A 72,089-nucleotide genomic window follows, 5' to 3' on the forward strand; every position below is an offset into this window, starting at 1 on the left:
GTACATGCACTTGTCTGATCTAGTGCATTAACTAACTATGGCAGCTTTGAGTAAATCATTCATCATAACAAGAATAGGCTGTTTAAAAATTGATGGACAACTCAAAATTTAAAACGCATATTTTTCTACACATTAAAATCTTTGAAATAATGAACGACGTGAGCTATTGGTATTAGATTGAAAATTAAACTAATGGAGAAGCAATGTTTTGATTCGTGTATAAATCAACTCCCTAGTTGATTTGAAGGTATATGCTTTATTGTAAATCTCAATGACTCTAAGTGTGAAATATTGAACGTATTTCATTGGGACATCAATTTTGGAAGAGCTCAGAGCAGATAATTATACTAATTATTTAAGGAATTAATTTATCAGAAACTTATTCAATACCTACTATGTGTCCTCAGGGATTGAGAGATTAATTAGGCATCTTCAGGAAGTTTCAAGCTGCTGGATCAAGAAAATGTGAATCTCCTTGTCCTTTAAAGGACGCTTGGTTTACATCTTAGTGAGGAAGACAGAAACTATTAGAGCACTTTCTTGGTCCATAGTTAGTGCTCAGAAAATGATAGTGCTTTCTGTTAACATATTGATCATTTATAATGGAAGGAAAAAGTTCTTCCGGTGTTTGGACTCTAGCAAGAGTCTCAAAATCCTCCCCTTCCAAATTAAGTCCTATTATGACTGGGAGGAACTAGTATTGGGAGGAACCCGAAAATGGAAGCAGTTCCCTGGATTTTTGTTTTTTCTATGACAAAACATGTGAAAGCATCATTTAAATTATAAGGTGTTGTAAAAACCAAACCATTATGATTGTTGTTTTAAGCAAAAGATGTTTTTGCATTGTGGACTTGAGGAAGGAAGGACTTCATTAATCACGTTATTGTGTGGTGGGTTGACTTGAAGAAGGGCTAATTGAAGGAGACTTGAAAGAAGTCAGAGTTTGACTTTGAACCAGTGCCCGAGTGACTCTTGGATGTCTGTTAATAGTCTTTATTTTGTTATACAAGTCCGAGTCTTAACATGACTGTCTTCAGACCCACACCTATGGACACAATTGGTGTACATACTTTTAAAAAAATGTTTGCCATGTGGATACCTAGAGAGACACTGCCTGAGTTTGTCAATTCCATGAATGATTTTGGGAACTGGACAGGGCTGGGGATTTGCAAGACATGTGAGCACAGAGGTGCCAGATAGCTCGCAGATTTGAAGTCTGGGAGAGTCGGACTTCTCCAAGTGTGGTAGAGTGAGCACTGAGTGTTCCCATGGGAACCCCAAACAGGCCCAGGGTGAGTGCTGTTATCCCAAGAATGGAAAAGTGTACCTGCAGTGAGTCTCCCTTTGTCAAACACTGCCCATAATTCCCATTTCAGGCCACGGGTAGAAATTTTCAGGTCAGTGCTTAAGAAATTCTAGCATCCTCTGGTCTTCTCTCTCCTAGTGTGATTCTCTGCCCTGTGAAACGTTTCTCAGAAACCTGGGTCAAACGTTAATGGCCTTGATGTAGTGGAAAATTAGGTGAGTATAGCCTTGCTTGCTCTGTTTCAACTCTAGTAGAATAAAATCTTCTTTTTTTTTAATCATAGTCCCTCTAGGAACTTTTGAGGGAGTGCTCTCCTGCTTTGTCACATCATGACATGTAGAATAATGATAACATTGTACATTATTTGGGCGTGAAGTATATTGAGGCTGCTCATAGCAGGAGGTGACTGAAGGCTTTGCTAGGCCTCTCCGAGGACTGAGAGAATCTATATCCTTCATATATTCATTTATAGTTCAGAGTTGGCAAATTTTGTTTTAAGGAAACCATGTTTATTACATAGTGAACAAATGGTGGACCTTAGCTTATAATTATGGTGGCGAATTCTTACTATGTGCCTAACTATGTTTGATGTACTCTATACTTATTAATTTATTTAACATTTCCAATGAAGGAGGGATGATTGTTACTCCCATAATATATAAGAGGAAACTGAGGTATGTGAAGACTAAGCAATTGTCTAAAGGTCACATAGACCTGGTGTAGTAATCGACAGAACCAACATTTGGACCTAGGCAATCTGGGTCCAGAATTGTGTTAACTACTGCGTTACATTGCCCGAAAGAAGGAGTCACAAGAAGGGTGAACTAAGCCAAAATCTATATAATAGCAGCACCAAACCTTTAGGGTCTCTCATGTTTTGAGAAGATACTTGGTAGCAGAACAATCCAACCAATAGCAGGCACAGGACCAAGGCCAGGGTTGGGATCTGAAGATAAATTCTTATAACAGCAAGTCGTGACTGACTTTGGGCAGTAGGGATATGAAAATGAAATCCTTTTATTTTTGAGCATAAAACCAGGAGCCTTCAAGAAGAGGCAGGGATTTGGGGCAGAACTCTTTAATACAGTGTTTTTATCTCTAGATAGGAAGGGGGTCTTCAGGTAATCAGGAGATCCAGACACAGAGAAAGACAACATAAGGGGATCCTTATTCATGAGGAGGTAGTTCCATTCCTGGCCTGGCAGAACAGAGGCTGCTTAGATTCCACTTGATAATCTAACATAGAGCTGAAGAGAGTGTGTGGCAGGAATCTCTAGTGAGGGGCAGGGCTGGGATTTGGGAGGTGGAGTAATTATGTCTGAGTCCCGGGGCACTTCCCAGCACTGAGGCTCAGCCTCAGAGGGCCAGGCCAGACTTGGTTTAGTGACTCCTTATTTGTACAACTCCCTATGACAGAAACAATCAACCTGAAAATATAAGGCTTTTCCTTCCTCCTCCCCAACCCCCAAATCATCCAGCTTGAAGACCTTATCGCTTCATGTTGATAAAAATAAAGAAATGAGAGGGAGGACAGCTTATGGTTGATAGGAGATAATGTCAAAGAGTTGATAACTCAAAGTGAGTTAATTAGTGTCTAAATTGCTTCGGCCTTAAATTAGCCCTGAGGTTTGTTCAGAAACAATTTCCCTTGAGGGTTATGAGGTGGTTGTGGGAGAGAATAAACTAATATATGATCACTGAGGCCTTCCTCTTGGGCACACAACTAGACTAACGCTCCTTTCAATTAGGTGTGGCCATGTGACTTGGGTGCCGGCCAATGGGATGTGTGAGGGAGTGGAGTATGACCTCTTCCAAGCCAGGCCCTTAAACACTGCCCTCATAATCCTCCTTGCTCCCTGCTTTTTCTCATCCCTGATCTGCTGGTCAAAGAAGATCCAATAGCTGACTAGCGGATGGCAGAGTCACAAGATGAAAGATGCCTGTATTACTGAATCACCACAAGGAAGAAATCCATTTCACCAATCAGAACATCCAATTGGACTTTGTGAAGCCAAGAAATGAATTTCTATCTTGTTAAATCACTGAGATTTCAGTGTTTGCCTGTTATAGTTGCTATCATACTCTAATCCAGAACAGAGCGGGTAATTCTGTTATTACCTGTTGGTAATAACAGAAACAATATATATAAATGCATATAGTGCTTCTATGTGCCAAATACACTTTATATATGTAACTCAATTAATCCAAATGAAAAACATACAGGGTAGGTACTCTTATTATTGCTACTTAAAATTAAAGCACAATGAATGTCACCTTCCCAAGGTCACACAACTTGAGGTAGTATAGACAGTATTTGAACTTAGACAGTCCGGCTCCAGAGACTATACTCTGCTGTATGTTAGGATCTGAAGAGTCCCCTCTGATCTAGGGTTCTTTTGGAAGACAAAATATATTACCTTTAATCAAGAGAATGTGGTATGATTTTGACCCATGCATGAGTTTCCTGATTGCCATCGGTCTCCGAACCATGAACCCAGACAAGAGAATGGAGGAACTGCCCCACGGGAGGGGACAGGAGGGTCATGAGGTGGTTAAACGACAAAATGAATTATAGTCTGAGCTTCAGGAGCCTTGAAAGAACTGGGGTTAAGGAACAGATGCGCTGAGTGAGCAGTGCCCAGTGTCCCAAATGAAACCCACTGGAAACAGAGGAGAAGAAACCCTTGCACTTAAAAGGTTACTGCAGGCCCAGACTGATCCCTCAGAGAGCCTCCCCTGAGAAGACTAAACTGTAGAGGGGAAGAGAGCGGGACTGGGGCATCCATTTAATCCATCTCCTCTGCATCCTACTGATTCCTAACCTTAAAAATCCGCAAGTGTGTCGGCACTGGTATGAGGTGATCCGAGACCGCAGCTTAAAAGGACCATTTCGGAAAAACCCAAGGGGAGAAGAAAGTTTGTCTGTCTCCTTTCCTTTGTAGCAACTGTTGAGCAGATGTTAACATCAAGAATCCTGGCAGGACTGTCCCCTCATTTTAAGAGGACAACGTACAGCTGTTCTGCTAAGGAATGCTTTGGGAGAACTTCCCAGCACAACTACCCATGATTGGAAGTTCTGCTTTTCATGCTGTTCCATCAGAACTAGCTTGTTGTGGACCCAAATAGCTTCCCAGAAATTTTGACGAGGGATATGTGGAAGTTACTGATTAAATGGGTTGTTGGAAAGGCTCATTTCTTTCCACTAACATTTAAAAAAAAAGAAAATTTATTCATGTAGTGATCAAGATACAGCCTATGCAAAACTAAAGATATAAAATTTAACTTTCTTCTTTTTGAAGTCTATGTCCTGGAATAACTTCACCATATTTATTTAGTGAGTTTTTATTGAGAACCTGTTACCAAGTTGCAACTAGCTCAGTAGAACCTGGGTAGCTGCTGTCAGTTGAGGGTAGCAGTGAGGTATGGGACCTACAGAAATAACAGCATAGGATTTCTTATGAACTATTAATTTGGTGAGGAAGACAAGAACACAACTGATGTAATGAAATGAATAACAAGAAAATGAGGGCAAGAAAAACACTGAGTGTGGGGTAAGTATTAAAGTCCTCACTCTTTGTTGTTCAAGTCTGATATTTAGGGGTGTTTGTGGGTGGGGAGGGGTTGAGGACGATGGAGCTGGGGGTAGGTGTGATGAGTCATATTTAAACCCTACCCAGCAGTGATCGGGTCTGGTAACCTGGCACCAAGTAAAATGATTTAAATTTGGTACACCACGTGTTCCCCATGGAACCGTCCTGTGCAAGTTACTGTATCAATCCTTTAAATAAGGAGTTTTCACTTCCCTTATATTAAGTGTGAGTGGAAGTCTGTGATTGACAGCAAGCATCATATGCACACACTGTTTTGGGAAGGATCACTGGGGAACATTATCTATCTATCTATCTATCTATCTATCTATCTATCTATCTATCTATCTATCTATCTATCTATCTATCTGGCTTTTGACAATTCAGGGAGGACTCTGTGTGAGTTATTGCTGAGCACTCAATGGCTGCTGCATTTGTTTGCACCATTCCTGCACTACCAGTTTCATATTCATTGTTTGTAAAGCTCTTTGGGACAATTTGTATATGAAGGATTCCATATAAAACCAGTGTTTACTCTTTTTCATATTATGCTTTTGGAGCCTGATGCATAAGGGTGCTTTTATATGCAGCATGCAGGAAATTAAGCACTCAACTCCTATGAACACCACTAGGAACTGGGCTCCTGGCGGTCTACCTCCGGGCACTGCAAAGGGGCTCACAGCTATGCAAGTAAATGGAAACAAAGACAGGGCAGAACTCAGATATTTATTCAGCGGTTGAAAGTTTTATGGGCAACCAGGCTACAAATAACGGGAATTATTTTACTGAGAGTTGGCTGGACAAATGGAGCTTAAACTACCACCTTCGTTTTATTTGTGTGTTGTATACATAGTGTATGTGTGTGTGTATGAATAATAAAATGTCTATTATTAGCATCTGGTAGCATCTTGTTACCAGAAAATTTCCATTAATTGATATAATTCCGGTTCATTGAGGAAATGATAGTATTAATTTGTATCATAAGCCTGAGACTCTGCAAAATCCTTAAATTGAGTCTTATTGAGTTTTGATGTTTATTGCTTTGAAATCCTTGAGCAGAACTAATTTCTGTGACATGTTTGGTGACTTCCTATACAACATATAGGATTATTCAAAAGTATTTCACATTTAGATTATGTTGAATAAAAGAGTTTACATTAAAAGGCATACAAACATCTCATGATAAAAGTATATAAATAGCTCATGTCCTTTAAAGATATTCAAAGTAATAAATTGTTTTGGGTGTTAGCTATAATATAGTATATATGATATACTGTATCATATAATATGATCTGTATGTACATATATACACACACACATATATGATGATTTTTGTGGCTCATTTGAGACAATAGCAAATCAAAAAGGTGTTACTTGAAGCTTGCAAAATTATGGTTGGTTTTTCTTGCTTGTAATCTAATTGTTAGAAAACCCATTGGTTATAATAAAAAGTGAAAATACGGCTGCCAGGAGGTGCCAATGGGCCTGAGAGACCAGAGTGATTTAAAGTTCTCACGTGCATGTTATGATCCCCCAGAAATCCTTCTGGGCATATTGCGCCCCCTGTAGTGGGTACTGAAATATACACACAGTGTGAGGTTCCAATTTCTCAGTAACTTTAAGGTAATAGATCCTGACGTTTTTCCATGATGACCTTGGGAAATGCTATTTACCTTATATAACCTTAAAGTTTGTAGACCTCATCAGTATGTGGGTTCAAATGAGGTCACTTACTATTGATGGTATAATCACAATACTTGTGTGACTTTGTGAAGTCGCTTAATCTTTTAAAAACCTGTTAGCTCATCTGTAAAATGAGGATAATAATAAGAGCAGCATCATTTTGTCTGTGGATTAAAGAAGATGATCCACGTAAACACTAGCAGAGTACCCAGCACATAGGAACTTACAATTAATATTACTAATAAAGATATTATTCTATTTATTGATTGATTTACACTCTATTTTTAGAAGAGAATTTGAGGTGATAAAATAAAAATCAAAGATAAAGTAGTTATTCTATATTAATTTTATTTATTTCCAATGAAATTTCATCAGAGCGAAATATCTGAAAAGAAAAGAGCAGCCATTGGAAGAGCAAAGGCTGTTGATATTTCAAAAACTCAATTCAAATACATCCTAAAAAGTTGAATCTTAAAAGGTGAACCATTTACTGCGTCTTAAAAAGTCAGTCAATTTCTGTTTTGAAGATAGATTCAATTTCACAGTTCTTTCTTGCCTGCAACACAGCTAAAATATAGAGTTTTCATTTTTTCTCTCAGACTGAATTGCTATCAGATTTTTGTAAACCATTCACTCTGGAAGAATGCTTTGTTCTGGAAAAGGCAAGTGCTGGGAAAAACTCAGCAAGACTGCATAGCTTATTCTTTGAAAACTAACACTTGATAAGGGTGTTAACTCGACATGTAATTCCACTTAGTAAAGGGATCATTGAACAGAATGGATGCAATGATTAAACCATAATTACACACTGTAGCTATAATTATTTTGCACAGGAAGGTACATATAACAAATAAGGGAAATATTTAAATATAGGCATAGAGAAGAAGAAAAATCCATTATTTAGGATGAGAAAGGATAAATATGTGTGAAAATCAATGGAAATAAAACCAGTTTGGAAGTGTTTGCATTCAAATAATCGGAAGAATAAAAAGCATCAGTTATGACTCAGCAATCACAGAAAAAACTCTCTTGGATAAGATATTTTATAATTCAAAAATTGAGAACATGGAAGGGATAAAAGTTTTTGAATGGAAGAATCAGTGAAAGCTGAGTGAATTGAAGAGGTTAGAGACATTTAAAAAGTATACTGTGCTATCAAGAGAAAATGACCAAAGTAAGACATGAAGTTTTGTATAAAGCTCATTTTACATTTTACTATATTTAAGGTGTTGAGCTAAGTGCTTACGTTTTCTCTTTAACAACAAAAATAAAGAGAATAGTAAGCAATATTGACATTTGGAAAATTACTGGCAATGAAGATTTTATAAAAATAGCCATTAGATTATAGTGAATGAGGGGGAAACTGTAATTATTCACTTTTCTAGAAGTGGTGTCTTGCTCTGTCATTGTCACGTGTGGAAAGCTTAAGTGCAAGAGTCTGGGGTAGCCTTAAGGAAGCTAGAGGCCAGGTTAGGCACAGGGCCCGGGGTGTGAAGGAGAGACGGAAATGCCAACTATGGGGACACCGTCACGAGGCTACATCAGAGGCCAGGGAGGTTCAGAAGGGCATAGTGGGGAGTGGGTCTTTGGGGCTGGTAGAGAAGGGTGGGCTGCCTCACCAACTGACTGGTATAGGGAGCATCTGGTCTGAACAAGGAGGTCACGGTTGCTTGGAATCTCTAATGGTCCATTTTTCATGACTATGACCAAGAAATCCCAAATACCCTTCAAAATATTTTGGGGTGGGTTTTAATATATCTACAAAGTACCTATGACATTTGGGTACAGCCTAGCTTCATTATTAGGGTTTTATTTGTGCTTAGTTTCATTTTAAAGGAATAAGGAATTTTAAACCGGGATAGAATTCTGATCTGCAGATATCAAAGAGTTAGTTCCAATCATTAACTTCCAGGAGCCTCCAGAGTCTTAGCCAATGATGAAGTTCCCATTCGTTAGACTGGCATCACTTTGCCTGATCCCTGGAACTTAACCTTGTTTCAAAGGGAGCTGTCTAGTCAACAGTGGCGGTCACTCCTGCAGACCCTGTTAATGTCCATAACATGCTGGCAGTTATCACACTCAATAAAGCCAACAGGATTTTGTGTCCCTAAAGCAATGACAGAAATGAGTTTACAGATATCGTAACTGCCCTGTGCTCTGTCGTCATTATCCTCAATTCTCTCTGATCAAGACCACACAGCTAACCTCTTGTACCCATGATTTAGAAGGTCTGGCCTCCCAGGAAAGAAGAAAAGCATTCCTGTCGCCTGCATCTCCTCCTTTTGCTGAATCTGGAGAGCCCACAAAATTAGAGCTTTGCTGTGGCTCCTTCTGCTCGTTTTACAATTTGCCAATTTCTTGCAGTGCTTCGGATTGCTACAATCTTATCATTTTCAAAAACTCATCATTACTTGTTCTCTCCGTGTAGATCATTTGTAGTTATGAGGAAAACCTCCCTCTGCTTTTAATCTCACACTGGGATAGGGTTTCACATTTTATTTTTCAAGTGCTCTTCCACAAAAGAGAAATAAATAGGCATTCGGATTCTCTCAAGACCAGAATACTATCATAACTTTTTATTTTTTACTGCTCTACACTCAAGGGTGGGTAGAGAGGCGTTTTCATTCTCACACTGAATTACTATTAAATATAAGTGTTAAATTTAGATTGACCAGGGAAAGAGGCAAAGGAGAAAAAAGAGCTCTTGGATAGTCTTTGTCATCAACTGCTTACACTAAACAGAGAAATATTTCTGAAAATGTAAAGTTACATTTTCAAAAATCATGTATTTTATACATATCATATAATCATATATATACATATATGTTTGTGTATATATATGATGTGTATATGTATAGATATTATTTTGCAAAGGAAAAACATGTATTCTTTTTTTAATTAAAGTTTATTGGGGTGACAATTGTTAGTAAAGTTACATAGATTTCAGGTGTAAAATTCTGTATTATATCATCTATAAATCCCATTGTGTGTTCACCACCCAGAGTCAGTTCTCCTTCCATCACCATATATTTGATCCCCTTTACCCTCATCTACCACCCCTCTCCCCCGTTACCCTCTGGTAGCACTAAACTATTGTCTATGTCTATGAGTTTCTGTTTCTCATTTGTTTGTCTTGTTCTTTCGTTGTTTTTGGTTTATATACCACATATCAGTGAAATCATATGGTTCTCTGCTTTTTCTGTCTGACTTATTTCACTTAGCATTATAATCTCAAGGTCCATCCATGTTGTCACAAATGGTCCTATTTCATCTTTTCTTACCGTCGAATAGTATTCCATTGTGTATATATACCACAACTTCTTTATCCATTCCTCTATCGAAGGACATTTTGGTTGTTTCCATGTCTTGGCCACCGTAAATAAAGGGGCAATGAACATTGGAGCACACGTGTCTTTATGTATAAATGTTTTCAGATTTTTTGGGTAGATACCCAGGAGAGGGATTGCTGGGTCATGCGGTCATTCTATTTGTAATTTTTTGAGGAACCTCCACACTGCCTTCCATAGCGGCTGCACCAGTCTGCATTCCCACCAACAGTGTATGAGGGTTCCTTTTTCTCCACAGCCTCTCCAACACTTGTTACTATTTGTCTTGTTGATGATAGCCATTCTAACTGGGGTGAGGTGATATCTCATTGTGGTTTTTATTTGCATTTCTCTGATGATTAGTGATGAGCAATTTTTCATATGTCTATTTGCCGTTTGTATGTCCTCTTTGGAGAAATGTCCCTTCAGGTCCTCTGCCCATTTTTCAATTGGGTTGTTTGTTTTTTTTGTTGCTGAGTTGCATGAGTTCCTTGTATATTTTGGATATTAGCCCCTTATCAGAGGCACTGTTTGCAAAAATCTTCTCCCATTCAGTTGGTTGCCTCTTTATTTTGTCGGTGGTTTCTTTTGCTGTGCAGAAGTTTTTAAGTTTGATATAGTCCCATTCATTTATTTTAGCTTTTACTTCCCTTGACTTTGGAGTCAAATTCATAAAATGCTCTTTGAACCCAAGGTCCATAAGTTTAGTATCTATGTTTTCTTCTATGCAGTTTATTGTTTCAGGTCTTATGCTTAAGTCTTTGATCCATTTTGAATTAATTTTGGTACATGGTGACAGATAGCAGTCCAGTTTCATTCTTTTGAACGTGGCTTCCCAATTCTGCTAGCACCATTTATTGAAGGGGCTGTCTTTTCTCCATTGTATGTTTTTTGCTTTTTTGTCAAAAATTATCTGTCCATATTTATGTGGTTTTATTTTTGAGTTCTCAATTCTATTCCGTTGGTCTATGTGTCTGTTTTTCTGCCAATACCAATCTGTTTTGATTATTGTAGCCCTGTAGTACAAGCTAAAGTCAGGGAGTATGATACCTCCAGCATTGTTCTTTTTTCGTAAGATTGCTTTGGCTATTCATGATCTTTTGTGGTTCCAAACAAATCTATTAATTTTTTGTTCTATTTCTTTAAAAAATGCCATTTTGATTTTGATGGGGATTGCATTAAATCTGTATATTGCTTTGGGTAATATGGCCATTTTAACTATGTTGATTCTTCCAATCCCTGAGCACAGAATGTCTTTCCATTTCTTTGTGTCTTCAATTTCTTTTAAAAATGTCTTGTAGTTTTCAGCAAATATGTCTTTCACATCCTTGGTTAAGTTTATTCCTAGGTATTTTATTCTTTTTGCTGCAATTGCAAAAGGAATTTTTTAAAATTTATTTTTCTGAGATTTCATTGTTAGTATATAGGAATGCAATATAGACTTTTGTACGTTGATTTTGTAACCGGCAACTTTACTCTATTTGTTGATTGTTTCTGACAGCTTTTTGGTGGAGTCTTTAGGGTTTTCTATACATAGCATCATGTCATCTGCAAAGAGTGATAATTTAACTTCTTCATTCCCAATTTGGATGCCTTTTACTGCTTTCTCTTGCCTGATTGCTCTGGCGAGGACTTCCAACACTATGTTGAAAAGCAGAGGTGATAGAGGACAGCCCTGTCGTGTTCCTGAATGTAGAGCAAAGGGCTTCAGTTTTTCACTATTAATTATGAGATTAGCTGAGGCTTTGTCATATATGGCCTTTATTATGTTGAGGTGTTTTCCTTCTACACCTATTTTATTAAGTGTTTTAATCATAAATGGATGTTGTATCTTGTCAAATGCTTTTTCTGCATCAATTGATATAATCATATGATTTTTGTCCTTTATTTTGTTTATGTGATGTATCACATTGATGGATTTGCATATGTTGAGCCATCTTTTGACCCTGGGATGAACCCACTTGGTTGTGATGAATAATCTTTTAATGCATTGTTGCATTCGATTTGGTAGAATTTCGTTTAGGGTTTTTGCATCTGTATTCATCAGAGATATTGGTCTGTAGTTCTCTTTTTGTGTGTTGTCCGTACCAGGTTTTGGTATCAGGGTAATGTTGGCCTCATAAAATGAGTTACGGATTACTGTCTCATCTTCAACTTTTTGGAGGAGTTTGAGCGGGATTGGTATTAGATCCTCTTTGAAGGTTTGGTAGAATTCACTAGTGAAGCCATCTGGTCCTGGACTTTTGCTTTTGGAAGGTTTTGGATGACTGATTCAATTTCGTTACTGGTGATCAGTCTGTTTAGATTTTCCAGTTCTTCATGGTGCAGCCTAGGAAGGCTATGTTTCTAAGAACTTGTCCATTTCTTCTAGATTATTGAATTTGGTGGCATATAGTCCTTCATAGTATTGTTGGATGATCCTTTGTATTTCTGTGGCATCTGTGATAGCTTCCCCCTTTTCATTTCTGATTTTGTTTATTAGTGTCTTCTCTCTTTTTATCTTAGTGAGCTTAGCCAAGGGTTTGTCAATTTTTTAAATCTTTTCAAAGAACCAGCTCTTTGTCACATTAATTTTTTCTATTGTCTTTTTGTTCTCTATTTCATTTAGTTCTACTCTGATTTTTATTATTTCCTTTCTTCTGCTGACCTTAGGTTTCATTTGTCCTTCTTTTTCTAGTTCTTTAAGGTGTAAAGTGAGGTTATTTATTTGGGATTTTTCTTGTTTTGAGATAGGCCTGTAAAGATATAAATTTCCCTCTTAAAACTGCTTTTGCTGCATCCCCAAAATTTTGGTAGGATGTATTTTCATTCTCATTTGTTTCTATGTATCTTTAGATCTCTCCTCTAATTTCTTCTTTGACCTGGTCGTTCTTTAAAAGTATGTTGTTTAATCTCCACATACTTGTGGTTTTTCCTGCTTTCTTTTTGCAGTTGATATCCAATTTCAAAGCCTTGTGATCAGAGAATATGCTTGGTATGATTTCAATCTTCTTAATTTTGCTGAAGTTAGTTTTATGTCCCAATATAGGGTCTATCCTTGAGAATGTTCCATGTACAAAAGAAAAAAATGTATAGTCTGATGTTTTAGGATGAAGTGCTCTATATATGTCAGTTATGTCCATTTAATTTAATGTGTCATTTAGGGCTGCTATTTCATTATTTATTTTCTGTTTGGATGATCTATCCATAGCTGTCAATGATGTATTTAGTTCCCCTAGTATAATTGTGTTTTGGTCAATTTCTCTCTTTAGTTCTGTCCGTAGTTGCTTGGCATATTTTGGTGCTCCCTGATTGGGGGCATAAATATTGATGACTGTTATGTCTTCTTGTTGTATAGTCCCCTTTACCATTATGAAATGTCCATCTTTTTCTCTTGTTACCTTTTTCACCTTGAAGTCCGTTTCATCTGATATAAATATAGCTACACTTGATTTTCTCTGGATACCATTTGCTTGGAGTGTCAATTTCCACCCTTTCACTTTGGGTCTATCCTTGTTCTTGTAGCTGAGATGTGTCTCTTGGAGACAGCATATGGTTGGGTTTAGTTTTTTGATCCAATCTGCTACTCTGTGCCTTTTTATTGGTGAGTTCAGTCCATTTACATTTAGGGTGATTATTGATATGTGAGGATTTCCTATCAGTCTATCTTTAGTTTTTTGGTAAGACTGTGTCTCCATTGTTTCTTTGCCATTTTGTTGTTGTCTATTATTTCTGTGTGGTGGTATCCTATGATGTTTCCCTTTGTTTCTTCTTTTATTACAGTATACATTTTAGTTCTGGATTTTTTTTTTTGAGTGGTTACCCTTAAGTTTATGTAAAAGAAAGTTTGATATTTAGAGTATTCCATTTTCTTCAACATGCCTACTTTCTCCATTCCCATATTATCATTCTTATGAAACGGAAGGCTGCCTTAGCAGATGGAAGTTGTGAAATGAGCTTTTACAATTCAGGTAACAATGATGGTAGGGTCAAACAGAAATGCAGGACTTCAAATATTTGGCAGTCTGCTGGAAGTTTCACTCTACAAAGCATAGCATCTAATCTGATGCATCCTTTAGTGGGCTTGCAAAAACTGGATTCTGTTTGTGAAGTTACGGCTACTAAGAACATTGAGTGGCCAATTCTTTTCATGACTGACCCTGAATATCTGTCTACATTCAAGAGAATTCATTTTGGGGTAGTCTAAGGCTATCATAGAACACAGTGAAACGTGTGTGTGAGCGCATGTGTGCGTGAGTGCATACGTGTGTGTGTGTGTGTGTGTGTGTGTGTGTGTGTATGGGGGAGATCCAGCAGGGTTGAACTGGGTGGATTTAGGAGCTATTTTGGCCTGTTATTTGGATTAATAAGGAAGAATAGTCAAGAATATAAAAACTAATGGAACTACAGGTAAAATTAATGTTTATCCTAGAGTTTTAATATGATAAAGGGCTGGAAAACTGTACATTGTGAGAATAAAACATAGACTTTGTGAAAGTAAATTTCTTAAAGCTCAGAAAAAAATGTAGGTATGATTCTCTGACCAAAGATGCTAAAAGGATAGCAACTTAGGTAAGATGGGAGGTTTTTTTAGTGCAAGTCTGATGTGATATTAAAAAAATTATTTTGATTGAAGACAGCGTAGAAGCTTAATAGCTAATGGGATGGCAGTAGCTGCCCTGGACCTCTCAAATAATCTCCACACATGTACTAAAGATGGAGAGAGGGACACGTTACCAAAGTGACAGTGACACGGTCTTATAACTTAGAGCAGCTACTTGTGGAAAACACAAAAACAGAAGCACAACATACTTGAAGAATAACTGTTTAACTTTTTACAAACGTTTGAAGGAAGAATAAACAAAGACAAAATTCTTTTTGCACTTTCTGCTTTGCCTCTCCATTCTGGGGAATAATTTCCAAAGTAGAGAAGGTGGGAGGTGAGAATTGGAGCTGGGAAATAGCCATTTGCCCTCGTGCATGACCAGTAGTTTGGTGTTAAGTCAGGGTCTGACTGTTTTTGCCTGTACAACTCCTGTCTTTCTGGTAATAAATTGTATATGTCTTCATATCTGCATTGTTTAGTACAATTCTTTCAAAGGGAAGGTTTTCTATCTTTTTATCAGCAGCCATTTAAGCACATTCTATGATAGATATCATTTTGAAGACTCCAATTTTCCTTCTGTTTTCATTTTTGCTTGGAAAGAAAAGTGTAAAGTTTAATCTTCAAAAATCTGAGACAAATGGCCCAGAATCATAGTTTGGTTATTCGGATTGCGGGCTGGCCGATGAATTGATTTCTTCTTGGAGTAGGGGATCACCCAAGAAGCTAACGGAACTCAAAAACGACAATTCTTCAATTCTTCAATTCGATAGTTAACCAGCTAGAAAGAGCTCCATGTCCGCTTAGACTAAGAAGAGTGGCATGAGTATACAGAGTAACAAAGAAAATGGTCCAGAAAATCAGAGGCCACTGAACTTTATGTTCCTGCCCAACTATAGCATTAGTCAGAATTTATGGTTATACCAGCCTGTGTACCCTCAAAACATTTTCCCAAGTATTTTAGGATTCTCACATAAATATTGCTGCAGTAAGTATCATCAACATTTAGTAGCTGTTTTTCAAGAATAGCCAAGTGACATTATTATGGCCTGCCATCAAACCAGGGGAGGTGTGCAGGAGGCCAAAGCTGATCATTGCAGATAAAGACGATGTTTATACAGAGATGCACAGCAGAGTTTATGCCAAAAAACCTGTATATGCTTCCATATATTAGCAGCATATTTGAGTCCTCTGTCTGCTTTTGGTACAGTGCTTCTCATAAGTTTTCATCCAAATAGTTTCAGTGAGAGGGGAGAGTGAATGTGTATCCACCTCATAGGTAATTTTTTTGAAGTCTTGTATTTGTTTTTAAAAACTTGTGTGGATTTTGTATTCAATTAAAAATGTTTATTAAATAATATTTTGCTGTTGTACATTTCCCAACTGTCTCAGGAAAATTATCAGCAGTTCTCATACTTTAATTTACATAAGGGTCACCTGGAATGCTTGTTAAAATGTGAATTCTTAGTCTCTATGTTAATCCTGTTCCCTACTCCCCATCCTGTTTTGGTGAGTGTAAGGTAGAGCCTGGAAATAAGCACCCCAGGAGATTGATTCTATTCAGTTGACCCAAGTAGCATGCAATGAGAAACAGCTTTAGGAAGCAGCCCTGCGGTGTCTTGTTCCCTCAGTTTGAGAAGCACCTCTCTAAATGCTCTAAGAATATTCACCACAGAAATGAATAATCCACCCTAAGTTTTATTGACTGGTCCTGCCCTTAACTCATCCTGTGGTCAACCAGTCTGAACTCTTAGCTTTCTTACAAGACCTACATTTCTCTATCTGCAGTGTCATCACTAGATGTGTTCTCTCAGCCAGTCCCTATATTTAATTGACACATCTTCAAATTATATTGTTCCTTCCAGGCTCTCAAGTTCTGCCTTCCCCCAAAAGATCTCATCCTTACTCAATTTCCACTCACTCAATTTGCCATGAATTTTCTCCTAAGCTCTCTTCAATCCTTGTCTTACTGTTTATATACATGTTTTGTTCTTAATTGAGCCTAGGTTCCACAAACGGAGTCCATGCTAGATAAATCCCTGGGTCTCCAGTAATACCATGGTCCTTTGAATGCAGTAGCTGCTCAATAAATATTGGTTGAATGCATGACTCAATGAGAAAACGCTGGTATGTAGAGTTGGGAATAATACAGAAAAGAAGAAACAATAGCTGCTACTTAGTTCTGGTAAAGTGGTGATGAACTGAAGTATGTTCCTTTTCTTTAGAGATAATTTCCCTTAATTAGGTGGAAAGAAAATCCAAAAATGATTATTGCAGTGATACAATAAAAAATGAATATTTAGATCTATTGAATGTACAACACAAAGAGGGAACTTGAATGTCAATTATGGAATTTAGTTAATAATTGTTTACCAATATTGCAACACATGTACCATACTAATGCAAGTTATTAATAATAGGGTAAACTAAGTAGGAGTCGCTTGAGGGGATACATAAATCTATACTTTCTGCGCAATTTTTCCGTAAACCTGGAACTGTCCCCAAAATAAAGTCTATTAATTAAAAAAAAAAAAGGTGGGAATTTAGTAATAAGGGAGAAATAAAAGGAGTAAGGTGAAATGATAAGAAATTAATTGAAACAGAATTCCCCTAATACTTGTCATGAGTGGTATTTTAAGAGGAGGAAAGCAAGGCCTGACTATGCCTTGCTTCTATGCTTGGAAACACTCTTTCATGATTGTTATACATAACACTTCTAAAGAATTCTTTGAACTCAGCTTTTTCATTAGTGAAATGAGATTTTTCATGTTTAGAAGCATATGCTAAAACGCAAGTATCAATAAGCAAGCATGAACCTTATAATAAACATTGCCCAATAATTCACCTTGTTACAAATGACAGTGGAATTGGTAAAGCAAGTGTATTTATAAGGGCAGAAGTGGAACGGAGCTGTAGGGAGGATACAGCCTACCAAGTAGTTTAAAGAATACTTTCAGTGGAATGAGGAGACCTGCTATAGCATCAACCAATCACGGTTTGACAACAAGAGTGATGAGAGAAAGAGAGGAGCGAGCAAGTAAGCTTTGTAGAGCTGGGCTCACACATATTCCGCGGTCCATTTCAGAGGGAAAAAAATAATTTTCAATTTATGTACAGTGTAAGTATCTAAATGATTCAATGTAGAACATCATATTGCAAACTCCTTCAGAATTATGCAGTCAGCACAACCTGCAAATTTGAATTGTTTTGTTTTAACCTTTATCAGGGTTCTCCATCTTCCATCTAGTGTTATTGCAATCCAGGATCTGTCTTTATTTTGCTGCTAAGCCATTTTCATGTGCATTAATATATATACAATTATATATGCTTCATATGTATTTCTCTATAAATAGAAAAGAGCTATTTGCCCCTAGTAAGTGTTTTTATTTAGCTTTCTCTTTCTCCGTTGATATGGAGAATACCATTTGCAGTGTGTGAGGGTGCTGTGTACCTATACCAGACAAGGTGGTTGTGTGTGCTCTCAAGGCAGGACTTCTAGATGCAACTGGCTGAGGCTAAATCTTTTCAGAAACTTGCACAGTGCAGTGCTTCTCAAACTTTCACATGGAAACAAACCATGTGGAGATCTTGTTAAAATGCAGATTCTGAATTGGTAGGTCTGGGGAGGGACCTAAGAGCCTGAATTTCTAGCAATTTCCTGGTGATGCCCATGCCGCATAGCTGGGGGCAGAGGGCGGCCTTTTACCACATGACTGTTATCTGATCTGATCTGATTTTTTTTTTAAACTCTATGGAACGTCGACACAGGGAAGAAGTCTGATTCCTCCCGCCCCCACTGATCCATTCAGGTGGCTGTTCCAAGGATTAATGTCTTGTTTGTTTTCTTCATTGAGTCTACAAGGCAGGTAGGTATAAGTTTTCATGAACACCTCTAAACACCATACATGGTACAGCATGTGGCTTGTGTAAAAGAGATTGTGTGTGAGTAGTCAGAGAGTAAACACAATCATCAGGGAGAAGGCTTCATCCTATCTCAGAAAGATAGATCAAGGGCAGCAAAACTGGCACTTGGTTCTGTGAAATAGAAAAGGAGGTGTTCTCCCTGATCATTTTTTAGAAGGTAAAGTGATGATGACCTGGCAATTAAAAATCGGCATTTTCATGAATCAGGAGATGATTTCTCAATGGCCTATTCCTATGACTCTTCTGCCCTCTGCAAATTTTCACACGGTTTCATGACTCAGCTCTGTATAGACAATATATGGGTAAAACACCTTATATTGTTATTTATTGTGTAAATACATTTAGCACAAACAGATGGATCAATGAGCTCACAAAGATTGTCTGCAAGTCCAAATTTTCCTGCCAGAGGAGAGGAGCAACCTGCTGAAAGCAGTCAGCAGAGGAGCTGAAGTCAGACTAGGGGAGGGGTGGGAGAGTGAGAATAATGGGAAGGAAAAGACAGCTTCAGCTGAGGGAATTCACTCCAGAGGAGGAAGATGTGTTCTGCTCCCCAACCTTGCAGGTAGCATGTTTGGCTGCCACAGGAGCGCATTATTTGTTCCTCCACCCCGCACCCCTCCCGACACTGAACTAAAGAATGCATTGTGGGAAAACCCATCGTGACATATGACACAGTGCAAAGGAAGATCACAGCGTGAGGCAGCATCAAGGGGTTGACATGGCCTTGATGCACTCGGGCACAGCACGGGGTCGCCGGCATGAGTGGCTCTTCCAACTGAAGCCCGGGTGCAATTTGCACAATTCTCCTGAGAGCTCACGGTGAAGCCCCGAGCCCCTGTAAACTGGGCCAAAGAGGAGAGCAAAGACCCTGCCCCCTGCCTGGAGACACACAAAGAGAGGCATTTCAAAAGGAACTTAGTTAAAAGGAGGAAAAATTATACACAAATATTAGAGGAAAATTGGAATGGATTTTTAAAAAGAATCTAACATTAAGAACGGGAGCAAAGGGGATGGGAAGAAAATGGAAAGTGCAGAAAACTGGCTGGCAAAGCACATATCAAAGTGATGTGTCAAACTTTATTTTTTTTCTTTTTTTAAGAGACTCTGGGGAATGGTACAAGTGAACCTGATTTGTTTTGGTTAAAGAGTCTTTCCTCCCCTCACTCTTTCATAACTTTTCAGCGGTTGTCCATGTCTAAATGAAAGTCTGCATTTTTTAAAAAAGAGAAACCCTGCAAGCCCAATCAGCGTTCCTTTCTATTCTGTCTATCATAATATGCCACTTTTTGTTCAGTAGATTTACATTTCAGAATTTCTGTATTGCTGCCATATGTTAATTATTAATCTTCTACCAGTCCCTTCTGTAGAAGCATTTCCAACTTTGATTTCACTATGCATTCTAAAGAAAATAAGCATTAATCATAACCTCTTTGTAGTGGGTATTTTCCTTTTCTCACTCTGTGAAGAATCTACCCTCTGCGTTGCTAGAGAAGTACTTAGAGAAATCTTGGAGATTTAAAAAAGCTGCCTACAAATGCTTGAGATTAAGAATGATCATTGTTTTCCAGAGCCATTGAAAGCTATTTTCAAAAAATTTTGGTTATGTTATAAACAAGAATTTTATTATTATATAATTGCAATTAGGGTAGTAAAAAATTAACCAATTCTGTTTTGACTCAGCTAACCAGCTTTCTACTGTTCAAGCCAAACCAACAGTCAGACCAATCATTTGTGGCCCTGCCTTTGATGGAGTCTGCTCTTTACTTGTAACCCTTGAGGTGGTGTTAGTGTTGCTTATTGATTTCGTTTCATATTTAATCAAAAGAAACAGATCAACTTTACTATTTCAAGTTATATTTCAATATGACTTCTTAATGGTTATGATTTTTTGTAACTTATTTCTGTCTCTAAAATCGGTTTACTACCTGTAATAGCTGTTCTCAATATTTTAGGAGAAAAACTTTACAAAAGCTATAAAAGTGAAGAGCACGAGTATGTATGTGTATGTGTGCATGTGTGCGTGTGTGTGTATTTTCTTTCTTTAATGTAAAAATTTATTTTATTTTAAGCTGCTAGTTTCAAATATTTATAACCTCTTTTAAATATTTTTTACACCCTATTTGTTTATTTTGACATTCAATATTATTTATATTAATTTTAGATGTACAGCATCTATAAATGGTTAAGAAGTGATCCCCATGACTAGTGTAGGACCCACCTGGCACTATACATAGTTATTATCATATTACTGACTATATTCCCTATACTTTACATCCCCATGACTATTTTGTAACTACCAATTTGTACTTCTTAATCCCTTCAACCTCTTTCACCCTGCTCACCTGTTCCCCTCCCATTTATCATCCCAATAAATCTAGTACCCATCTGACACAATATATAGTTATTACAATATTATTGACTATATTCCTTATGTATACCCTACATCCCCATGACGACTGTGTAACAACCAACTTGTTGAATATCCATTTTGTTTGCCAGATTAGGAAAGTTTTCTGTCATTATTTCCTCAAATAGGTTTTCAATTCCTTGCTCTCTCTCTTCTCCATCTGGTGTCCCTATGATACGAATATTGGTACCCTTGATGTTGTCCCAGAGGTCCCTTAAAGTGTCCTCATTTTTTTGGATTCCTTTTTTTTTTTTACTGTTCTGATTGGGTTTCTGCTACCTTCTCTTCTAAATCGCTGATTTGATATTCTGCTTCATTTAATCTACTGTTGATTCCCTGTAATATATTCTTTAGTTCAGTTATTGTAGTCTTTATTTATGACTGGTTCTTTTTTTAATGTTTTCTCTCTCCATTTTTATGTTTCCTGTCTCTTTGCTGAAGTTCTCCAGGAGATCACTGAGTGTTTGAACTCTGTGTCTGGTAAATTGCTTGTCTCCATTTTCTTTAGTTTCTTTTTGGAACTTTGTTCTGTTCTTTTATTTTTCTTTCCATTTTGGTGACTTCCCTGTGTTTGTTTCTATGTATTAGGTAGAGCTCCTTGTCTTAGTAGAGTGGCCTTATGTAGTAGGTGTCCCATGGGGCACAGTGGCACAGTCTCCCTGGTCATCAGTGCGGCGTGCTTCAGGTGTGTCACTTGTGTGGGTTGTGTGTGTCATGTTGTAGTTTGCACTTCATTGGGAGGGACTGATCCTTGGGCCGATTGGTTGTGAGGAATGGCCATGACTACAGTGGAGTTGTTGTGCAGAGGCTGAACCTACAAAGCAGGATTCGCTTTAGCAGAACTGTGATGCCTGCCCAGTCTGCCCATTGGGTGTGTTGTCCTTGGAGGCAGCAGTGTGATGCTCCAGCTTGGACTAAAGCTGGCCAGTGGGCACCTCCTGGGAGGGGACCTTCTGTAAGTCCAATTCAGCTGCAACCTGTGCCCTGCCAGGGGCCACCTGGCATGAGCCACAAAGCAATCCACCAGTCATGTTGTGGTTGGAGGTGCCTGGAGAGGCCAAGATAGCTTTTGCTAGTTCAGGGCTTAGGGCTGCTCAGCCAAAGGTCCAGGACATGCTCAAACCAGATGTTTGGGTGTGTGAAACATTGTGATATTTTAGAAAATTTTGCAGCATGAGTCAAGGAAGGCGGTTTATATGGAAAAGCCACTGGAAGCGGCTCGGGTGGGCCAGAAAGTTGAGAGGGGCGTGGTCTCAGAATCTCTGGGGTGGGGCCAGGTTGATGCAGACTTAAATATGGCGGCTACCTGTATCTGCATTGCCGGAAAGGGGGAGGGCTCAACAAAGAAGCAATGGGTTCCACCAACTCCTCATCCCAGACAAAGCTTCCTCTCCAGTCCTTGCTGTGAAACCAGACAACTTCGTTCCTCTCTGCCTGTCCCTGGCCCCTTTGGAGCTGCTGCCTCAGTGCTGGATGGAGCTCAGAGTGAGTCCGTCAGCAAGTAAGTCCATGCGCGGGCCCTGTAAGAGGAGCGTCTGGGACTCCAGCCTCACTCTGGCTCACTCAGCTATAATCTTCCTTGGTTTTCACAACCAGAAGTTATGGGGACTTCTCTCCCTGGCACTGAGACCCTAGGCTGGGGAGGAGGAGCTGCATGTGGGTTTGAGACCTTTTGCTCCTCTGGGGGAACTTCTGCAGCTGAAATATCCCTCCCAATTTTTAATGGTTGCACACAGGTGTGGGACCAGCCGTTTCTGTTTCTGCCCCTCCTCCCAGTCTTGAAGTAGCTACTTCAAGTTGTAGGGCTTTGGTTCAGCTAGACTTCAGATGATTCTCAAGGATGGTTGTTCTATAGTTTAGTTGTAATTGCTGTGGTTGTGAGAGGAGGTGAGCACAGCGTTTACCTACTCGCCATCTTGATTGGAGTATGTATTTTCTTTATATCATTTCAAGGCATTTCTAGGGCCCTGAAAGATTATGCATGAACGTTTTAAGGTTTTTGGAACTTAGATCAAGAATTCATGATAGTGGTACAGAAGTTCCTGAGTTTTACTGCCCCACTTTCTCACCTCTACCCACACAAATTCCATCTGAAGGCTGTGTTGTTTAGTATCACATACAAGTGGTCCCAACATGAAGTCTGTCAGTTGCATTGTTTGGTTGCTGTGCAGGATTTTGGATGTCAACTCTATTACTCTTTGGTGTTGCAGCTGGATTTACTTGGTGCTGTATTCTACTTGTGGTCCTCTTTATTTCACTTTTGTTAAGCAATGTGTTTGATGTGACGAAAGGTACTCATGATTTTCATTCCCCAATGCGCAATGATGCTCCACATGTTTTCACATGTTGTTTACCGTCCATACCTTATTTGCCATACCTTTCTTGGTGAAATGTTTGTTAAAAAATGCACTCATTTTAAAAACTGAATTGTTTATTGTATTTTCAAAGGGCTTTATATATTCTGGCTATAAGTCCTTCGTTAGCTATATGATTTAAAAATATTTCATTTCAGTCTGTGGTTCTTAGAATTTTTTTGTAGAGCAGAAGTTTTTAACTTTGATGAAGTTCATTTATTAATTTAATCTTTTATGGATCATCTTATAGTTGTATCTAAGCACTCTGCCTAACCCAAGGTCACAAAGATTTTCTTCTAGAAGTTTTATTTTTTGCATTCATGTCTATGATTCATTTTGAGTGAATCTTTTGTATATGGTGTGAGGTATGAATTCAACTTAACCTTTCTTGCATGTGGATATCCAATTTTTCCAACAATATTTATTGAAGTCTATCAATTTTTTACTGAATTGCCTTTGCACATTTGTAAAAATCAGGTTTTTTTTACACATATAGCTCACTTTCTGGACTCTTCATTTCGTTCCATTAATATGGTTGTCTATTTTTGTATCTATGCCACACTGTCTTGATCATACTACAGTTATAAAATAAATCTTAAGATAAACTAGTGTTAGTCTTCTCTTTTTCAAAGTTGTTTTGGGTATTTTCAGGTCCATAGAATTGTTATAAAAATGCATACTGAGATTTTGATTGAGAATGTGTTGACTCCTTAGATCAAATTTGGAAAAACTGACCTCTTAACAATATTGAGTCTTCTGACCTCTTAACAATATTGGTCTATCCCTGCATTTATTTAGGTGCTCCTTAATTTTTCTCAGCAATGTTTTATAATTTTTAGTGTATAAGTGTCACACATCTTTTGTGCGATTTATTGCTAAAGATTTTTAAATTTTGTTGCTATTGTAAATGCTATTGATTTTTAATTTTCATTTCTGATTGTTCATTGTTAGCATATAGAAACACAATTGATTTTCGTATATTGATCTTGTATGTGCAATCTTGCTAAACCCACTTATTAATTTTTATTTTTTTTGTAAATTCTATTTGCTTATGTAGATATTTCTTATATAGACAATCATGTTGTTTGTTAATAAAGACAATTGTATTATTCCCTTTCCAATATGGATGCTTTTATTTATTTTTCCTACTTCATTGCTGTGTAGACCCTAGTACAATTTTGAACAGATTGGTGAGATAAAAGAGGACAAAAAAGACATTTGGTCTTTTGCCATTAAGTATGATGTCACTGTTTTTTTTTTTTAATTTTGCTTTATTAATGTCATTTATCAGATCGAGGAAGTTTGCTATGAGTTTTTATAAGGAATATGTAGTGGGGGTTTTCAAATACTTTTCCTGCATTAAAATCTACTTTTAATATTAAAATATATATTATTAAAAATAAAAATATTTTAAATATTAATGCTATGTTTTTTTAAAAAATTGCATTGATTGATTTTTGAATGTTAAACCAACCTTGAATCCTAAGGGAAATCACTTCTTGGTCGTGATATATTATCTTTTTATATATTGTTGGATTTGGTTTGCTAATATTGTGTCTAGCATTCTGAATCTATGTTCATAAAGGGTATTGCTCTGTAGTTTTTTTGTGTGTGTGATGTATCTGGGTTTGCTGTCAGGGTAATGCCGGCTTTATAGAGTGAGTTAGGAAGTGTTTGCTTCTCCTCTAGAAGAGTTTGTGTAGATTTAGTATAATTTCTGTTTATTTACTTAATATTTTTGAAAATTGAAATATAATTGACAGATAATATTGTGTAAGTTTAAGGTGTACAAAGTGTTGATTTGATACATTTATGTATTGCAATATTATTACCATCACAGCATTAACCAACACCTCTACCATATCACATAATTATCATTTTTGTGGCTATTTAAAATGTAATCTCTTAGAACTTTGAAGCATATAGTATAGTATTATTGACCATAATCACAACGCTGTACGTTAAGTCTCTAGAACTTATCTTCTAAGTGCAAGTTGGTACCCTTTGACCAACATCTCCCCAATTTCCTCCCCCCTCAGCCCCGTAACCACCATTCTACTCTCTGTTTCTATGAGTTTATCTTTTTTAGATTCCATGCAATATTTCTCTTTCTCTGTCTGGTTTATCTCACTAGCATGACACCCTAAAGGGCCGTCCATGTTGTAGTAAATGGCAGGATTTCTTTCTTTATCATGGCTGAATAATATTCAAATACATATAATATATATTATATTATATATAATCTATATGTATATAAATATCTATATCTACATCTATATACCTATATATAAAATATATAGATATAGAATATATATGTATATATATATATGTGTATATATCTCTATCTATCTATCTCTCTATCTATCATCTATCTATCTCTCTCTCTCTCTCTCTCTCTCTCTCTCTCTCTCTCTCTCTATATATATATATATATATATATATATATATATATATATATATATATATCTTTATCCATTCATCCATTGATGGACACTTAGGTTGTTTCCATATCTTGGCTACTATTGTAACTATTTTTGATCAATTTAACTATGATATGTCTTGGTGAAGATACTATTATGTTTCTTGTGCTTGGGGTTCTGTGAGTTTCCTTGAACTGTGTGCTTACAGTTTCATCAAATTTGGAAAAATTTAGGCCATTATTTATTTAAATGTTTTTTCTGTATTCTCTTCCAATTATATTCTCAATGTTGTCCCATAGCCAACTAGTGCTCTGTTCATTATTTTGATTCTCTTTTCTCTCCACATTTTATTTTGGATGGTTTTAATTACTATTTCTTCAAGTTCACCAATCTTCTCTTCTGCAATGTCTAATCTAATACTATTCCCGGTGTATTTTTTATTGAGCACATTGTAATTTTTATCTTCCAGAAGTTCAATTTAGATCTTTTAATTTCTAATGTCTTTTTTTTAAATTAAAGTTTATTGAAGTGACAGTTGTTAATAAAGTTACATAGATTTCAGGTGTACAATTCTGTATTACATCATCTATAAATCACATTGTGTGTTCACCACCCAGAGTCAGTTCTCCTTCCATCACCATATATTTGATCCCCTTTACCCTATTAATTGTAATATCTATGTAGATTTTTTGATTTTTTTCCTCACCTCATTATGGGTCATATTTTTCTAGTTCTTTGCCTATGAGACCTTTTTGATTAGACATGATACCTAGTGAATTTTAACTGACTTGGTGCTATATACTTTTTTATTCCTGAAAATAGTCTTAAGTATATATTCTGAGATGGAATTATAATGTGGAACAGTTTGATCCTTTTGAGTCTTGTTGTTTTCCTCTTACCTGTTACATGGTTCTGGTGCAGTGTCCACTCCAGTGCTAATTATTCCCCACAACTGAGGCCAGACCTCTCTACCAAATGCACTGTGAGTTGTGAGGCTTTCAGACTGGCTGTGGGAGCAAGCACTATTCTTGACCCTGTATGAGTTCTGGGCACTACCAACTCTAATTCTTTCATGTGATTCTTGCCTGAGCAGCATGTCATTTTCTCATACACATTTACAGGTAGGTTCTCTGCTGAATACTTGAGAGGAGCCTCCTGCCAACCCTGGAAGCTCTCTCTACTTTGATTTACAGGCTGTGATTACACAGGAAAGTGGAACTTGAAAGATGGGTACACTTTCTGTGGGTGGAGAGGAGACTTCAGGGTATCTAAGCAGGACAATTCCTAGAAAACGTGGTGTAGAGGCCAAAAGAACCATCTAAATGAAACTCTTGAAGAGATAGTGAGAAGACTCATTCAATTGAAACTGAAGTTTCTTGTAGAGGGAAAGGTGCAGTCCTTTTGGAAAGGTAGAGTAATGCCTCTTCTATGGTCCAAAGCAGTGAAGGCTGGGGCAGGTTTCTCTATTTAAATTGGACCTAACTGTGCTGAAGAGTGTTAGACAGTGGTAGACACAGAAACCTGCGTTTCTGTCCCAAGGAGCTCATCTTTAGTGCAAAGCCCAGATTCAGGAGTGTTTGCCTTATTCCTTAGAAAGAACTGATTGCTTTTGCAAAGAGGCCTGGTGAAACGAACGTCATGCTTTTAGCAAGAATCTGGCAGTTGTGTATGTATACGAGACAGGGAAGAGACTGGGAAATTCAGCAAGAGTAACTTTTCAGGATTGGATGTGAAAAGTTTGGATGGTGGTAGTGGGGGTGGGCAAAAAGGAAGCAAGTTTCAAAAAAGAGGAGTTGACTAGATTCTGAAGCAGATTTCATATACAAGGTGAAAGCAGGAAGCAGCCCAGGGTGACTTGAAGGCTTTGAGGAGGCTTGATTGATAGGATACTGGTACCAGGAATAGAAATATGGGTGACAGAAGAGGAGCTTATTTCAAAGTGAAGATGACAAGTTTATTTTTAAGTGTTTGAATTTTGAGGTGACAGTGGGACAGCAAAGTAGATATGTACAGGTGTTGTTTGAAAATATGGGGCTGTAAGGAGAGTTGAGGCCTCAGAAAATAGATTTGGGAGTCACCTGTGAAATTATTCCCTTGGTCAGTTCATTCCCTTGGTTATTCATTTACCAAATGATTAACATCAACAATTTGTCATATGCTAAACTTGGCATTGACATGTAAAGACATGGAGGTGTGGTCTCTGTCCTCGAGGAGCAAGTGAACAGATGGTGTACTATAATGTGGTAAGGGCTAGGATAGTCATGCAGTGGCACCCAATTCAGAGTAGGGGGTGCTTGGAAAGCTTCCTGGAGGAGGTGTCATGTGAGCTGTGCCTTAGAACAAGTAGGTGTTACTCAGGAAGAGAAGCAGGTAACAGGTATCTAAGGCTGAGGACACAGCAAGTGAAAAAGTATACAGGCAAGAGAGAGCAGGGCATATTTGGGATCTGGTTGGAGAAATGGATACATGTGAGGGAGAGATAAAAGCTAAAGCCAGAGAGGGAGGCAAAAGTTAAGCTATGAAAGACCTTGTAGGGCACTTGGTGACTTTGAATTGCTTTGCAGAACATCCAGTTGCGGATGCCCCAAGCACGGAACTTCGTCCTGTGTGTAATGGGTTTCTCTGACTACCTCAAGCTTGGAAGCAGTGTGATCAGATCAGCAGTTTATGAACCTGGAAAACATTATGCTAAGTGAAATAAACCAGACACAGAAAGAAAAGAGGCATGATTTCACTTCTACGTATGTGGAATCTAAAAATGTCTCATACATAGAATCAGAGAGTAGAACAGTGGTTACTAGGGGTAGAGAGGTGGGGAAAATGGGGAGATAACGGAGTACAAAGTTGCAGTTATGTAGGATGAATAAGTGTAGAGATTTAATGTACAGAATGATGACTATAGTTAATAACACCGTGTTTAATACTGGAATTTGCTATGACAGCAGGTTTCAGGTGGTCTGATCACACACACAAAACTGGTAGCTATGTGAAGAGAAGATATGTTAGTTAGCTTGACTAAGGTAACCATTTCACTATATGCATATCAAATCATCATGTTGTATACCTTAAATATACATAATTCTTATTAGGGATAAAATAAAATAAATAGAAAGACTGCTCTGTCAGGGGTGTGATTAATTATTAGAAGGACTAAAGGCTGAAGTTAGGGAGTCTAGTTACAGTACTACTTTAGTTATAAAGGAGAAATGAAGAGGGTCTGAGTTAAGGCAGTGTCAGTGGGAATGGAGAAAAAAGGATAGTCAGAAAGATTGAAGAGTTTAACAGGCAGGATTTCATGACAGATTGGATATAAGAGATTTGAATATGGGGTTTCTTAGCATATAAGTGATGTTTGAAATATTTGAAGGGAAGAGCTGTCTCAAGGATTGTGGTGATAAAAAATAGAGTCTAGGTTGAAACCTCCATCAGATGCCCCCAATCCTGGGACTCCTGTGATTTGATGGGTTTTCTAAGAAAAGAGGTATGAAGAAAGGTCTAAGATGGAGGAATGAAGCTAGATGAATACTATCATTTAAGGGCGCAGGACAAGGACAGGAATTAGTAGAGGAAGGATAGAAGATAAGGATTATGCAATGCTGTAGAGCCCGGTGAGAGTCTCAGTAGAGAAAGCGTGCTCAAGAAAGACAACAGCTGGAAGGATAACACTGTTTTGGACACTCGCAGGTCCCAGGTAACCTTAAACAAAGCTGGTGAGAGAATAAGCCAAATAATCCCAAGTGGGACTGTGGCAAATGTAGATGAAACCAGTTACGAGATGCTGGGCCTCCAGCCTACGTAATCGTCCGCATTAGGACAGACTCACATTTTAAATTTAGTTCTGGTAGTTTGTGGTACGAGCACTACACTAGAACAAGAAAATAATGTGCTTCTTGAAATAGGTGTCTTCTGAAGTCTATGCATATAAGCCACAACATTTTACAGAAAACAACCATAAAAAATAAGAAAAAACTTTCTCAAGGGATCGAATATAGTTTAAATTAGATGTTGCATCACCAGTCTTATCTTCTGACCTATTGATGGTGCACTGTTCCTGTTTTGATATATTTTATTCCCTCAGGGGCTCATGACAGAGACTTTCCTAAGCTGGAAATACAACAAACAAAGGCAAAACAAAACAAAACCCTTCTCGTTAGAATACGAATTGAGTTAAGTGGAGTCTATAACTGAGGAACCAAGTTTTTCTCCTTGAACAAAATGAGTATAATGGCACCTGAGAGTTTTGCTGATATGTTATTAAAGGGAGTTCTACCAAAGAGATAGAATGGCTTAAAGAATGGTACTAAATTAGAAAAATTAGAATTAATGCATTACAACCTACTAGAAATTACTAACCAGTAGAAAACCAGCTGAACCAAAAGTTAAGGTTCATTGATGGATGATATTTTGTTTCATCACTAAAATACCAAATATCATTATCAAAATAGCAGTGTCATTAGTTTGTCATTGTGGTAATTTTAAAGTCTACCCAATTGAAATGAGTCTATGGTAAACATTTCTTTTTTCTTTTTTCTTTTTGAATCCCAGTTGTAGTTGCAATTTTCTGGTAGTTGAAGAAAAATACTAAATTTGAATCCAAAGTTTACTCCTTTTCTGATAGAGATGACTGAATTTTTTCCTATAGATAGATTAGAAAAAAATGAGTTGTTTTTGACACAAATTATAAACATACGTAATATTCCTGGAATGTGGTTCAATCTCTAGTTCATGAGCTCTTATAATTAACTACATATCTTTAAAAGAAAGAATTCTAGTTTAGGGCTCAATTAAAAGCAAATAAGTATAAACAGAGTGCTTGATTCATAAAACTAAACAGCACGTTGGGCTTCTGCTGCAGATGTTATACCCTGGAGTGTGCCCTGGTTTATTTTTAGCTAAATAAAAATAATAAAATCACACAGATGTGTAATAATATGTGAGTGTTGGTTACCTTGGAATGCATCCCATATATAAATAAGACAAGTAAGTAGACTTTTCTAACCTCTGAAACTACAAAATGTGGTTGTATTACTTTTGGCTTTATAGAAAACAACTTCCCCACAAGCCTGATGGGTCCCCTTCTCCCACATCACTCAGGCCTCAGGGTGATTTGTGCTTGTACATACACACACACATAAAGTAGTCCCCGCCTTATCAGCGGTTTTGCTTTCCCTGGTATCATTTCAGTTACCCATGGTCAATCATGGTATGAAAATATTAAATAGAAAATTCCAGGAATAAACAATTCATACATTTTAAGTTGCATGCCGTTATGAGAACTTCATTCCATCTCATCACGTAGGCACTGTATCATCTCACATCATCAGGGTGAGTCCAGTCCACTAAGCTATTTTGAGAGAGAGAGAAAGACGACATTCACATAATGTTTGTTATAGTACATTGTTCTAACTGTTCTATTTTATTATTAGTTATTATTGTTATTCTCGTGCTGTGCCTAATTCATAAATTGAACTTTATTACAGGTATATATGTGTAGGAAAACATACAATATATTTAGAGTTTGGTATTAAACATGATTTCAGGCAACCACTGGTGGTCTTGGAACGTATCCCTGTCAGATAAGGAAGTACTACTGTATGTGCCTTTCCTGGTAGGACAGATAAAGAATGGGAATTGTATTGCACACTTAATATATGTCATTTTCTTTTACCTACTACATTCAGTTATTGTCCGTAAATAGTTTAAGAAAATTCCCAAGCCCTGATATTTGCATGACTTCTGATATAGATAACTGTTCTTTTTCCAGATTTTAGTGACTAATTTGCAAAGTTAATTTAATTCTTACCATAACGCTTCCTTCTCTGCAAATCCTCATTGAATGCCCGCTCTGTCCGTGCTTGATGAGTGAGTGCCATCGCCTTTGTTGTTCTGAGGAGCAGAACCTGAGAGGCCAGTGCTTGGGCCTGGCAGCACAATGAGGATTTAAATCCAGGTCTGCCTGACACCCACGCCTAATCTCTTTCCTGAACGCAAATTATGGGATGACCATATACACTTGATCAGCTGTGCTGCCTGCACAATTACTGTTCTCTCCACCTATACTGTACCAAACAGTAGAGGGTAAAAGGAGATCCACAGAGTATAAAGTAATCCAACAGGGTCTGATCACTGATGCTGTTTCTAAAGTGTGAATACGTCCATAGAGGTATTTGCATTTAAAAAGAGAGATTTGTTAGCTATGGATGAGTAGGGGATACCCCTCTCCTTAAAAAAAGAAAAAATGTTTTGTTAGGAAGACCGTCAGGGCCACAGCAGGGAGGAGGTGGGGAGCCCTTGCTGTTGGATGCACAGCAGTTGCATTTCACTAGGCATCTGAAGACCTGGTGAACAGTCAGGGACCCAGAAATATCCACCTAACACCAGTTTTAGATGGTTTAGTTTTGCTGGCTGCTTGGTAGGTAGAGCCCACTGAATTTATTAAACTTGGACATTGTCCTACTTTTAAAAATACTTGAGATACTTTACAGATTAAACCTGGTACAACGCTTCAGGATAGAGTCAACTTTCTAAAGGCAGCTGAAGATATCAGGGGTTTCAGGCATTGCATTGGCTCTGTTTTCTAGAAGCAAAGACAAAGACATTGGTTTATTAAAATCTCACTTTCTGACAGCTCACATATACACATAGTTTTTTTTAGAGATAACTAATATATGAAAAATATTTTGTTTTTTGTAATTAAATTTCTGCAGGAATGTATTCGGTCCTCTATGTAGAGCACAAAACAAAGATACTATTGAGAAATAGTATTTTTAATCCGACCCTCCTAGATTACTTTGCTCCCTGCAGATGTCCTTTCAACCATGACCAGATGGGATTAGAAAGTATATATTAAACTGGCTTTATAAAAGGCACCTGGAGGCATCACATGGTGCCCCTCTATGAGGGCAGAAAGCACAACATGGTGAATGACTTTCGATGATCAGATGTTGCACATGAACAGACCTCATTCCATTCCTGATGATGATACCTCAACAAGCAATCACATCTTCTGAACTGTAGATGCAAATGAGAGTTATAAACCCTGGATTGAGAAAACCTTGGGTATCATGATCTTTCTATATTGCTTTGTTTTTCTCAAAATCTTTGACTTACTTTTTGATATTTTGATATATCCCCTTGCTCAGACTAGATTTAGACATTGATTAAAGAAAAAAAGGGGCAGATCAGTGAGGCTGACTTATTGTATACAGTAATTACCCTTTTGGACCTTTTATGTCCCTTGTCATAGAGGAAGGAGTTCCATAGGCCGCTTTCTTAGCTCACAGTGTGAAACTTGATATGCTATGAATCCTTATGGGACTGAAAGGGAACCTTGGGGGAAACAGTCATTTCTCAGTCCAGGTTGGGTCTGATAAAAGGCACATGTTTTAGTTAACAGTTTGTGTGTAATAAACCATCCCGAAACTTAGTGGTTTAAAACATTGATTTATTATTGTTTCTCATGGTTCTTTGGAGTGTCTGGGCTCAGTGTCTTATGCAGTTGCAGTAAGACGGAAGCTGGGATTGAAGGCTTGGACATGCAAGATGGAATCCTCATTTACATATCTGGCACCTCTGCTAGGAGCGCTGGAACATTTAGGGCTGGCTAGGCATTTCTCTCTCTCCATGTACCCTCTCTATCTTGGGCTACGTCGGACTTACTCAAACTGGTGATCTCAGAGTAGTCAGATTTCTTACCTAGAGACTGGCTTTCCTCAGAATGAGAATTCCAACAGGCGGAGATACAGCTGCATTGTCTTTTTATGACCTAGTCTCTGAAGTGGTGCAGTATCACTTCTGTATTCTACTGGCCAAAATGAGTCACAGGGCCAGTCCAGATTCAAGGGGAGAGGATTTATGCAAAGGTATGAATCCCAGGATGGTTCGATTCATTGGGGGAGCCAACTTTAGAGACTAAAACCCACAGTAGAATAAGGATATTTTGGAGAATTTCTAACTAAATTGGGTTCATAGCCATTGGTAAATATCCACAATGATACTGGGGGCACCCGCAGACTGCAAGTAGATGTGGTGAACGCATTCTGGAGGCATAAACCACGAATTGTCCCTGAAGTACCTGTAAAAAGGGCATAGTAAACTGGTTCAGTGGGGAGGAAAGTTTGGGTCCTTTGTCAGAATTCATTATTTGAGAACTGGCCAAGGCAATCTATGGGAGTGTTGTGGGAGACAAAGGGAAGCCCGTACATGTAAACAAATCAATGTGCTTCTGAGGTCCTCCACTGGATAAATTCCTGTCCTCATAGGCACTATTACTTGGCATTAAATAATAAAGCTGATACTGTGTGTTGAGGGTTATTTCTATGCCCTGTGGTCCATTTGTGACATTTATTTGTATTTCAGTGTAGAGGAGTTTACTTATGAAATCAACTTGTTGACACCTTGGATCACCCTTAGTGCTCTGAGTGTATGTGGTGCCAGACCGATGGGTTATGTGTGGGGCAGGAAGGAGTGAGAAAAGTCAGGACTGTAAGGTGCTGCCCAAGAGACTATCTTCCCAACCCTCCAGCATCTAGCTCTATTCTTTATAAGCCTCCTCCTCACTTCCCCTCCTTTCAAATTTGAATAATGATAATGATTATAAGAAAAATAAATTTAACAGCAAAAACAACGACAGTAGAGTAAAAGGGAGCAGAGCCACTCAGGCAGAATTCCAGATAATAGGAAAAACACTTTAGAAAGGATAACCCTACAGATGTACAGTTTCTGGACACCTTAACCCTGATGAATTTTATGAATGTATTTTAAAATCAAAGAAACAAATAATTTGGGATGGTCATAGTGAGTGGGTAGAATAAAGATCAACTTAATGACTGCATCGTGTATGTAGTCTCTGGGGGCCATGATTTCAGTAGAGAAAAATGAGGGACACAGCGAGAAATATAGTGTAGCAGAGAACAAAACAAAGGGAGCAGAGGAGGAGGGATCATCAGGAAAAGTCAAGAGCAATCTAGGAAGAGGCTGCTCTTGGGGAGGAAAATATAATCGTTACCAAACATGCTCCGTTACATTTAAATGTTGAACAAAAAACGATACGTAAAATTTACAATAGCAATTTTTCTGAGAGATGGAAGTAGAGAGAAGATGAAGGTGTCAGAAGAGAGGACTGTGGGACGAACGTGCATAGTCACAGTGATAAATGGAGAAGGTCAAAAAAGGCAACTTCTCTTACCGTAGCTTGAAAGCACAAACCTGGATATGGCTCACCCCACACTTTCCCAGTCCAATATTTTTGCTGAGAGGGTAGCAATAAATGTTCTGACCTGAAGAAGAATTTTTCACTAAAAGATTCATTTCTGAAAACTCCTTTTGAATGAAGATGTAACCAAGAAAAGAAGCGATAATGATTCATTGCATGGCTTTGGAGTTGATGCCTGGCTTTGCCTCTTCCAGTTCTGTGACCTGAGCAGTTACTTATTCTTTTCAGCGTTGGTTTCCTCACCTATAAGACGGGGGGCTAGCAGCAGGGCATGTCTCATATGGTTAATATAAGACCACAGGTTAATATAAGATGGAGCATGTTAATATAAGACCACAGCATACAGTAGCTGATGTTATTACCCTATTGTTATTAATAAGAAAACACATTTCAACTTTCTCTCGTCTATATTATTTTAAGTTCCTCTCTCCTCCCAAGGATGCATTCTTTGTAAAATCAAAGTGTATTTCTTTGCACGATGCACTGATATTAATGAAAACTTCTGAAAGGCCACAAATGCAAATGTTTTGGCAGAGATGCAGTGTTTACTCAGATATACTGGTTAAGTCACACAAATTTTTTCCATTTTCCTGCCTCTCAATTAGCTCTAATTCTTGACTCTACTGCTCCTGCTTTTGGAGTGAAAGTGTTTTTAATGGTCCACTGGACTGCTGGATTAAGCTGTACTTAAGTTACTTATATGCAGAAATAAACTTGTCTTCTTTCCTCTTATTCTTCCTGTACAATGGCACATTCCCACTAATTACATTATTCTCCGTGATTCTCCAGGGTGCTCCAGATAACAAGAAGAAGTGATGTTACAGGACATATGCTTTTACGCTTTCTTGGCCATTGTTATCCGGGCCTGACATGGAAGCTGAGCAAACAGTCCAGACCCAAATGTGAAAACCCACTGATTGTCAATTGCATGAAGTCTAAATTTGATTAGAATGCCATTTTCCTGCCCTTTCCTCTGTGCTCATAGAGGAAGCAACCGTTCTTAAGTCCCTAAGAAATGCCGCTTGATTTAAGCCCTGTGAAATTCTAACCAAAAGGTAATAGAAAGGAGAAACCAAGCTTATCAAATTTTCCTTAGGAGCACTGGTCTGTTTCACCTGTGGTAATTGGCTGAGTTCGGGCCTGTACTCTGACAAGCTGCAGGAAGTTGCCAGAAAGAACTACCAATAAATAACCCCGTGCTTTGGAAAACAACCATTTATGCTCTCTGGTATTGATTTAGTGAGGTCTAAGAAGAGTATAGATGTACACAGGGCTAATAAGTGAATTGGGGTGACTTTTTGGGGAAGTAATAGTTTTGGTTAATTACGAGAAGAATTTTGATACTGAGAGGTTGTTAATTGGATGAAGGACACTGCATGGAATGAAGGTTGGTTTCTATTAAAGCAGTGTAACAGGAAGAAGCCAGTGAGAAAATTACCTTCTCCTTCAGACACAGATAATTTAACCTATTTATTGAAGCATTTTGTAAGAAACAAAGGAGAAAAAAAAACACACAACAAAAACCTCACAGGTGTCCTTTTAATTTAATCAGTGCAGTTGATATTGTGACCGAAATTGCTTAGGCTGCAGGGCCTTCTGCTAAAAGGGCACTGCATAGAGCCATCCTCTGGAAAGGTGTCAGGAATGAAACTGTTTATGGCATAAATAGGGAGATGAATGTTAAATAGCTTGCTCTGAAAAACGGGTACGGAAAATAAGAAAACCATCAGAGCATTTCAGGCGGGTCTCACAGGCATAAACCAGTCTGTGCCAGCTTTGCCAAGTCTGCTGTTTGCACACACACAGCAGTCCCTCCCGGCTCCCTGGGCTTTAGGGAAACTGAAAATTGAAGACCGAGTTGAGGATAATTTATTGGGAGAGAGGACCAAGAGATCAAAGCCTTTCCATTGCCAATGGCCAGGAGGAATTTGGCTGCTCTTGGGGTCCGAGCAGAAAGTGTGGGGACGACAGGAGCTGGCACATGTCATGGCAGCTTTGCTCATCAAGAACAGGGAGCAAGACAGCAATTACCACTGGTTTTTGGCCCTTCTAGCCAAGGACAAGTGTCTCTTGGGGAGCATCAGCTCAATTTTTCTTTTGATTTTGTCTGATGTGCCAGGTACACTTCACATCAAAGCAAGAAAGAAATTCCAGAAGTGAGTTTCAATTCAATGCTACATATATTTATTGAGCACGTAAGTGCCAGACAGTGCTTCTGTATCTGGGCACACTGGCAGATACGAGATGAAGGGCACCAATAGAGAACACACCATCCCTTTCTTCTGGGAGGGAAACCCAAGTTCCAGATAATTCATTCCAGATTGTTCTATACTGGAGGCAGCCCTTGTGGCACCTTCTCTTGGGAAGGTTTCGCCAATGAAGCTGTTTCTCTCTGGCTTCCTGCTAACTTAGGTGCAACCGAAATGCCCCTGTCACAGCATTTAGTGCACCTCATGTCATTTTCAATCTCAGCGAATATTAAGAGAAAATGCAGAAAGCAGTACTGTGAGGAGATGGGGGGAATAGAAAAACAGATCCTCTTGCTGTCCAAGGCTCCATCCTGGCAAGGTCCAGCCTCCACAACTAGGCGCTCTGGCTGTTGTCAGCTGCGGTGACACTACAGTTCCTTTGAGGACTGGGAGAACGTGCCCAGGATACAAAGATGCTCATGTAAATAAGAAGCCACTGGAGTTTGCAGGGTTTTGACAGTTCACCAGTGTCCATTTGTCGAATTCTTTATTACTGGAGCAATAAGAATAATCTTTGACCTTTTGTTATGAGCAAGAAGATCAACTGAAGGCCTGAAAAGTACATAATGACAAATTGGCAATAATATGAACAATAAAACTTTTGAGAAATGGGCTTTTTCTTGGTCTCTCCCTGGCCTGTTTCCCATCCCTACCCTTGGCTCCCTGGGTTGGAAAAGCTTGCATCCCAGTTTCCTCCCCCCTTGGGAGCCACATGGTATGTGAGCCTCTGCCTCTGGTGGACTGGCCATCTCTCTTCTGATTGGCCCTGCGGCTTGCTGAAGAGTGGCTATAAATCCCTGGGGAAGGTATTGTGCCCAGTTCTTGGCTTCTGAGCCCTTTTCAATTAATAAGAATAATAGTTCTGAGTTGGGAGTGTGCCTCAACATTTTAGCATTTTTAACATCGGAATCCAGGGTGCACGGAGGATGATGCCTGCACTTCTTGAATAATATAATTCATTTGACACTTACTATGTGATACTTTGTCCTTTTACTTAACTGTCTGGAGATAGTTTTATTTTTTATTTTTTTTGTGATTGTAAAAAGAATGCAGGCTTACTGAAAAATCCTAGACCATACAGAAAAAAAAGTAGTGGATGAATTAAAAAATCATTTGTCATTTCATTACCTAGAGGTAGCCACTAATACTTTTGCATTTGTTCTTTAAGATTTAACTTTATGTTGATACACATATATTCATTTGTTAATTTGGCTATACTATACAAACTGTTTAGCAAACTCCTTTACTTTTCTATATTAACAAATATAGGTCTTAATTGCTTTTCAGTGGCCTCATAGTATTTCATAATATGGATGAAACATAAGTGACTCAAGCTGTCGATTGTTGGTGGGTATTTGGATTGTTTCTGATTTTTGAAAATCTTTGGTCTTATATAATTTCTGGGTCAAAGTGAATAAGCTTTTTAAAGGCTTGAAATGTATATTCCAGTCTTCAGAAAGGTTTTCCCCGGTTTTTCTGCCAGCAGCAGCATGAGTGCCCCTTCTCCCACCCTCACCATCTCGCCAGGCCTGTCCATTTCCCATTTTGATGAAAACTGAGACATTAACAACGTTTTGATCTTTACCAATGAATTTGTTGTTTCATTTCCCTTTCTTTGATTGAAAGTGACATTTAAGGTCTTGTCATTCACTTATTTATTAGTTTATTTTTTCACTCATTTTCAAATATCTGTTAAATGACGAGTATGGGCTGACACTTGGGTATGATCTGCGAGAGCAATAGTGGGAAAAAAAGATTTTCTACCTTCATGGGGCTTAGAGGCTGAGGGGATATTGTGTTAGTTTCCCAGGGTTGCGTAACAAGCTACCACAATCTGGGTACCACAAACAACAGAAAATTATTTTTAAATTTATTTTTTAAATTTATTGGGGTGACAATTGTTAGTAAAATTACATAGATTTCAGGTATACAATTCTGTATTACATCATCTATAAATCCCATTGTGTGTTCACCACCCAGAGTCAGTTCTCCTTCCATCACCATATATTTGAACCCCCTTACCCTCATCTCCCACCCCCCACCCCCCTAACCCTCTGGTAACCACTAAACTATTGTCTGTGTCTATGAAGAATTCAAGTTTTCAAATCACACTGCCTAAGTTTGAATCCTGTCTCTGCCACTTATTACCTGTGTGGTCATGGGCAGGTTATTTACATTATTCATGTGCCAATTTCCTTAACTGTAATATGGGGATGACAGTGGCACCTACCTCCTTATGGACATTAAATAATATATGTGAGAATAGTGTCACGCACACTTAGTGTATAAGTCAATAAGGATGAACAATTATTGTTATTGATATTGGAAAGTAAATATGGCAAAAAAATTGCAAATAAAATGTATTTGTAAGTTGAAGTTTAAATAGCATTTTAGAAATGAGTAAAATTAACCATCTGAGAAAAAAACAAATTTCACAAAATACCAGGACCAAAAGTACAAGGTTGGTTTGATACCATCGATAAGCTGTGGTAGAAAGTAAACCTCTGGTATTTTGAACATTCTAATCACAGAAGCAAAATCGAGTTCACACAAACATGGAAAAAGACTGGCTCACATTGTCTCCCAGGAAGTGTCTAGATTCATATAAGAAAATCTGGGACATCAAAACATGCTCCATATCATCATGACAAAGTCATACATAGAGGTGACTGTATGACCCACTTGGGTCAGGTCAACTGGCAGCCCTGGGGGGTTGTTCAAGGTGGTCCAGATCACCTCGAGGGTGGTGCTCCAAAGAGTCAAAAGTGAGAACAGAGGAGGTGGGTTTGGTTTTGAATAAATAAATATGTAAATCAAGCAGGTATGACTGAGGCTTTCTGGGGTGCTGTACACTAGGGATTCCTTCTGCTGATCTTTTGCCCAGTTGATGTGGTTACATCAGAATCTTGGGTGGACAAGGTAGAGGTGTCCCCCAGATGCACTGGGGGTGGCTCAAGGTTAAGGCACTTTATGCTCCTCTTTGCTTCGATTGTGCTGCTTACCTTTGCTTTCACCGGACGGTCCCTGCCTGCCCAGGAGTGGGGATAGAATGGTAGTCTAACATTTTTATTATTGTCATCATTAGTATACTAATTGTCACCGTAAATATTATTAGTAATGGCTTGTGTCTTTGGTGCCTTGCTTAGGAAGACCTTCATCATCCCCAAATAGAAAAAAATTCATCTATAGTTTCTTGCTTGTACCTCTACGGTTGAATTGCTCTACTTTATGGTTTCAATGTTAGTCATTTTTACATATGTGCTTTATATCCCTGACTTTTTTTCTAAGCTCCTGGAGGTCAGGAAAAATATCCTTCTTACTCTGCAGTCTGCCCAGCACAGAGCTGATCCTGGTGGACCTTCAGAAAGTGGTCTGTCGATAGTGAGGGTGATATGACCTCGATTACAAAAGGCTCTTTTTCCTTTGTGATTTTATGTTTGATGAGGCTTGGGTGTTAGGTATCAGATGGTGCTGGCCCATGTCTGAGGGCGGGTGGATCAGGCACTGATCACTCACTGAGAGGAAGTGATCAGAGTCTTCAGCAGTTGGGGTGGGCTTGGGAGGAACCCCTGAGGATGCGTCTGGTGGGTAACAAACACATATAGTGACTCTAAGCCATGTGACAGGCAGGAGTTCTTAATCGTCACCTCCTTGCAAGCATAGGGAACTTTCATGTGTGTGTGAAGAGATGGCCATTGCTTCTGTCACTTCTCAGAGACGTCAGGGACTAACAGATGATAAGGAACTATTGGTTTCTGCTCCTATGCCAGGCAATTGGCTGGCTTGCTTGTGAACTCTGAGGACTCCATTGCCTCCAGCTCTCTTTCCCCAGCTTGGCTGCTCTGTGGCGGGGGGGGGGGGGGCACAGGGGGAGAAGGCTCAGGCGAAGGTTGAGGGGCTCTTTGCCCTGAGAGGCTGAGCAGAGATGGCTTCAGGGGCCACTGCAGACCCTTAATGGCTCGAAAAGTAGATGAAGTGCTCATCTTGGCCCTTGTCTCATCTCAGCTTCATGGTAGGACAGAGCAAAAAAAAAAAATCTTAGAGGCAGCCCAGGATGGAGTTCCCAGACCCTTTTTTTTTAGTTTGTTCCTCTTATTACTGCCATATATAATGATTTATTTCATTGCTTATATGTTTAAATGCACATCATTGTACTAGGTTGTGAGTTGTATGGAAGCAGTGTTCTCATCTATCTTGTTCACCACTTTGTGAACAGGAAAAATAGTACTTGGCACATAGTAGGGATTTAATAAAGGCATGTCTTAATTAATAAGTGAACAAATTCATGTTGAATTATTTTTGACAGACAGCATTAAATATGTTCATTTAGTTAACGTCTCTAAAAAGTACGAGAACTCATCAAGAGGAGGTGGTGCTGGTAGGTCCATTCACACCCCTATAGCACATGGAACATGCATAGAACATACTGGAGGCCTGAGACTTAGGAGGCGCGGAGCCTGTATCCTCTGCACACTTCCCCAAACACTGCAAGAAAGTGCAGTTTCTTGTATACATATATAATGAATATTTGTAGATAATTAACTGAAATTACAAGCATACAGTTTATGCTCATCCAATCATCTCTCAAGTTACGATCTGCTTCCATGATTCTAAATGTCATGTAATAGCAAGTACAGTAACTATTGTCCAACATGCAATATCCTCACTCATTCAGAAGCCCCATCTCTGCTGGTGTGTTCAGATCTGTGCCATGTGGAAGTGAGGGCTCCTCTTCTTTCTCCTCCCATTGAAATCTTCCCAATTATTTGTCCTTGCAAATTCCACTCAATTCTGGAGCCCTGTTAGAGCTTCTGCTCCTGGGGTGGAGGGATGTGGGGAAAGGAAAGAAGAGAATATTGACATTTGTTTCTGTAAGAAATACTTATTAAGTGGTCCTCAATGCTAGAGACTGTGCCGGTTCAATCATTTAGCTAGAGAAGAAAAGCTAGAGGAGGAAGTTAACACAAGTTTTCAAGTGCAAGGTGAGATGGAGGTGGATGTGAGCAGCTTTCTTCTTGTCAACTAAGGATAAAGAAAAAAACAACACAAAACAAATTAAAAACAACATGCAAAAACCAATAACAACCCAGCAAACCTGTGTTAAAAGTAACTGTACACCGGACTGACCTAAGTACAGGGACATATTTTTTGAGTTAGAAATTGAGACACATGGTCTGACACATGATCTGACAGGAGGGTGGCCTATGTTGGATTATGACTTTCCTAGAAAAATCTCTATGGATGGCACAGGTATAGTACCCAGTCATTGACAAGTCCCTTGAAGGGCATGGAAAAGGGCATGTCCTTCAAAATTCCTTTTCTAGTGCCATGTATTCCACTATTAGAGATTTATTTCTGTGTCCTGGGGAAGCTTTTAAAAACTCCAACTTGTCTTATTCAAATAGAACTATATCTAATATCCAAGGTCTTAAACACTTTTCAAATGATAGTTATTGGGGGTTCAGTTTTGTAATTAAAGGCATGTAGGAATGGGAAACCTGTGAGAAAACATGGTGAAAGGAGGTAAGGGAAATGCTCTTATATTTTGCCTAGAGCTGGCTTCATCCACAAGAGTGGTCAAATGGTGTCACAAACACCCAGGGAAGTTGCGAATCTCTTCCTTGGAAATGTGAAAGAAGACATGGCTGGCGAAGGGGCAGCCTTGACTGACAAGCTCGAACCCAGAGCCAGTGCTGCTCAGCTCACAGCTGAGCAATTAGTATGTTGTATAAAGATGCACCAGACCCCTGCCATCCTGTGTGTATCCACTTCTGTGAATCACGATAGTTCACAGTGCTGTCATCTCAGTAAAGCAAACTCTTGCCTTTCAACCAGCAGGATTTTAGGGGGCAAAATTTTGTGTGAGCTCATGATAGAATTCCGCTTTCTTATTGACACCCACTTAAACTTTCAGAAACTCCGTGTTTCCATCTGTGAAATGGACATCATGATGCCTGCCCTGTAGGTTATTGAGAGTATGGAATGATTTTATGCAACTAAGGCATCTAGTATGGTTTTTGAAAAAAAGAATTGATGCTAAATAATTGTTACCTTCTTCCTGGCTCAGGTCAGAATTGGAGTATATGGTAGATACTGTTAGTTACCTACTTAATTTCCCCTCTTCCCTTCTTTCTTGGTTTATGCCAAATCCAGTTAAAGAAACCTACATTTCCCAGCCTCCCTTGTGGTTATGAGTGCCATTTAACATGTTCCATCCAATGTGATATAAGTGGAAGCCACCTGCTTTGCTGATAAAAATGTCACCTCTTTCACCTTTCACTTGCTTCTTCTCTTTACCTGTTACGCTTGTAAAGTGCCTGGAGCTGTGGCAATCATTTTGTGACCATGACAAAATGGACACAAGGACTCAGCACAGATATCCTCGCACTGCTGAACTAATATTAGCAACTATTTTATCAAGACAACTTCTACCTGAGTGAAAACAAGCTTCTGTTTTGTTTAACCTACTGCTTAGTCAGATTTTCTGTCAGTAAGAGTTAATAGCTATCCAACTAATATGGGGGTTAAAATTTGTCAATATTAATTGTGATTAAAAAAAAGTTCTGCTAGGGATATTACTGTCTACCCAAATAAAGCTTCCCTGTAAATATGTATTACTGGTGTCAGTAAACTATGCCATATGATCCAAAGCACACCTCCCCCCACTGCACATGCTCTGCCAGTTTAAACAGTTACCGAAATCCAGTGGATTCCCCTCCTCACCTCTTGCCTCTTCCACATCCCACCCACCTTAATTTTTTTTATTATTATTATTACTTTCAGGTGTATAAAACAATGTAATAGTTAGACATTTACACCCCTCACAAAGTGATAACACTCTCCCCCAATTTCCTACCCCTCTAATATAGTATATAGTTGTTACAATTCCATTGACTCTCTATATGTATATTCACGGGATGTAGAGTACAGCATAGGGAATAGAGTCAATGGAATTGTAATATACACACACAAAAACTCACACACATATACACACATATATATACATATGTATATATATTTGATTATAGTTGACATTCAATATTATTCAGCTCCAGCTTCAGGTGTACACTGCAGTAGTGGTCTCCCTAATAAGACGAGTGTCCATCGGATACCCTACAAAATCTTTACAACATTATTGATTACATTCCCCAAACTGTCTTTCATATCCCTGTGGCAATATTGTGGCTACTAATTTGTACTTTCTATTCTCTTTACCTTCTCCTCCATCCCATCTAGCAACCATCAGTTTTTTTCTCTGTATCTCTGAGTCTATTTCTGTTTAGCTTGCTCACTTATATAAAGAAGAATGAAATCTTACCATTTGCAAGAATATGGATGGACCTAGAGAATATTATGCTAAGTGAAATAAGTCAGACGGAGAAAGACAAGTACCATATGATCGCACTTATATGTGGAATCTAAAGAGCAGAATAAATGAGCAAACTAAACAGAAATCGACCCACCCACCTCAATTTTTATTCAAGTTGCCCAGACAGAATTATCTCTCAACCATTAACTTCTATTCTTGCATGCCAGGAAGGAGAAAGGATTGATATTTTTCTGTTTTCACAAGAATAAATTTAGGTATTTGTATAATATTTAATCCAGTTTTCTAAAAACAGAATATTGTGCCTTTCATGAGAAGTTGCCTCTTAGGTATGAGGCAAGAAGCTCTGAAGCAGTGCTACTCTTGGGTGCTAGTCTACAGTGAGATGATGCAGACACCCAAGGCAAACATTTAGAAACTTTCATAATGATTAGACATGGCTGCAGCATTTATTTTTATTGTATTTTAAAAAAGTATTAGTGCATTAAGGATTGGAAATTTGAAAAAAATCCTCTCTCTCTCTCTCTCTCTCTCTCTCTCTCTCTCTCTCTCTCTCTCTCTCTCTCTCTGTCTGAACCATAGATTGATTGAGAAGCAGTGCTGTAATGGGTAAATATCAGATCATATAAAAAGTCATTGTAGAGTTTATAATTATTTTCAAAATTAGCCTTTTTAGAGTGATAGTATTCTTATAGTGTGAAAAACAAACTTACTGAGTGTTTGGAAATGTAAGAATTTGCCAGTTATTTAGTACACACACACACACACACACACACACACACACACACACCAATGCGCGACGAGCACACACAACTTATGTGGTTAGGGACCAAAATGAATACTCACTAGAAAAATAGCTTCTTATTTTTCTTAACTAAATGTGATTGCCCTTTGCTTATATAAAGTAATACTTCAACACCCAGAATGATAATGAATTATTCTCAGAAGTAGGACATAATAGTCTACAACACATCAAAAGAAATTTAGAGATAAGACTATCTAAAATAATGAGAGGCAATTGGGAATTTGGGGAAGAGGAAAATTTGACATATGGAAGTAATTATTGTGAATTTTAAATTATTTACTAAGTATATGGCAACATCGAGGTGCTTTTGTTAAATAACTTAGAATTTTCTTAAAATAAGAGAATACCAAAATATGGAACAACCTCAGGTATTTCATATTCTAAAAACATAAAATACAAATTAAAAAACCTTCAATGCTGTAAAGCTCTTGAGAAAATCTAGGACTGATCCTGGATGGATGCACTGGAATTTATTTTGCTGTTAGTTGATAGCAGTCATTGTTCCAAGAAAAACTGTGAACCACGTCAGCCAAATGATACGGGGTATTTTAGTTTGCAACTTTTTGCCCAATGCTTTCTTGTTTTCCTTAAAAAAAAAAAAAAAAAATCTGTGTGCTGTTTACAAAGATTTCAGGGTGCTGCTTACCATTTTAGCTACTAACACAAACAACCTTGACAATCATAATCTATATTTTTTATCCCCTTCACCCAGAGAAGTAAGCAGTCATCAATTATAGGCTCTTGCATGAAATACAAATTTAGCACCATGGAAATGAAAACTAAAGCAATTTGTACCTTTACTATTCCAAGGGGAATCATTCTTGGTCTATTTACTATGAAATATTCCCTCTATCTTATACTATTCTAAGTTATATCAATGTCATCGACCATAACTTGAATCATAATGAGTAGATGATACCCTGGCCTGACGGGAATCATGTCATCATTATTAGATGACCTAGTTAGCATATGTGGTTAAAAATGCCATTGCCTTTTTATTTATTGACTTATTTCAGAATGGCACAGGTTATATCAGGACCGGGCTCCTGATGTGTTCTTATGAAATGGTATAGTGTTTTGTTTATTTTTTTTAAACCCATCTCCACTAACCATATACACTGAGCCATCCATACTATTTTAAAATATATCTTTACAAACTATATTTCTTACCCTGTGACTTTTATTATCAATGGCTCTGGAAAAAATATAAAACATGAGCAAAAAAATGTGATAGCCGTGTTTCAAAAGCATTGGTAGATTTTAGGAGGAAACTCAAATCACCAAAGATGTCAGTGAGAAAAAGCAAACCTTTCTGAACCCATGGGGGGCTAAGGGGTGCACTGGGTGCTGTTCTCCCTGTGGTCTATGTACATCGGTGAGGGAAGGAGTGGGTGGTTGATGCTCTCTGAGGTTGGCTCCCGATAACATCACATCCAAGATCAGAAATCTTGGCACCATTTCTGGCCTTCCGCTTATAAATAAGAACGTATAAACGAAGAAGGAAGCATTTGCCTTAGACATGAGGCTGGGATTTATCCTTACTTTGACTCTTCCACTACGGAAATCTGTATTGTCCTTTAATCATTCCTTCCTGCTGTTGCAGTGTCCGTGCTGCCTCTAATCTTCTGGGCCTGTACTATCTTCTCCTCAGGCAAAACGCTCCAGGCAGTTATTCTCTCAATTTTGGAAGAACTCACTGTCTTAAGTCCTCCGACTTCTGCTCTGGCTTTTTGTTTCTTTTCAAATTCTATTGAAGCTTCTTCTGTTTCTTTGGAATTCGGTCTTAGAGCTATGGGTCTGTCCACTTTCTTGCTAGGTCTGTCTGCGTTGTTTCCCAGCATTTAAAGGGAATTAGAGTAGATGTAAAATAATCAGGCCGCATGCCTAATGATCAATGAAATACAGTTGACCTTTGAACAAGTTGGGGGTTTAGGAGTGCAGTCCGTGCTGTGGAAAATTCATGTAGAACTTAAGTTGGTTCTCTGCATAAATGGATTCCCAACTGCAGATGGAAAATACATATATTTTTTTCTTCAGCTTTATCCTGTTGTAGATGGTTATTAAAGAATTTGGGTTTGTAAGGAAACTTTGAGGCTTTCTACATATAATAGGTTATCAGTGATTCTACGTGTTTATTTTCTGACCTGCTTAATAATTATGCTAGATTAGTTGCATGATACCTAATTAATGATGTTATTGGAGTTTTACCAGATAATATAATGATAAATTAACTTGAAACTGCTCAAATTAGCTGAGCCATCCTCATAACATCTGAGTTTTCTTTATATACCCAGACTGTGGGTAGCAATAGAAGGTGAGAATATTTGAATAAGTAGCATTTTTTAAAGACAAGGATACAACACACACACACACACACACACACACACACACACACACACACACACTGTAAGTTAAGTGAAATGAATCCACTTTTCATTTCTATTATATAATTGGAAAAAAAACCTTACCCACTGAACCATTATTCTCACTGTAATGCTCATTAGCTCATGATTAAGTCTTAACACAACATGCTATGGTTTCTTTTTCAGACTAAAAACTTAGTTTACTGAAACATGACTCACCCTTGATAAACATCATCTGGTATTCTAATTAATTTCCCCCTCTTTCCCCCTAATGTGGATGTGGTGACCAATCCAAAATCAAAGTCAGATCTATTACTAAGGAAATCACATACCTTTGATTCTCAGATGTATGCCTTTCTGACGAGTGTATTTTATTTTGAAGTTTCTTATATGTTAGTCTTTGGACCGATTTGCTGTCCCTGTTCTTGAGCACATGGCATAGTGAGTTGTGAGGCTATCTAAGGTAATTCTCACTATGCAGAATGACTTGCATTTCTCAATAGAACCTACACCAGAAAAAGCTGTCTGGACTTCAGCTTTAATATCAAAGCAGTATGTTTTAATTGACTAAACAGGACATTGACAATTTAGAGAAAGCGATGCAATATAACAAGTAATGAGCTCTAAAAAGCCCTTATTGACAATTAACCCTTTGCTGGTGTGTATATGCATTGTAGATACTTATTTAATTGGTAATATGAAAGATTTGGGGCTGCATTCTGTTATTATTTAAGTTTATGATTAGCTGTTTATATATACATAGGTGAAAAATAAGAAGTCTGACTTTAAACTTCATTGCTTTGATTATAAAGGGTTTTTTGAGGCGGTATTCGAATTGAGAATACAGGATAAGAGCCACTCTACCAAACAATAAATGTTTAGTAGTAGCTTCTTTGTCTGTACACCTATGTAAGGTGTGGTAGAGGTATTGAAAAGAATTCAAGACATGGCCCCAGGCCTCAGAAATTACAATAACAGAAGATAAAACTAGCAATCATGAAGAAATTTAAAAGTTACTGGTATGATTCTGATGGAAAGCACTGACTGAGCTCAGAGTAGGGAGGGAAAGCATCATAGTCTGGAATAATTGGAGAAGGCTTTATGGGACAGATCGTCCTTGACCTGGACTTTACAAGGAAGGCTGGATTTGGTTCCAGGGAAACAAAACTGAGCAGAGGCCTGGTAAGTGGGGGGGGATCAACATGATGTGTTCAGGGGCCTGGGGAGACCACCTGGGCGGGGGCTGAAGAATCAAAGCACATGGATGCAGGAAAAACCAATTTAGGGCCCTGACATGTGGAACCAGCTGGAAGCGTCATGGACTAAAGGTCATAGAAGTTGAGCACAGCCTTGAGACCTTAAGTGTGGGAGAGAATGTCAAGTTTGTGGAGGGAAAGACACATTTGTCTAGAGCTGGCTCTAGATGAATCAACGAAATACTGATGGTATCTATAGCATCTCTCCTTTATCACTGTCTGTGCTTCCCCGTAGTTTTGGTGTCTGGCTCTGGCTTCTATTGCACAAGGCTTCTCTTTGCCTTGCCTTGTTTCAAAGTAGCTGTAGTTTCACTTTGCTTAGTCTTACATTCTGAAAATTCAAATCTCTCAGGTTCTGCCAACTGTTTAGTCTTCGTGAAAGAGGGATAGCATCCTGTGCCTAGGGACAGTCTGCACAATAACTCTGCCTGTTTTTTTAGTGAAAATTTTAATATTCTTTTGGTAAATAAGTCTTAGTATAGTAGTTTCCACTTATGCACGGGAGATACTCTCCAAGACCCAATTATCCAATTTTGAGTAATACCAAACCCTATATATGCTATATATTTTTTCCCTATATAGATATATCTACAATGAAGTTTAATTTATAAATTAGGCATAATAAGAGATTCACAACAATAACTAATAATAAAATAGAACAATTATAACAATAAAATAAGGGTTACTTGAACACAAGCATTGCAATACTGTAGCAGTCGCTCTGATAACAGAAAGGGTTACTAAGTGACTACTGGGTGGGCATGTGTACAGTGTGGATATACTGAACTAAGGGATGATTCATGTTCCTGGTAGGACAGCAACAGCAGGACAGCAAGAGATTTCATCACGCTACTCGGAATGATGCATAGTTTAAAACTCATGAATTGTTTAAGTCTGGAATTTTCTATCTAATATTTTCAGGCCAAGGTTGACTACCGGTAACTGAAATCATGGAAAGTGAAACCACAGATAAGGGGGAGACTACTGTATAGACCCTTTACCCTCACAGAGATAAAAAGATAGTTTTGTGCCAACAGACTTTATTCCTTGCTTTGTATAAAATCTTCCGAGGGCCTTGGGTTTTCTGGGTGTTTTATTGCCGCAGCCCTCACCACTATTCAAAGTAGGTACCTTGGTTGTGTCTCAAGGGTGGCAGACGACAGTGGTGGCCAGTAACTTCAGGTGTGTATGTATAAAATGACTTTTCTTTTTGGAACTTAAGTTTAAGCTTTTCATCACAGAAAGTCATTTGCAATCCCCGAAGTTGCTCCATGAGTTCTGTATTTTTAAGATGGTATAGCAGGTTACTATTCTGATTGATTCTTACCAAGTTTCAGAGATGAACTTTCCTTAAGATTGGACTTTTAGGAAAGAACATGGAGGGCAAGAAGCATAGGAAATAAATCTTTGAACATGAAGGATTATAAGAGGAAAGTAGGAACTGAATTCAGTTCCGCAACTCAACTCAGCTGAGTTTCTCAATTGAGCTTTGGTATTAATGGTTGAAAAACATTAGTGAGAAGTTTTAAACATAGGAGTAGTGCAGCTGTGAGCTGACCAGTGCCCGACTCTGGTGGTGAGGTACATCATTGCATTGTCCTGTGATTCTGAATACAGTGCTTTGCAAGTGTGGTACCCAGTAAAGATCGGCTTATTGAACAATTAAATGGTGAAAAAGTGAGATTTTTGCTCCAGCTGGTGATTTTGCATTTAGAGTTATTTGACATTTGTTATAAAGAAAATAGAAAACAAGGCAAATCAAATATGAATCTAAATGCTAGCCATCAACATCCTGTTTCTTTTTATGTCACCGAAGGTTAAAAATGGACATTTCTCCCATGATTAACTACAATTAGTTTGTTTCACTTTTTCTAAAGCTGGAAATTCTATATAAAAGTATATTTGGTGCTTCAAAATGAAGAGATTAATGTACTAATCTACTCTAAAAAGATTTATAATTAGTACATGCTAAATACAATATTATTTGTTTAAGTAATATATATGAGTAATGCCATATAATTTAAAAGACTCTAGATATGGTTTCATCTTAAGTTACTCTCTCTAAAACATGTTACTATGTACCCTATGCAGCAGTCTGGTCAGTTATGTTTTACTTAGATAAAGCCTGGTCATTTCTAGAAGATATTTATTGTAGAAATTTGGTCAGTTCATTCATTTAAAGATTATTGTCATGCCACGATACATGTCATTGTAGACACCACAAGTGGAGGGCACAAAAACTGCAACTCTTATTCATCATTTTAAGGTTCCTCACTAGACTTTCTAGCACAATATAGTAAAAATCCACCCGCTTAAAGTTAAACATTGTATGTTGATGTTATAAAGGAAAAAAATCATTAAAACTTTGAATTTTGAAAGTTCACCTCCTCCACCTTCGGTTGATTATGGTAAAATGTCCCTAGATCATATCCGCTGTCATGAACTAAGGCAGATGCCAGCTGAGTATGCTTGTCCAGTGATGTAGGTTTCTATAACCCAAGGTAAATAATGTCATTTCACACCATCTTATATTCTCCTCAGTGTAGGTGGAACCACTCTAGTACATTGAGAGCAATTATAGGGAACATAGTTTAAATATGAATTTCAGAAAATGGCAGATAAAAACATGTGCATGAAATTTAGCCTCATTTCATACTGATTCTTTTTTAATTCAAAACTAACATTTTTTTTTTTTTTTGGAGGGGCAGGATAGGCACTCTTTTTCCCTAATGCAATAGAGACTGATTCCCTTTTCAAAATTCCCTGTTGTGGTAGATGGTTACAGTAATGGCCTCTAATGAAGCACGCCACCCTGTGACCACGCCACTTTGTAATGTGATGCTGCCGCTCCTAGAGTTGAGAGGTAGAATCTATGGCTCCACCCTGTTGAATCGGGGCTGGCCTTTTGACCCATAGAATATAGCAGCAGTAACAACTGTATAAATTCCAGAGTCTAGGTCTCAAGATATTCTGACGATTCTGCTTTTACCTCCTTGGAACCCTGAGACCATGAGGCTGGGTAGAACCCTGGGATGAAATGTCACATGGTGAGAGAGTTCCAGTTGTCCCAGCCAACAGTCAGTACTAACTGCTAGACTTAGGAGTAAGGCCACTTAGGAATTTTCAACCCAGACCAGCTTTAAGTATACAAGTGAGCCCAGCCAAGATCAATGCAGAAAGGATAGCCCATCAACCCACAGATAATGAGAAATGATATATTGTTTGGTGTAAGCTATTGTGTGTCGGTATTAGATACCTGAAATACTGATGACATACTAAAACTTGTCACATCAGAAATGCCCTAACTCTGTAACGTAGCCTAAAGAGCACTCCACATTATTTTTCCAATCAGTTCTTGCTGATCTTGGCCAAAACCAAGATTGAAAACCTTCAACATTTCATAAAGCGTTCTTTCCTTTCTTCCTTTTTTTTTTTTTTTTTTTTTTTTTTTTTAAGGAGAGTGCAGCTCAAAGTGGCCCATGTGGGGATCGAACCGGCAAACTTGGTGTTAGTAGCAATGTGCTCTAACCAACTGAGCTAACCGGCCACCCACATAAATGGTTCTTGAAGTTTAATTTGCCATAGTAATCGTCCCAGGATTTTTTATTTCTTTGGTTGGGCCTTTGGCTGCACAGTGGAATGTGCCTCCATTAAGCTGCTTTTCATATCCAAGGTAACCCAAATTACTTCACAAAGGAATGTACTGGAAGGTAGTGCCCTTGCAGGTCATTAAAAGGACAGTTATGTAATGTCTCATACACCACTTAGGATTTTAGAACTTGATTACTGAGAGGCAGTGTGAAGAAAAAAGAAAATGAATGAACATTAAACCAAAAATATAGAGGGGAAGTAATATTGTATCAATTATAACAGCACCCAAATTTTCCATGTAATCCTTATATTTCTGCAATTTATTTTTAATTGACACCAATGCAATGTTGGTTATATGAGTCATAATTCAGTTCTGGAAGTGTCCAGTATAATAACATATATTCCTTATTTCCATGTCACAGAAAAATAAAATTATATGTTACTTATTTTTAATTAATTCATGCTATATATTCTTTAATTTATTTAATTATGTTACAGTGACATTTACCTACATTTGAAATATCTTTTGACATAGTCCACATATATATTGGTGACATAGAAAATAAAGCCATCTGAGACATGCAGACACACGTATAATTCATAATGCAATAAAATCACAAAAATATGGTTAGTGGGTTATATTTTTCCCCTGTTACCACCCTTTTAAGTGAATTCTATGAAAGTGTAGAAAAACAGTACCTTATAAAAACTCTCATAACAGAACTTAGGTGGAGAAGGATTCTAGTAAGAAGCACTCTTAAGTTCTTGCTGATTTTCCAGGAACCGAGGAAGGAGAGAAACTATATTTCCCAGGATTACCTATGACCCAAAGCATTACGTCTACATTGGACGTAATGAGTCCAATGAAATGAGTTTGGGGTCAAGGTTTCATTTTTTAGAGCTACACTTGTGCATCTTCCCCCTTTTGCTTAAATGATGCTCCTTCTAAACAGCTACGAATCCTTTACTGTCACTTTTCAGTTTGCTGTGCCTATGCATGAAAGATGTAGCTTACCAGAAAGCTTTGTCATTAAGCTCCACCTAGAAAGTTGAGGAGACGACTGCACTGCGAAGCCCAGGGATCAGTAGACAGCCTACGTTCTGCATTAGGCAAAGGTAAGAACTGGAAAGTGCCAAACAGCCCAGTTGCTCACTATTCCTCCAGGAAAGATGTCCCAGTGCTTAGATGATCTTCCCACCCTAGGCTTCCTTGGCAAATGGTTCTTATGTTGGCTACAGCATGGTATCCTGGAAAGTGCTTACATGTAAGTGCAGGGGTGAGACTTAACCACTTACACAGTAAGTGCATTAAGACAGATAATAGAGATACGGACAAAAGGCTAAGGGAGCAGAGAAAGGAAGATTTCACACAAATGTTGATGTCAAGGCATCAGAATCAGTTTACTGTGGGGAGAATAGTCCAACTTGAGGGGATGACACGTGCTAAAGCACAGGGTTAAGATACTAGCATGTGTTTTTTAGAAAATAGAAGCTTCTCACAGTGAGTGACTGGGCTTCACATTCTTGAGGTCAAGGGATTGGTGGAATGTGGTGTGTGAAGTAGATTGGGGTCAGATTGTGAAGGGACTTTTATGCTATAATGAAAAAACCAAAAAACACAAAACACTGAGTTTTGAACCCAACTTGTTAATGGCTGTACAACAAGACCTTGACCCTGACGATTCAGCCAGTTATGGTTCTTCCAGGAGACTCTGCTCCATTATGCATAAGACTCAGGTAATAAACAGGCAATTAGTTGACATAAGATTATTTATTGTTCAATTATGTGAAATCATGATGGTAAGTATTCAAGAATTTGGCTTTTTAAAAACTGAAGCCTGAATAGTTAGAATGATATATAACATATAGAAGCAAATTAAAAAGTTGTAACTAATAGATCTGGCACTATTACTAATTAAGGATAATTAAAGAATAGGGTCACTCTATTGAAATGAAGAATTGAGATAACTGTCTGGATAATTGACATCCAGAACCCTTGTTGACCTGAATTACCTGAGGTTTTTGACTTTAATTATGCGATTAGTTGCCTCCAATTCCCTATTTTGCTTTGCCAGCATGCTACAACAGCATGACTAAATAGGCCACCAAAAAGGAAATGACGCTCTCAGCAAAGATGGTCAGAAATTATTTCAAAGGGCACCTGACAAGTGTGAGAACAGTAGTTATGGGGTGAATTCCAAAAGAAAATAGCACCTTATTTTCAATGCTGTCAATCTGAGATAAAGTTATTTCTTATTTTAAGGAAAATCAACTATTTTAATTGTGCTTGAATTGCTGCAAAATTTTCAATTAATCCATACTGAATGAGGACAGTGTCCTTTCCGCTCAGTTCTATTTCCTAATAGAGCTTTGTGCGTGGATACCTCTACCTATGACTGTGTTCTTTACTTAAATATCTGGTTTCTGCTGTCACCTCTGGAGATGCCCCTCTCGTTTTTGTGAAGCTTTATGGAGGACAGTGATCACATGAATCTTAATTCGAATCCTTGCACACAAACAAAACCATCTATAGCAAATACCAGATGCTGACCACTTACAGCAGAGACAGATTTAAACGAAATAAATATATACCTTTAACGCATTGACTCTTACTTAGGAACTATAGATTAAAAAAAAAAAGAAAATGTGCTCTGTTTTTTTCTCCTTGGCGCATCAGAGTTAAAGATCAAATCAATATCATTTCAGTATGAGATAGTGGCAACAGCATGTGGACATCAGCAGAGTAATTAAAAAGCCAATGAGTTTACTTGGTGAGATGTAATTTAGCCATAGTCAGTGGCTGCTTCCAAGAAATCTATTTACCCCAAGTATCCTCAGGCATATATGGGAGAGTGTGAAATGATTGAGTTTTAGTTATCCTTGTTATGTAGCAAATTTCAATTATAATTTCTACTGTAAAAAAAACCTGTTATAGCAATGTTACCGTGCAGTTCTCCAAGCTTACAGGCACCAGAGATTTAAGAGAAAAAACATTACTATTTTACTGATTCCAAAAACCTCATTTTATAGATTTTATCCCCCCCCCATTGGTTGCAAATTCCTTGATCCAGCTCACAATTGCTGCTATTTCTGGAGCTTATGGGTGCCTGTTTAGAAACAATATGTGGAAAACAATAATAAAACTTTGCCTTTTGCAGTTTTTTGATAAAGTGCACCCAGATTCTCCAGGGAACTTTTCACCCACAATTTAACACATAACGAGACCTTGCTACTTGTTTACCACTTTTATGACTCACTTCAGAAAGACCAAGGTCTGCACAGAAGCACGGGACTTAGAAAAGAGGTTTCACCTCAGGTACCGATCCCAGTAGACTATTAGTGGGGCCCTGTGTTGAGATGATCACCAGGAAAAAATGGCACAACTCATTAGCAATATCTGCCGTGCATACAGGAGCCCAGGAGGCTGCAGGGATCCTTGCCTGGCTCATTAGAACAGGCTTTCAGGGAAGCATTTTAAAGTGAGGCCACAGATTCGCATCATTTTGTTTTTCTTCCAGCCTCCAAAAGTTGTGTTCTACTTTACCTACAACTCCTAAGACAATACTTTGAACATGAAGACTTGTGGCAATCACTCCTCTGCTTAATTCAGAGTCCCCAAGTAGGAAGCAATATCTTTGCCATTGATTTGCCATAAGTGCCCCAGGCCCTAGCTAAGTGTTATGTTATAATAAATCCTTTTTACAGTATTTCAAAATTTCTATATAGTCCTGGCAGGAATGTTCAGTATAGTTATGTTTTTGAAGAAAGTATTTTCCCACATATAAATGATTCTGACGTTTTATATTCTCATCCTAATGCGTCTTACATAAAAAGTTTTGTTTTCTTCTACAAAACGTATCAAGCCATTAGTACCTTTTGGAAAAATTATTAGCTCGTTTGCTTTACCATTTCTCACTGAAAAGTAGAAAATTAATATTTGCCATTCTACTTTTGAGGGAAGAGGAGCATTAATCAAGAGGATAGACTGCATAGGTACGTAATATGGGGCAAGTGTGAGACCATTTTCTAATGAAAAATTCTAGACTGCCCCCTTCTCCCAGGCAGGGCATCTTCCAGTGCTGTCAACTTGTTAGCACGAGGACAACAGTGCAATATCTTTCTCAAATAATACTGAACGCGTCTTGTGGAGCTGCAGCGTCCAATACCTCAGCAACCAGCCAAATGTGGCTATTTAAATTAAAATGAAAATTAAAGAAAATTTAAAATCCAATTTCTGTTACAATAGCCACATTTCAAGTGCTCAATAGCCATAGTTGGCTTGTGGCGGCCCTTATGGGTCAGTGCAGAGCAGATATAAAACATTTCCATCATTGTAGAAAGTTCTGTTGGAAGACATATTCTAGAGGCTCCCCTGTTGATAAAAGACTGTGGTGGTTCAATTTCCACACTGCTGTCTTCTCATCTCACGAATATCCATATGGCAGTGATGTGGCCAGAAAGCAGATTTTTCTAGTATATTCAGCTTGCAGATTTACATTTCTTCATTTACTCTACAGATTAACATATTTACTTATAGAAACTTGTCACAATAGCCTTCCTATTTTAAGCTTGGCTTTTATTGTCCTTTTGTCTCACATTGTTATCAGTGTCTTACTGTACCAATGAGACGCAGAGTTAATGAAAGCAGGTGCTGTGTCATAAATTCCTTTCCTTTTAAGCTTTGGTGCCAGATAGACCTTTGTTGAATATTATTGTTTTTCTGACTAAAGATTCTAAGTTCTGGACTAGGATACTCTAGCAAGGGTGATATTCCCCTCGATGGTAATAGTTCTTGGTATATACCCAATACAGTGGCCTAAATAGATGTTTTCGAAGATAATGTTCTAGAAAATATTCTTTAAAAGCCCATTAATAACAGGGAGAATAAACATGTCAAAATTGTTTTTAGTACTTTAGATATTTCTAAAGGATAATGCACTTTTATATATCTTTTGGTCAGTAAATAAATCTGGGGAAAACACTCTGAAGCTGGTTAAGAAAAATAGAGGCAATTCTTTGAAGTGGTTAAATGTACCTAAACTTCTTGACCCCTTGAGCAAAAAGCGAAAGAAAAAAGCTTCATTTTATTAGGGTTTGGAAAATATTTGTATTGTGGGACAATTGCTTGTTCGCAACATTAGGGGAAAGTTATAAAAACACTTTATTTGCAGTTTTAAATGGATTCTGGTTATTTCTGACATTTCTGGTCAATTCTGCCATTCGATTGTCATGCACCGGAGGAGCACGGCCTGTATAAATGAGAGGTCTGGGTCTTGGCCTGGCTGCACGCACAGGCAGACGCTCCGCTGAGGCTGGAGCACATGTTCAACATCTCCCGTGTCTAGAGACTTCTGTGAGGGGTACAGATTAGCAGCGGCCGGAAAGGCAAAGACTGAAAGGATGGTTGACTGACTCGGTGAATAAAGCTCTGGACATTACACTACCTCTGGCTTGGAGCATATGGAATCAGTCCTGCCGCTCTCAAAGGGGCGGAGTAAGCACCTTCCACAGGCTTGGCTTGGCGAGTCCGTGTGTGCTGAACCAAAAAGCACACAGAACAAAGACATCTAAATTTACAGCTCAGGTTAAAGAGCTGAGAGGCTAATCCAGTATACAGATGGCAACATTCAAATTGCAGCTCTTTGTGTATTTGAATGTGTGCTGATTCCAGGATTCAAGAAAATATTATATATATATAGTTTTTAATTGGGACAAAATAAAAATATATGTATATTTTTTTCTCTGCCCCAATTGTGGCTAGCCTCTGAAATAAATTGATTTCTGAAAAAAAATACATAAAAAAGTAATATATGTAAGTAATACAGTACTGCTTTTAAAAATAGATTCTTTAATTTATCCATGACTTGTAAATAAAAACCCACATTTATTTTAAGGTAGTGCTTTAATATTTCAAGGACATTGAATTTCCAGTATCTAATTTGACCCCTTGATAGTCGACACAATCCATAAATCTGAAGTTACAGATTTCTTGCTCACTTGTTATTTTCAGTCCTTTGTTCTACACAATGCTATTTAGAAATGAAAAAGCTACTTAGAGGTTGTTAAATGAACCTAGATGATTATGAAGGCTAGCCATTTGAGTTTGGCAATCAAATAAACTCCAATAAAAAAAGTCAATTTGGTAAAAGAGAAAACAATATGCAGTAGTTATAATCAGGGATTCTGGATGTAGGCTGCTCAGATTCAACCTGGTCTTCCATTTATACTAATTCAGTGACATTGGTCAAGTTACTTCACCTCTGTGTGCCTCAGTTTCTTCATCTGTAACATGGGGATAATAATAGAATCTATTAATAGTATCTACCTATCTAGAGTCGTTGAGAATATTAAATAAATTAATACATGGAAATCTTTAGAATAACGTTTGACACATAGTAAGCACCGTCTAAGTGCTGGTCATTATGATTGTTACTTTAAGTTTAAAAACTTAAAGTGGACATTTAATTATGAAAAAATAGGCGTCACTATAATTCAGGTGGTGATTATTATTTCCAAAGACTTGACCAAATTAAGTTTGCTTTCTTAAAGATAGGCACAACCAAATTTTCCCAAAGATTCTTCAACAAGAAAAAACAATCCTATAAAATTATGATTAAAAATGTGTATTTGTTTGGATGTAGTCCTACATGTTGATTTTTACTTTTGTTACTTTGGATTTTGGTGTCATATCCCAAATGAAACCACTTGAGATATCACCTCATACCTGTTAAAATGACTACCATCAAAAAGTCAAGAGATGTGTTGGCGAGGATGTAGAGAAAAGGGAACCACTGTGCACAGCATTGGTGGAAATGTAAATTGGTTCAGTAACTATGGAAAACAGTATACAGGTTTTTTAAAAAATTAAAAATAGAATTACCATATGATCCAGCAATTCTGTCTGGTGATATATATCCAAAAGAAGCAAATTACTATCATGAAAAGATATCTGCACTCCCATGTTTGTTGCAGCGTTCTTCACAGTAGCCAAGATATGGAAACAACCTCGGTATCAGTCAGTGGAATGAATAAAGAAGATGTGATATATATGTACAATGTAATATTATTCATCCAGAGAAAGAAGGCAATCCTGCCATTTGTGACAACATGGTTGGATTCTGAGGGCATTATGCTAAGTGAGATAAGTCAGACAGAGAAATATAAATACTGTATGATATCATTTAAATGTGGAATCTAAAAAAACTGAATTCATGAAACAGAAAGTAGAACAGTGGTTACCAGGAACTAGGGGGTGGGGTAATTGAGGAGATGTTGCTTAAAGAGTACAAATTTGCAATTAGAAGATGAATAATTTCTGGAGATCTAATATACAGCATTGTGATAATAGTCAACAATACTGTATTATATACTTTACAATTCTAAGAGACTAGACTTTAAATGTTACAATAAAAGAAATGATAATTATGTGATGTTGTAGAGGTATTGGCTAATGTTATGATGATAATCATATTGCAATATATAAATGTATCAAATCAACATATTGTATACCTTCAACTTATACCATGTTATATGTCAATTATATTTCAATATAAAATATGTATTTAGTACATGACAATTTATAATGTGTTTTGCCCATCTTTCCAATTTCTAGATATGACATAATTATTCTCATTTGTAAATAAATTTTGGCAACTTTTATTTCAGTTTAGTTATACTTTATATAATAATTTAAAAAATCTATTATTTTCAATGTTATAAAAAGTTAACTATTCAAAATATGTTTTTTTCTTTTAAATGTGAACCTTCCATGTGGTGTTTACATTTTTTTTCCAGGTAGCATTTTATCTGACATGTTATTTAATATAAAACTTATATTTGTTTATTGCAGAACATCTGGAAAAACAAAGAAATGCTCAGAGAGTCAAATGAGAATCTCTCACAATCCCAATACCTATACATGGCTACATTTTAAATTTAGTGTGTTTACTTTCATTCCTTTACTCTACGCATATGTGTCATCTGTATAAAACAAAGATACTCAGGATCATGCCATGCCTACTTTTAGAGACATATAGTATAGTGACAAGCAGTACTGCACAGAGGTTATGAGTGGGACGTCGGGGTCACACCACCAGCATTCCAATTCTTGCTCTGCCATTTACTAGCGGTCTGAACCCAAGGAAATCTCTTATCCTCTCTCAATTTTATTTTCCTCATCTATAAAACAGGGATAATGATTCTACCAGGGAGTTTTAAAGATTACTTAGCATGCTTCAAATAAGAGCTTCAAAAAAATTTTAATAATAGATCATGAAGATCGTTAAATAACTATTGTTAAATAACTTTTGAAACAATAGGTTTTAATGAAAGCATACGTTTTTAATGGTTGCATTATAAATTATATAATCATGTGTTTTAGTTAGTTTACTTTTGACTTTAGGTAACCAAAAAAGCCAATTAAAAGTGGCCGTAACAATCAGGAGACTTTTTATTTCACATACTAAGAGTTTTTTAGGTAGACTTGTTTTAAAGTGGATTAATCCAGCAACTCAACAACAGCATCAAAGACCCATGTTCTTTCCGTCTCCCTTTTCTTCTCCTCTCAGCATATGGACTTATTGTACAGGGCTAGACGCTGTCATGGTTCCAAGACATTGACAAGGTTCCAGCCATTATATGCAGACATATCAATGCCTACAAGAAGAAAACAAAATCCCTGACAAATGGCCTTTATAAGAGCATAGGAAGCTTCTCCAGAGGCAGACCGTTCTCATGTTTCATTGGCCAGAAACAAGTCACATGCTCATTCAAAATCAATGGAAATGGTGTCATTCTGACAGGCTTTATGAATCCTGACTAGAGAGGGTTCATCCTCATTGAAGCCTCTGGCTGCCCGATATGGGGATCTAATTGGGGCTCCAATTGGGGTTCTATTAGCACTGAACAAGAAGAGAATGGCTGCTCAATAAACATCCAAGAATGTTTAGCACATCTGTATCATATTTTTGGTTATTTTTGTTAGTTGTATCCTTTTTTCTTCTAAATAATGCCATGATCAACATCCCTGAACAAGTTTTTTTGTGCATAACTTTAATTATGTCCTTAGTTTAAATTTCCAGAAATGGAAGAGTGGTAAAAGCGTTCTTTGGTTTAAATCTCTTAATGTATGTTGTCAAATTACCCACTGGAAAAAGTTGTAGCGAATAGCTTTCTCAGCGTATGTTCATGAGCTTATCCCTTTTCTTATGCCTTAGCTAATACAGGATGGTACCATTTTATAGATATTTGCCAGATGAAAATTGACATTGTTTGGTTTGGTTTGTATTTCCTCGATTACTAGCCTTCTTGCTAAACTTTTATTTTTAATTATCAGGTTACAGATCCTTTCAAGTTCTCTGTGTAGATGACCATACAATATGTGAATATTGACAGTTTCAAGCCTTTCTTTCCATTCTTTATACCTCAAATGATTTTCTTGAATGCACTATGCTTGCTGGGATTTCCAGAGCAGTGTTGAAAAACTGGTGATATTGGATATTTTTGTCTTGTTCCTCACTTTTAGGTGAATGTTTTTGATAGTTGATGTTTGTGAATTTTTTCATATATATATGTGTGTGTGTGTGTATATATATATATATGAATTTGCCATTAATTTACTATTAATCAGGTAAATTTCTTCCTATTATAGTAAAGATTTTTTTTAATGATCAGAAGTTGAAGTTTATTTAATGACTTTTCTGAATTTGTTGAGATGGTTGTATCATTTTTTGCCTATAACCTATTAAGATGGTTAATACCATTTACCAATTTTTTTTATTGTTTGATTACTCTAGAGTTCCCTGGGATAAGGCCATTTTAATTATGGTAAATTATCCTTTGATATACTCCTGGATATGTGTAAGATGCCATCTTTGTGCTCCTTGAAGTATTTGGGAGACTAGACAAAAGCAGCTGGCAATTTTACGATAGAAGGCAGAACCAAAGCCACAGTTGGAAAAACACAATTTTTTGCTGAAATTGTGACCTTACATTTATTCTCTCATTGTGGTTTGAGGTGTGGGCTGTAGGGCTAAGACAAAATTTATGGCTGTTATCAATTATAATAACTGTATCAGATTAATGCAAGATAATAATTAGGGAAACTGTGTGTTTGTGTGTGTGTGTGTGTGTGTGTGTGTGTGTGTGTGTGTGTGAGAGAGAGAGAGAGAGAGAGAGAGAGAGAGAGAGAGAGAGAGAGAGAGAGAGAGAGAGAGAGAGAGAGAGCGCTGAGGGTATACGGGAATATTCCATACTTTCTGCCTAACTTTTCTGTAAATTTAAAACTGCCCTAAAAAAGTCTATTTTTTTTTTAAAAAACAAAACTATAGACATTTATTTAATGTCAAGAAAAATACATATAATACATTAAGTGAATAAAGAAGATCACAAAATTCTACAATATGATTTTTGTTTAAAATGAATGTACATGTGTATACATGCATGCATGGGCCCACACTTGCATGGACACATGCATATTTCTTCATGGACAAATACTTGAGCAAATACTTGAACCCACAAGGTCAATAGTCATTGTCTCTGAGCTATGAAACAAAGTGCATTGTTTTGGTCTATTTTTCAATATAAAATTTCAAAAATTCTATAATGTAACTTGCATCACTTTTCTGAAAAGAAGTTTTCTTAAGAAGCATCTCCCAAAGTTTCTACTACAGATCATTTTTTTAAATTGGTAATTTCTATTGGTAAGTTCCAGAAATGGTACAAACTTGTCTTTCATTCCTTAGGGAAAAAAATTATCTAAAAATACTTGTGATTAATTAGTCCTTCTGGAGATAGTTATTTTATAAAGCCCATGAGCTGTTTTTGCAGAGATGTTGGCTGTCACTTGAAACTCAAAAGTCTGAAACTGAAGTCATTATCTTCCCATCTATACCTGTTCCTCTGCTAGTGTTCCTTACATCTGAGCATTTCAGTGTTGCTCTCTCAATCTCCTAGTGTCAGAATTACACGCATCTTTCAAAACGTCTCCTTCAGCTTACACATCAAAATTCTCTCTGCCTCTCCAATTAATCCATTGTGCAATGCTAGCCTTATTTTTTTTTTATCACAATGACCTCCCCAAATCACCAATAACTGCATTGCCTAAAGAATAGAATTTAAATTCTAGTTGAAGATTCAAAACTTTCCCTTGGCTGACCCAATTTACCTTTCTAGGTGTATCTTCCAGGAGAGTCATGTTCCCATCCAGTGTGCCTGACAAAGGAGTGCCCGTTTCCTTCACATTCTGTATACCGCTGTCTCTGCACCTTCATTTCATATCTGAAACTTGGAATCTGTTTTTTTGTAACTCATTCTTCTACCCTCAATATCTGTAGCTATTGAAATTCTATTTTTCCTTCAAATCTTTAATCAGTTCCTTGAAACTTTTCCTGTTTTTTTAAAAATCCCTGTCAGAACCCATCCATCTCCTTTGTGGCCCCCTAGAACTGTGCCAGCCTCAATTATAACACTTTTTATAATCTCCCTTATGTCATGCGAGTGATTCGCACAGCCATTTTCCTTGATAGACCAAAATATCCTTTAGAATAGGGACCATGCCTTTGTATCACCCAAAATACACAAAGTGCAGATCTTTGCACAATAAATGGCTCTTAAATTGAATTGATTTAAATTACATTAGAAGTCATTTGAAAGTGCTGGCAAAATACTATTAATGGTGTCTGTGGAAGACGCTTTGAATTAAATGTGAGGACAAATACATTAATGCTAACATGCTCTCATGCAAACACCACCAGAGCTGTGATGGGGATTATCAAACATCAGCTTTCCTACCTGGGATTTGTGATTAGAATACCTGATTCTGTAAGCTCAGAAAAAGTTCACTTTTAGACAATTATTTGAACCACGGAGAGAAAACTGCATCATATAATCAGTATCAGAAAAAGTATAATAGATGCACAATGGGAGAAGTGATCGGAGATCACTTTATGTTTAAAAACATGTTTGTGTTGCTACAATAAAATGATGGTGAAAGAAGTCGAAGAAATGATGTGCGACCCTCTTTCTTCACCCCTCCTCCCCCCAAAAACAAGTTAGCAAACAACTGAATATTCAGGTTTTCCTTGTATGGAAAATCAAATAATCTTCCTCTAGAAATGGTTATTTGATCATAAGTATAATAGATACACAATTTGAGAAGTGATCCGATATCATTTTATGTTCAAAATGTTTGACATCCATTCAAGAAAGAAACTGGTATGTTAGTACTCTAAAGTCCTCTGTGAATTTGTGAAGGCTTTTAATGATAATTGATTTTTAATTTATTAGTAATGGAACAAACATAAAATGACATTGCCTATAATGCGCCTTTTAGAATCCACTATTAATTCCTATTAGAGAAACATGTATTCATACGGAAACTAAGAATGCTGTCCATGGTACTGAGGCTCACACAACGCTAGAGCAGCGAAATACCACATATGAAAGAACCATAAGGAAAAGCCCACATTGTGCAGTGTATTTTTAATAATCATTTATTTTTCCACTTGATCAGTAAATAATATATTTACTTAATTTCTTATTTATTTGCACACAAAGTTGTGGCCTATATGGAGTATAAACCACTGACCCCACTTATGGCAACTATTTAATGTCATATATACTGCAGTCTAGTTTTATGTTGCTGAAGAACATAGCCTTTGTGTAAAAGTAAAACAATGAAACAAATCATTAACTCCTCAGAAGATCAAACTAGCCTGGTAAATACCTGTGTGTGTGTGTGTGTGTGTGTGTGTGTATGATTGCTCATTTTTTTGTCCAGCTTCTGCATTTAGATAGATTCTGTTGCTCTGTTATATACAAGGAGTCAAAGAAATCAACAAAAAGCCTTTATACAGAATATATTAGGTTGGTGCAAAAGTTATTGCGGTTTTTGAAATTTTTGTTAACCTTTTAAACTGCAATTACTTTTGCACCAACCTAATACATGCAAAATTTGTTAACTTCTTCAGCAAAATAACCCCAAACTTCTTTTGAGATATTTTAAAAATGGAAGTATTTCAATCTATAATTACAAAGAAGTACTGTGTCTCTTAAAGTGCTGTTGTTTAGACAAATTATTTCTACCGTCTTTATATCATGAATCCTGACAAAATTCCTCAGTACAATGAAAACACACTAAGTAAATAAAATAATATTAAATCCAGAAATAAAACTTAGGACTTAATATGTGCCTATGTCCAGATATTCACGGTGAGGTTGAACCAGACAGGTGATACAGTGCAGTAAGCACTAAAATTTAGAGTCATGATAGGATCAGCAATAAGAGTGCTACTTTAAGTTTGAATTCTTTCCATTTATCATCTTGTGTCACACATGAAATACTACCCAAATTCAGTGTATATTTTGTATGTGTGGTGGTAATCTAACTTTGTAGGGATAGTCTAGTGATCCTAGTTTGCTATCAAGATGTAATGCTGGTGATTAAATTACAGATGACACACCACATCAATTCTTATTAGAGATGTGCAGGCAGTAAAATGTTTACATTTTAGTAGATGATTTGAGCTATCCTTCTCATCCTTCTCACCCATTTCTCACTATATTAAACTTGGTGATTAGCCATGGGTACTTTAGACTGCACTGGCCCAATTTACACATTTGGCATCTCATTAAGACAGTTTTAAAAAAAATATCCACATGCTAGTACTTCTGTATGTGATTGTAAATATTAAATGAGAAGATGTATATCAGAATGATTTGCATATTTTAAAGTCCTATAAAGATAAGGTGGGGCATTATATTTATGCAACAAATATTTATTTAGCGCCCATTATGTTTCAGTCATTCCTGGGGGTTCTGGGCACAAATTAGCTGAAAAAAAAAATCCTGCCTTCATGTTGCTTATATTTTAGTGAAGGGAGACAGATAATAAAGTAATATATATATAGTATTTCATGATGGTAAGTCCTTTGGAGCAAAATGAGGAAGAGAAAGGGCATAGGGAGTTATGGGGTTGATATTAAGAACTGAAATTTAAAATAGAATGGTAAGGGAAGTTCTTGTGAGAAGGCAATTTTGAACGAAGACCTAAAAGATTCAGTGAAGGGATTTCTGGGAGAAGATGGCCCCAATGATGAAGGTAGAACAAGTTCTAAGTCAGGATCTTGTGTGGTATGTTTGAGGAACACCAAAGAGACTACTGTGACTGGAGCAGTCTATTGAGGGTAAGATAACATGAGACAGCTAAAGTGGCACAGGAAGAAGATAATGTAGAGGATTAAACCTTATAGGCTATGGACTGCCATATGACTGGCTTTGGCCAATGGAATATGAGCAGCAGTGACATTGTGACTCCGGAAAACTCATGTGAGCCTCACCTTTCTTTCCGCTTCCTCTGAACTGTAACTGACAACATTAGAGTTGTTGGCTCCTACAATGACCTGAATTCTGGGGTGTCCAAGATGAAACGATATGAAGTAGAGTGTTTATTTCATCTATTATAGGTAGCTAATGTGAATAAGCAATAAGCTTGTGTTATTTTAAGGCAATGAGATTTGGAGGTTGTTTGTTACTAGAGCATAATGGAGTTCTTTCTAATTTGTATGGGAAATCATTAGAAGTTTTTGAGCAGAGGAGTTGATAATCTCACTTCTATATCAGGTGGCCTATTCTAGCTTCTGCATTAAGAATAGTTCATAGAGGGCAAAGGAAGAAACAGAAGATGAGAAGGGGGTTATTGCACTTAGTATATAGGCATACAGGCAAAACATTGTAGTTTAGACCTAGGAAATAGCAATGAAGGTAGCAAAACATGGTAGGATTTTACATATAGTCTGAAAGAAAGCAAATAGAATTTTTTGATTTATTTGATGTGGGGTAGGAGAGAAAGAGGACATTTAAAAATGACTTCAAAGTTTTTGTCTTGACGATTGGAAAGATGCCATTGCTACTTACTGAAATGAGAATGACTTTGAAAGAAATGAGTCATAGGATCAGGAATTTTATTTTGTACATGTTAGGTTTGAATTGGCCATCTAACTCAAGATGTGAAGTAGATAGTTCTGTATATAAGTCTGGAGTCTAAGGGAGCTATCTAGACTGGTGATACAGATTTAAGAATAATCATAGATGGTATGTAAAGATTTTTTTTTTCACCTAACTCCAATATAATCCTCTTAGATCTTGTTTCTCTTGGCTCTCCTTTATTTCTTTCTCTTTTAAAATGATGTTGTATTTTATTTTGAGATTTTTAGTCTTTTTCAGTTGGATGCTCTGTATTTTGAATTTAAAAAAACACATTTCAGAGGCTGCAGATGATGTTGTATTCCTCCAGAGGGGATTCACCCATCCTTGCCTAGGCTAATAGCCTGGTAACTGAACAGGCTGAATTGAGGTCCTCGTAAGGCTCAGTCTCTCTCTAGCTCACCCCTGATCCTCCCCCGACAGGTCCCAAACTCTAACCTTTATCTTGTGAGTCTGTTGTGCTCTGCTTTTCAGAGGCTTTCTGCTTAACTTTTGGACTTCTTGCCCCATTCAGACAATTCAAAAAATATTTTGAAGAGATAACCAGCCATGTGCATGACTTCCCCCAAAACTCTGCCAAACCTCTGCTAGTTTCCCTTTCCTCTAGAAACCCTCCCCCTTGTAGATACAAAGGTTTCATTCTAAGCCTCCTTGTTGCTCAAAAGTGACACATGGGCCACAGTAAGTGGCTAAGGAAGTCAGCTCACTTTTAGGAAGTTCTAATCTTTTCTAAGTTTTTAGCACCTTTAGTTCTTGTTGCCTCAGCAGCTCTCTGCTGCCTCCCAACAGATACTTTCTGAATTTTCTTTTTTCTTTTGGCTTTCATAGCAGTTTTTGGTGGAATGCTGGTTTTTACTTACCCACTTCATGCCATCTAGAAGAGTTGAGATCATATTTAAAGTCAGGAGATTGATTGAGATATTAAAGGGAATGAAATAGAGAAGAGGAGTGATTCCAAAAGTGAGAGACCCATACATACAAGGAAAGAAGTCATATACTATATGATACTGAATTGTATTTTAAAAAATTGTACTTTTAATTGTCCATTTTGCTATATTTTTAGTATTCATGCTTTTTCTTTCCAATTAGCTGATTAACAGTTGACCATGAGACTCCAGTTGGCACATATTCTTTTGAGATTTTTCTAATAATTTTTCTTTTATTCACAGATGAATGGAAAGGGGTTATTTTGTTAAACAATTTCATTCATGGGTTAAAGCCCAAAATATTTTCAATATGAGTGAAATTTAAATGTGAATAAAATTGTAGAAGTTCATGAAACCAGTACATTCAATCTCTTATGCATACTGTATCAATTAGTGTTCTCTTAGGAATGAGATAGGATAGTCAAATTGGGATAATTCAGGAAGAGTTTAATAAAGAGAACATTTATAAAGAGAAAGTGTTTATAAGGGATAGTGCCATACCCTAAGGCTAGAAATACAAGGTATCATTATCATCCCTAAGCCTGAAATGGCAAAAGAAGGGAACAATTATTAGAACCTGAACATAAAGGGGGCCAGGTGCTGACGGCTGCCCATAGTGACCCATAAGGAGGTTAGCTCCATCTTCTCTCCAGTGTTCCCTGTGTTCTCCAGTGGGAAGCCAGAAAAAAGATAATCTATAAATTCATTCTTACAGTTCACCTTCTGAAGCACAATCTCTCTCTCTCTCTCTCTCTCTCTCTCTCTCTCTCTCTCTCTCTCTCTCTCTCCCCCCACCTTTCCAAAAATTGATATATGGCTCTAGAGTGAACTCAGCTATAGTACTTCCTAGACAATGAAAAATATCGCATGACTTAGCCTTACTTACATAACTTTGTAAGTTCATATAACAGAACTCTGACACCAAAAGTGATGACTGAAAAGATACAAATTATTTTAAAAACATACTTAATACAACTGTTCTGAATACAAAGTATCAAGTTTTTCCTCTTATAAGCGTTCTTCATATTATAAATTTGTATTCTGACATGTAGTGCTTGTGTGTGCCTGCACACACCACAGTTGGGGAGCAGTTTGCTGAAAATATAAACATAAGAAAAGTAGATGACATGGAATATTGGGAACCTACTTATTTTAATCTGGCCCACGTTCATAGGAGTTCAATCTAGAACCTTTGAGACTGCATGTTTTTCTCTTCACTTTTGCTTTTGAAGCCTAAGTATTTAGAAACTTAGATGTATGTTTGAATCTCAACTCACTCTATATGTATCGTTGATATTGTAATGTAATTTCACTATAAATATCAATAAAAAAAAGTTACAATGCCAATTGACATGGAGACTGAGCTACACATCTCAGAGTAATGGATTACTGAACTGTCATTCATGCATAATTGATATAGTAAATAATCCAAAACCTGATGAAAAAAGCTGCTTTGAAGTCTGATGATGACTGTTTCTGGGGCCCTGGCATGAGAGGAGAGGTCTAGAACTGAATTCATAGCTCCTGATAAACCTGTTCCCCTTTCTGTGTGTGTGTTTTTTATCTTTATCAAAGATGTCATAATTTTTCATTGGCCCAGAAACAAAACATTGAAATGTGGTACTCATCCATTCATTTAAATAATGCTCGTTTATCAATCATATACCATCCTGGAGTTAAAGACAAATGAGGCAGAGTGGGTCTGTGAAGGAGCTCAGTCTAGCAGGCGTGATGGAAGAGTTAACATTGTAATAAATCCTATAATAGATCTTTGGTCCGTAAGCTGTTTCAGTCCCGGAAAGACACAAAGACAATGTGTGCCTACGTGCGTGTAAGGTGTAAGAGAACGTACTCCAAGGAAAGTTTACTCCCCTTTTCCAAACAAGAATCACGTTCACTTCATCTCTGAAATGCTTCTTGGAAATCATTCTCTCTTCTCCATTATGGCTGCAGTAGCCCTCGTTGAGGACATTTTAATTTCTCTTCTGGCCTGTTGCAGGTTTCCCTAACTTAGTATCCTAACCACCCGCACTTTCCAATTATTGGCACTTTATTTTTCCTGGAGCACAGTGTCCTCACCCCGTGTTGACCTCCTCATGTACTCTCTGCTCTAAGCTACATGCCTAAGTATTTGCCTTGTTCCCTCCTGGAATGTTCTCTCTGGCTCATCCCTCATTTTCATCTTTGGAAATCTTGTCATTTCCTCCAAGTCTACTTGGAAGTAAACACTCTCTCTCCTAAGCGCCCATGAATTTTTATTGTACTTATGACAGATTGTTTTGTTTTATGTTTTATCTCCCTTGCTAGATTGTAAGCATTTTGAGGGCACTAATCACATCATTTATTTGTTTTTCTATGTTCCTCTTAGAAACTGGTATGATGTCTTTACATATGAGAGGGAGGAGGATTCAAATTTCTAAAAATTGAAATACGTTAACATTTCATAATTATTGAAGCAGACTAGAGATAAACTCTCATTCGATCTGATATTAACAAATTTTGTGCTAGGTAGAATAACACTGGAAAAGCATTACACTTGTCTCTCATTATAATAAATACATTCAGTGATTAAAGACGTTAAACTTGCCTCTTATTAGGTACATTAAGTGCAAGCAGAAAAAGTTATAACTTTTATGTATCAAGTCAATACAACAAGACCTCATTGAAAACATTTAACAACCTCCTATGTCCCAGAGCCCTACTGAATTCTATCATAAATGTGCCTTCTTATAGCCTATGTGTTTCATGTTGAAATCAGAGTCTTGAAATAAAATACTTCCTTTTTAAAATATAGGTATAATTTAGTAATTTTGTTTTCATGTAGAAAATTTTATGCAGAGTATATTTTATATTTTGAAATACTAACTCCTCAACTTAAAAACAACCATTTCTTCCCTGTGTAGAGCTGTCAGAAAGCAGGAGAGATTCAGTAAACTGCATGTCACTATCAGCCACTGATAGCCAGTGATTTGTTCCAAGTCCAAAGGCTAAACCAAACCTCATGCTGCTGTATGTCAGATACAATTGGTCCACAGTCAAAGTTTTAAAGCTCAGACAGGGCACACTTTATCCTTCAGGCTGCTACTTAAGATAGCCACGACCCTGAGGAGAACCAGTCAACAAAACAGACAGACAAGAGGATGTGATTTGTATGCATCCCTGAGCCAGCTCACATCACCCCTGACCTACAGGTCAGGCTGCAAATGACAGCTGGGTGCATGCACCTGATCAGACAGAATATTCTCATTATAAAGCCTGGGAAGAGGGGGCAACTCTTCTGTGTTTACCCACAGATCAGATGCAATCTACCTAGGAAATGAGAAAAAAAAAGTACTGATTTAGCTCAACAAGATGTGACCAAAATGTAAATACTTTATAAAATTTTAAATCAATCGTTTATACCGATAAACGTGGGTGAACATAAGATGATTATACAAAGGAAAGTTTATCAAAGGGAAGAAACATTTGTTTAATCACACATGGGCCATCCAAAGAAAGCTAACCTGGAATGAGTAACCCTCATTGAATTGCAATAGAAAAACTTTATCAAAAAAACTTTGTCATGATCCTTTGTTATAGAATAGATTTTGGTGAAGCAGAAGTCTGCAATGGTAGTGCAAGCCTACAAATGTGGTTTCTTTTAAATTATTGGAGGTGGTGAAAGCTTTCATATTTGTAAAATAAATCTGGATTTCCAAAATAATCTGTATTGAAATGAGAATCGCTGTGGAGGAGGAAGACCAAATCACTATGTGGTAATTCTTAAGAAAAGGAATAGAACACTGTC

Source organism: Rhinolophus sinicus, chromosome 2, assembly GCF_057876585.1.
Source record: "Rhinolophus sinicus isolate RSI-liver-muscle chromosome 2, RSI-T2T, whole genome shotgun sequence".
Taxonomy (NCBI): domain Eukaryota; kingdom Metazoa; phylum Chordata; class Mammalia; order Chiroptera; family Rhinolophidae; genus Rhinolophus; species Rhinolophus sinicus.